Below are 72,089 nucleotides of genomic sequence, written 5' to 3'. Positions count from 1 at the left end.
TTTCAAATGTGCACACTATCACTTTGGGCAAGGTCTATCCTGTTGGGCAATCCACTATTTTGGTTAGGTGATTGTCAGCTGGGAGTTTACAATCCTTTCAATGTTTTTGGGATCTTTTTCATCATTCATCTTTGTCTTGTCCTTTAGCCTTCATAGCTACAAAAACTCAAAAATATCATCAAATAAAGACATAAATAGGTATTGAGAATATTATTTATTGAACTAAAAAGACCTCAGATGAGTGGAAATCTACCACTCATCAATCTTTCAATAGATCAAGACACTTTTGACTACGGATCATATCCTGTCATTTCCAGTGGAAGAAAAAGACTTTATTCTGTTTTGTGATGCTTTTCACATTCAAGTTTGGATGCTCTATTGATGCAAGACAAGGATGTTATGGGGTATGATTAAAGGCAATTGAAGGTCCATGAGAGGAACTACCCAACCTAATTTAGATTTGGCAACAGTAGTGTTTGCACGTTAGATCTGCTTATACTATCTTTATGATGTTAAATGTCAGGTGTTCATAGATTATCATAGTTTACAAAATGTGTTTACTCAGAAGGACTTAAATTAGAGACAGGGGAGATCGATTGAGTTGTTAAAATACTATGATGTAACTATTCAGTATAATCTAGGCAAAGCCTATGTGGTGGTAAACGCATTGAGCCAGAAGATAGTTAGCTTGAGAAGTTTGGCTTGCTTGAGGTGTTTAAGAAACCCTTAAAAAGAGAGATTTAGATTCTAGAATCTATGTTCATGCGGTTGTGGATTTCAGGAAATGGTAACCCTTATCAAGAGAGATTTAGATTCTAGAATGTAAGTTCATGCGGTTGTGGATTTTAGGAAATGGTGGAGTGTTGGCAGTATTGAGTTCAAGCCCACATATATACAGAAAATCAAGGCTAAACTATTTGAGGATGAGAATTTAAACAAGCCTAAAGACAAGGTGGTGTCTGGGGAGACTTCGGATGCTACATTGGACGTAAGTGGAGTGCTTGGCTTCAAAGAGAGGATTTGTGCTCCTCGGATTGAAGACTTGGTCCAAAAGGGTATTCGATTCATCCAAGTGTAACCAAAACGTATCTAGATTTAAGACAACTTTATTTGTAGTCTGGGATGAAAAATGACATATTTAAGTAAGTGTCTAAGTGTAAGAACTAGCAGTAGGTAAAGTATGTGCATCGGAGGCCTGCAAGATATCTTTAACGGATGCTCATTCCTGAGTTGAAGTGGAAAGGATAGCCATGGACTTTCTGCCGGTCTTCCTAAGATTTTGGAAAATTATGATTCCATCTTGGTTGATTGTTGACAGGTTGACTAAATCGATCCATTTCATTCTAGTTAAAGTAGACTATAACTCTAAAAAGTTGGGTAAGATTTATGTCAAAGAGATAGTAAGGTTGCACGGGATGCCCCTTTCTATTATCTGAGAAGAGGCGCTCAGTTTACTTCTAAATTCAGGGGTAAGTTACATAAAGCATTGGGCACTCAGCTCGTGTTTAGCACAACCTTCCATCCTAAAATAGATGGTCAATCAAAGAAGATGATTCATGTATTGGAGGACATGTTGAGAGCATGAGTGATTGACAACCACAAAGTCACATTCCAAGACTGTCACACCCTGAGCTACCCCTGAGACGCGGACACGGGACCTACGATCACAAGTGACCCCAAGCTAACCTTGCTGGCATAATCATGAGCATACTAAAGATAAACTGAGAAATAAAACTATTGTGGAAGCTAATAATAAGTAAATCTGAAATGATATGGAATACCCATATACTAAAAACTGAATATCAAATCTGAGAGTTTAGTACAAAAGAATCATCAAACAAAAATACTAAGTTGAATCTAGCTATGTCTGAAAATAGCCTCTAACTGACTAGAAGTGTTGGGACATGCCCCAGCTAAGTCTAGCAAAACTGAAAATAAAAGACTGAAATAATGAAAAGATAGCATGACTGTTGTCCTCGAAGAATGAGGACTCATCACTGATACTGCTGAACTGGAGATCGGGAACCGATCTAAGTGTGATCTGGATGCTGAGAATCTGAACCTACATCACAAGAAGATATAGCACAGAGTAAGCGTCAGTTCTTGAAAGGTACTGAGCATGCAGGATAGAATAAAGTTGAAATAACATATAACTGAACAAAGAAATAAAGCAATGATATAATTTGAACATGATATAGATACTGAATACTGAGCTAATTGAATGCAATGACCAATTTATAACATGCTGAAACTGAATACTAAATGTACTGATAAATGGTCAATGCAATAGAATCTGACTGAACTGTGGGAGCTACGAATAACCGATAATAAAACCACATGAGCTAAATGTGGAGTTTGATGTATACGACCCATCCAGAGGACCCAATACCCCCGGCCAAAGGTATAGAGGCATACTGGTGTGATCACTAAAATGATGCCCATAGAAGGGACTTACAACCTACGTGGCTCGTAGTTCTGGGACTATATGGGTTACTGACCCTAGTCCAACTCGATATTATGTTAATCCCAATGGATTAAGTGATTAACACATTATGACTGAATTACTGTGCTATACTGGATAGCTCAAACTGACATGCAAACTGAGAATGCGCATAAATAACTGATAATGACACATTTAAGACTGAGCCATGTGTATCTAAAATAACTGAAATATCTAGCCTAACATGTGTAATTCAAGAACTAAAGTACTACATAGCTAGGGTTCTGAAATTCATGCAATACACTGAATATTAACATACTAATCTGAGTTGGATCATTCTAACAAATAAGACTCCAATAATCTTAATTATTCAAGAAACCCTAGGTCTAATCATAATAAGTGAATCACGAAACTGACTGAAAACTAATGACCTAATGGGTGAAAGGAACCCACTAGTGAAATCCCAAATACGTGGTGATGAATTCCACGGAGAAATTTTCGATTTCAGGGTTGGAACTGATGGAAACTTGTTGCATTCTTGAACTAGGGTTGGTTGACCTTTTTCTCCTCTCTTGCTTCTAATTTTCTAAGTTTTGATTAATGATTTGACTTAGGTAAGTTCTAGTTATGTTTCTAGGCTTAATATGACTAAAACCTCATAATTTAAGGTCTAAACGACGTAGTTGGTCCAACGCATAGTGAAAAGACCAAAACGACACTGACTTAAAAGATGTCGGACTGACCGACGGACCGTGGTCCTACTTACGGTTTGTCCTGGTCCTTCGTCATTTGGCTCAGAGACTAGGATCTGTGAACCAAGAATCATGGACCGTGGTCCAACCTACGGTCCGTAAGTGCTGGCCATGGGTTGGGATCTTTGGGTTTTCTGGGGACCTTGATCCACGAACCTGGTCCATGGACCGTGGTCCCACCTACGGTCTGTAGGTCCTGGTCGTGGGTCAACCCTTAGCTGAAACTTTTGAGGCTTCTGGGAGGAGGGTTGCAGTGACCATCCATAAACCACCAGCACGGACCGTAGGTCACCCTACGGTCCGTAGGTGGCACCTGTAGCTTCTGAAATTTTGAATTTTTATCTATTTCAGATATGGGGTGTTACAAAGACATAATCAAATAACATTGTGGAGAAGCCCCCTAGAACTTGAAAAGTCATGTATCGAAATATCTATGCAGTCTAGAATGTGGAGGTGCAACCCTAAAACAACAATAGTCTAGGTCCAAAAAATGGACTAGAGGGAAAAGAGGAATTCATAGTGGCTCGAAAAAAGCAGCTCTCTCTTGGATTCATGAAACACTAGAGTCACAATTGAGGTTGCAAAGCAGCCGTTGAAATATGCCATGTACTAAACAAACAAAAAGCAAGTGCAGTATCAGTACAGAAAATCCACAGTGTATTGGTAGGATAACCGACAAACTTTAGTTATATGAAAGATGAACATGCAACTACAACTAGTTAAGCAGATAACATGCACAATAACCATGATCAACAACATTACAACAAGCCAATACGGTTCACTTATGGAACCCACACACAAATATTCACATGTACCAGATATGGTACCCAAGTCAACCATTAGTAATTGGTACTAGTGTGGTACTTGAGCCAACCATATAGATATCTCATACCATGCGTGGTACCCGAGCCAATCAAATATATACCAAGCACGGTACCTAAGCCAACCAAGAGATATCATGTACCTTCATGGTACCCGAGTCAACAGTTAGTATGTACTAGGTGCGGTACGCGAGTCAACCAGCAATCACATATCACAACAAATAAAAATCAAACTTGTACACCCAAATAAACACATTCATTACATGCAATTGACCACAAATTAATCATTTCAGCTTATTCTCATTCTATTTTCTTAACCATACATTATATAGGTAATACTAACGAAGAATTTAGCAAGAATATATAATATAAACGGGAATCAAACAATCATCATTAGTCTCGAATCAAAACCAGAATGTTATATAGATATTGAGCTTTCCCCTTGTTATGATACCTAGCTTGTTCTTGGTCTACAAACAATCAATATAATACATAACCAGACCTAAGCGGCCTAAGAGCCTGTTTGGATTGACTTAAAAAGTAGCCTTTAAGTAAAAAAAAAACAAAAATTCAAACTTAAATGACTTTTAAGTCAAAAATTAAAAAGTAGGGAGAGTCCTACTTTTGGTTTTTAACATTTTAAAGTCATTTAAAACTTATTTTAAGTTATTTTTAACCTTGCCAAACACTCCCAAAAGCTAAAAATGACTTAAAAGTAGGGTTAATAAACTTTTAAGTCAATTCAAACAGGATCTAAATACACCCGAATATCCTAATCTCAAACCCCTGTCCATTGTCATGATTATTCCACGCAAACCAGGATTTTTTCAGCATTAAATTAAATGAAACCCTCTCATATGATCATCACCACATATTCTAAGTCTCTAGAATCAAATTACTAAGCTAGGGGAGTAATTTATTTACCTTTACAGATAATTACGATGGAAAATAGATCAAATTTGCCCTTCCTATCCTATTCTCTTACCCAAAATGTCATTGCCAATTAATTAGCGGTTTTGAGAGATTTTCTGCATTAACTGTGACTAACCCCGCTATAGCGGCGATGCTATAATGGGAGATCTCACTATAGTGAGAATTAAATCCAATGTTATAGCAGCATGTCACCTGCTATAGAGACTTGTATGGGACAGAGATTTGAAAATCCTCCAAAATTAGCCTATTTCATAACACACCATCAAATTTTAACGTTCCAAACCAACCTTTATCGCAAAGCTCATTGTTAGGAGTTTTGTGCATCCAAATTAACTTTCGAAGTCCAGCTGTAATGACATGTTCCTGTTCGTTATGAAGTTTTGTGCAAGTGGCTCAACCACCGGCCAACCGCCCCATTGCTACTACTGTTCCCAAGGTGGTTGGAGCCCTAAGCACTGATGCCTTCTTCTGTCCCCTATTGGGTCCTGTGATAACGGGTACTGAGCATGCGATGTTGACTAAGTTTCTTAAGTTGAAGTTGTCTGTGATCCATGGTTCTGAGAGTGAAGACGCCTACGAGTTCATTTTGGATTACTATGAGAGGCATTGTACACCAGCATGGAGTAGAGTTCGTAACCTTCCAGCTTTAAGGTGAGGCAAAGCAGTGATGGAGGGTCTATGTGGAATGCAGATCGCCAGTCTTTCCCTCACTCACTTAGACGCAGTTCCATGCTTTGTTTCTGGGAAAGTATGTGCCCCGGACTTTAATGGATCGTAAGAAGGATGAGTACATGGATTTGGAGCAGGGTGGTATGACCTTGCCTATGAGGCAAAGTTTCATGCTTTGTCCAGATATACTACTCAGTTGGTAACTTCAGAGGAGGAGAGGATCCGTCTATTCGTCAAAGGATTGAACCCTGAGTTACGTGTATTGTTTGCTTATATGACCTCTGTAGGTAAAAGTTTTAACGATGTGACAGACTTTGTGAAGAAAGTGGAAGGATTTCGACGTGATGGGCAGGCCAAGGCTTTGGCTAAGAAGCCCAAGAGCACAGGTAATTTTCATGGTTCCTACTCCAGAGGTTCAGGTAGGTCGACCCTTGCAGCCCGGCCAACTCAGTCAGCCATGCTCACTTCTATAGTTGGTTACTCGAGAACTCCATAGCAGAATCTTATTCAGGATAGTCAAGAAGCCGCACTTGCGTCAGGCAGCAGACCATATTTTGACCGCAGTTGCTACAATTGTGGAGAACCTGGACATATGAGGAGAGATTGTCCCCATTCGCGCATGTCTGACCTTGTGTGCAGTAGCAGACCAAAGCAGTGGTACCAAAGGGTAGTGGTAATAATGGTAGAGTGCATCCACAAGGTAGGCGAGGAGGAAATAAGTAAGGCCGTGGAGGCCGAGGAAATCGTAATGCAGGTAGAGGAGTAGTGCAGCCAGGCAAGGAGGTTGCCCGTCAAGATGACATGGCTTAGTGTTATGACTTTCTGAGCAATACCAAGGCTGAAACGTCTGATGCAGTGATCACATGTACTATTCTTGTCTGTGACCGGATGGCTACTGTCTTGTTTGATCCAGGTTCTACTTATCATATGTGTCAGTTCAGTTTGCCTGGGGATTTGATGCGGTTTGTGATGTACTTGATTCCCCCATCCATGTTTCCACCCCAGTTGGAGAGTTTGTCATAGTCACCCATGTCTATCGTGTTTGTTTTGTCTTGTTTATGGGTTTTCAGACTTGTGCTGATTTGGTTATTCTGGATATGACTGACTTTGATATAATCTTAGGCATGACTTGGTTGTCCCTCTATTATGTTGTGCTTAATTGTAATGCTAAGTATGTGACTCTAGAGATTCCGGGGTAGGGAAAGGTTAGAGTGGGAAGGGGTGTACAAGCCTAAACCAATTAAGGTCATATCCTTCGTTCAAGCTAGGAAACTAGTGGGACAGGGGTGTTTGGCACATTTTGGCTCATATTCGGGATGTTGAGGTTGAGTGTCCTTCTATTGAATCTATTGTTGTAGTGTCTGAATTCAAGGAAGTGTTTTCTACCGATTTTCCTGGTATGCCTCCGGATAAGGATATAGATTTTTGCATTGACTTGGAACTGGACACTCGCCCCATCTCCATTCCTCCTTATCGCATGGCACCGGTAGAATTAAGAGAGCTTAAAGCTCAAATCTATGAGCTTCTTGATAAAGGTTTCACCTGTCCTAGTGCTTCCCCGTGGGGTGCTCTTGTCTTGTTTGTTAAGAAGAAAGATGGTAGTATGAGGATATGCATAGACTACTGGCAGTTGAATAGGGTCACCATTTGAAATATGTATTTGTTGCCTCGGATAGATGATCTTTTTGACCAGTTGCAGGGTGCGTCAGTTTTCTCTAAGATTAATCTAAGGTCTGGTTACCATCAGTTAAAGATTAGACCTCAGATGTACCCAAAATAGCATTCAGAACCCGATATGGGCACTATGAGTTTTTAATTATGTCGTTTGGGCTGACCAACGCCCCTGCAGCCTTTATGAGTTTGATGAATGGTGTGTTGAAACCATTCCTGGATTCTTTTGTTATTGTCTTTATTGATGACATTTTGGTTTATTCAAAGAGTAAGGAAGAGCATGTCGACCATCTCCGTATTGTTTTTGGTGTTCTTGGAAAACAGAAGTTGTATGCCAAATTTTCCAAGTGTGAGTTCTGGTTTACTTTCGTTGCCTTTTTAGGGCAAGTGGTTTCAAATGAAGGGGTAATGGTAGATCCCCAAAAGATCGAAGTAGTCAAGAACAGGGTCCGTCCTAGCTCTGTGACTGAAGTTAGGAGTTTCGTAGGGTTTGCCAGCTACTATCGATGATTTGAAAAAAAAATTGCTTCTATCACCACTGTAACACCCTAGAAAATTTTCGAACTAAGACTCGAACCGTTCTTCGTAGTGAGTGAGATTTTACCAAGGAATTTTAAATTTCTTAAGTGTTAAGGTCACTAGATGTAGCACCTTGAGTTTCAAAAAGAATTAAATTGGAAATAGCAAAATCTGATATTTTGCAAGTTATGCTTAAGTATGAGTTTTGGGTCGACTTCAAATGACCATAATTCCTATCTCAGGATGCATTAGGTGTGCTACCAGATACCGTAGCGAAGATCTTTAAATTATATTTCCAACGCCGCTGAGTTTGCTAAGTTTCGAGGTCGGATGTGTGAGATATGACCTTTTGAAGATAGGCTGATCAGTTAAGGAAAGTCAAAACCGGGTTTTAGAGGGGGGTAGTTTGGTCTTTTCCTTACCAAAACAGATTTAATTCGTTTTTAGTAATATTTTAGGGGTCTAATCTGATTAGGTTCAGTTTTATAATTCTAAAATACACCTAGGGTTTTAGTTGATAGTTCAAGAAGAAGAGAAAAGAGGAGAAAAGAGAAAGGATGAAAGCGTTCGTCGAGATTCTTGCATCTTGTTGCGGATTTTCGTCATGGGTTTGATCCCTAAGAGGTATGTAAGCTTCCATAGTGTTGGGTTCTTTCACCCACATGCCAATCATGATTTATTCAGCGTAATTTCGTTCTTGAAATTTAAGGATTTAAGTTCTTGATGAGTTCTTGATAAGTGTTCTTGAAGTTTATTAAGTTTTGAAGTAAGATTCTGCTTAGGTCAACTTTAAACGACCATATCTCTTAGGATATTAAGAGTTATGTGAGCCATAACCTATCCAATTAAAGGTAATTGAATCTACTTTCCAACCCCACCAATTTCACGTCAATCCAATATCTGAGTAAAAAGTTATGACTATTTTAGTAACCTATACAGTGCTGTTACGAATTAGCCGACGGGAAAATATTGAAAATAATCGATTTTTGTCTTTTTACCTCCAAGAAAACCATCAACGAATTTCTTGACTAATAAAAAGTTCAAAACAATCAGATTTTCATCTTCAATCATGAAAATCATAATTTTTGGCTATAGAGATTTTAAGAAACTAACTCGAGAATCTCAGGAAAGGTCTTTTTGATTGTTTACCTTCAAGCTAGGGTTTCAAGGCTTCTAATCAAGTTCTTCTTCAAGATTCTTAAAGATTCTTCAAGATTATTCAAGAATCTTGTTCTTCTAGGTATGTAAGGCTATCATAGTGTTGGACTAGTTCGTCCTCACGCCCTACCTCTACTTTCAGATCAGTAAAAGAGTAATCTAGGATACTTTCCCTAGATTTGAGTATTCTTGAGATAAGTTGATTTTGAGTTCTTGAATTCATGTTCCTTTTAAAAGTTCTATTCCTAATTATCGAATAGATATATTGTTATTGAGATCCTTCATATCATGAATCATAACTCTTGAATTCATAATTCAAATTCAAGAGAGAGTTAAGAGTAGAGTTCAAGGAAGCCTTTGAGTTCAATTGTGAATCCTTTGAGATCAACTATCGATTTGAACTAAGTTTTGAGGAAGTAAGTCAAAGAATGAGAAGAGTCACATACATGAGTTTCATAATGTTATGTAGACCTACGAGTCAAGTCGTTCATGCCCATAAATTCCGCATGAACTCCAGAAGTTGAGTATCTTTGAGAGGAGTATCTTCAAGTTCTAAGTCTTGAGTATTGAGTTCCTAATCCCCTTTGAGATTATATTTCTAAGCATGGGACTATTACATGTTACCCATAAAGTCTTTGAGTTGAATTGTTCATGCCCATAATTCCGCATGAATCTTATAAGTTGAGCAGTCTTGAGAAGAGAAGTATCTTTGAGTCCTTGAGTTGAGTCATTCATGCTTATAATTCCGCACGAACCCTCTGAGTTGAGCATTCTTGAAATTAGTAGTATCATTGAAGTTCTTGAGTTCCAAGTATTTGAGTTCTATCTATGGTTATTGAAAACCTTGCATTGAGTAGTTCATGTCCATAATTCGGTATGAACCATATTTTAAGAAGTCTTTTACAAACGTTTTAACTTTGTTTTAAGACTTAAGTTTTGAGTTCAGTAAAGAGTAAACAATAAAGTTTGAAGTCCTTTTCTTCAAAAGTATATGGGGACTAAGTATTCCTAAAGAGTTTATAAATGTTTTCACATTTAAATAAGAACGGAAACTGAGATTTCCAAAGGGCCTTCGGGCTAGTTTTCAGAAAAGAGTAATAGCTTTCTAAATGAAGCAAGTAGGGAAACTGAGATTTCCAAGATAGCATTTGAGCAATTATCTCAAATCAGCAGAAAGAAGTATATTTTTAAAACATAAGAGCTAGTATATTTTTGGGAGTAGTATTGAGCACCGATATGGGGGAGAGTTAAGACAACTCACAGCCTCCATAAACCATGTAGCCACCATGGGTAGAAAAGGGTCATACTTTTTAGATGAACCTTTTTCGAAATAGACTAGTGGATCCATTAGGCAGTTCAGGTTCTATACCTTTGGCCGGGTATAGGATGCGCTGGCAGCGTGAGGTAGATCGCTGTATCATCACTATAGCTCTTATGTGATGGTTGTCGGTTAGAGAAACCCCCACAGAAGTTATTGTATTTTTATATACATCAGTTTATTGTATTTTTATATACATTTCAGAGTTATGTTGTATCCTTGCATACACACAGATTTGACATCATGTTTTTAAACAGTTTGTTTCTTTATATGGCACTTGTTTTAAATTGCTTTATATTGAAATGAGTTCAGTCATATTTAGTTGAGTATTCAGAGTTGAGTATCCAGAGTCGAATATAATATCTTTGAGTCAAATATCATATCCTTGAGTTGAGTATCTAATCTCGGAGTTGAGTATCTTATCCTTGAGTACTTCTGAGTTGAGTAAGTTTGAGTAGTTTTGAGTACCCTTGAGTATTCATTGAGTTGAGTAAGTTTGAGAAGAGGTAAGTATGTTTCATTTCTATCAAGTTTCAAGCTTATGTTTATGTTTTAGAATTCCTCTTACATGCTCGTACATTCCACGTACTGAGCCATTTGGCCTGCATCTTTTCATGATGCAGACACATGTATTCAAGATCATCAACAGGAGCTTCGTTGATACATCCGAGAGTTCGAGTTAGCTATGGTGAGCCTCCTTGCTTTCGGAGGATTTCATTTACCTTTTAGTTATATCAGTTGTTAGGATGTCGTGGGTCTTGTCCCGACTTCCATCTTTATCAGTTAGAGGCTTCATAGATAGTCAGTATAGTTGAGAAGTCTGTATCATTTATTTTATTAAATGTTTTAAAGACTAAAGTTGCCTTTTTATGGCGAGTTGTATATATTTTATTATACAGAGTTTTCTTTGGACTTAAAGTTTGTATTTAAGTTTTATAAACTTTTATTTCAGTTTTTAAGCTTCGTATGCTTGAATCAGTTTTCCGCTTGTAGTCAGCCAGGATGAGGGTTCGCTTGGGGACCAGCAATGGTCTTCGAGTGCCGTCCACGTCCAGGGTGTAGGCTCGGGTCGTGACAACCACGCATTTGAGAAGGCTGACTAAAAAGGAGTTGCCTTTCGAGTGGACAGACAAGTGTGAAGAGAGCTTCCAAAAACTCAAGACTCTTCTAACCACAGTACCTATTCTGACACTTTCGGTGGAAGGTAAAGATTTCATTGTTTATTGTGATGTTTCACATTCGGATTTGGGTGTTGTGTTAATGTAGGAAATAAATGTCATAGCTTATGCATCGCGTAGCTGAAAGTGCATGAAAGAAATTACCCAACACATGATTTCGAGTTGGCAGCGGTAGTGTTTGCTATCAAGTTCTGGCGGCATTACCTTTATGGGGTCAAATGTGAGGTTTTTACTGATCATCATAGTCTACAACATATGTTCACTTAGAATAACCTGAATTTGAGGCAGAGAAGATGGATGGAGTTACTCAAGGATTATGATATTACCATCCAGTATCATCCGGTAAGGCTAATGTGGTGGCAGACGCACTAAGCCGGAAGACGGTAAGTATGGGTAGTCTAGGTTGCTTGGGTGTGTCCAAGCGACCCTTGCCCAAGGAGATTCAAACTTTGGAGTCTAAGTTCAAATAGTTGGGCATCTCAGAAAAAGGTAGGGTGTTAGCTAGCATTGAGATTAGGCCCACATTCATTGAGGAGATCAACGTCAAGCAGTTTGAGGATGAGAGTTTGAATGAGATCAGAAAGAAGACTGGTAAGGCACAAGATGTGGTTCTTCATGCGAGAGGTGTGCTCAGTTTTAAGGGAAGAATTTGGGTTCCTCGACTGGATGACTTGATTCAGAAGATGTTGTCAGAATCCTATGGTTCGCGGTATTTCATTCATCTGGGTGTGACCAAGATGTATCGAGATTTGAAACGGCTTTATTGGTGGTCTGGCATGAAGAAAGACATAGTTGAGTTTATGGCTAAGTGCCAAAACTGTTAGCAAGTAAAGTATGAGCACTAAAGGCCTACAGGTTTGCTTCAGCGAATGCCAATTCCGGAATAGAAGTGGGAAAGGATATCGATGGATTTCGTGGTTGGTCTCCTCAAGACTTTGGGAAAGTTTGATTCCATTTGGGTGGTGGTTGACAGACTGACTAAGTCAGCCCACTTCATTCCAGTCAGAGTAGACTATAACGCTCAGCAATTGGCTAAGTTTTATGTGAAAGAGATAGTGTGGTTGCATGGGGTGTCCATTTCTATCATCTCAGACCGTGGTACGCAGTTCACATCCAAGTTTTGGGGAAAATTGCATGAGGAGTTGGGCACTCAACTCACTTTTAGCATAGCCTTCCATCCACAGACGGACGGACAGTCAGAAAGAACTATTCAAGTGTTAGAGGACATGTTGAGGGCATGTGTGATTGACTTTGGAGGGCATTGGGATAAGTTCCTACCATTTTGTGAGTTCTCCTATAATAACAGTTACCACTCCAGCATTGACATGGCACCGTTCGAGGCACTTTATGGGAGGAAATGTAGATCACCCATAGGGTGGTTTGAGGCTGAAAATGTGAAACCTTTAGGGGTTGATTTGGTGAAAGAGGCTCAGGATAAGGTGAGAAGTATCCAAGCGAAGCTTCTAGCAGCCCAGAGTCGACAGAAAAAGTATGCAAACCGCAAGGTAAGGTCCATGTCCCTGACCTTGTGATCTGCATACTCCTTTTGTCTGCTTTGAGGTACTCATTTTGTCCCTGCTCTGAGCTACCACTTGAGTCTATCGCTAGACAGAATCTCTAGAGATATTGTCTTAGAATTACAATTTAATATAACATGATAAGGATACCACCAAATCATACCCAAGATTAGATCAAAAACCATCACAAAGCAAGAATGATACACATGGATTACAACTATAGACTTCCCAACCGGGGTGGAAACATGAATGGGGTTTATCAAGAATATCATAAATTAGATTCAGACATAGGTAAATTTAACAGTACCCAAGAATAATTGAATCTAGATCAAATAAAACAAAAGCCATATGTTCATAGACAAGAATAGTATATGTGATCATTACATCGGATGCCTCAGCCTCGAACTCGCCTAGGAAGACATAAAATTGAGCTATATCCTCAGTCTGAGCGACACCTTCAATTGGTTTCGTCGCTCCCCTTACCGTATAATTTCCTCTATCCTCACGGCCTCATTGGTTATTACCTCACCTGCCCTGATGTCCCTTTCCATTGCCACCCCGACCTTCTAGAACTACATTAGTCTACTACTGCATCAGATTACCTATATGTTTAAAAGGGCATTATCTCTTAAAGTGACCATAATTACCACATTTCAAGAAACCTCGATCAAAAGATGGTCTACTAATAAAAGAAGAAGAATCTCAACGTCCACTAGGAGCCTAAGTTTGTTAAGTGGCCCCAGAATGACCACATGTAAAATCCAGTAGGGGTGAATGAATATAATGGATTGAATAGCTCCGTTGAATGGGACCTCTAGAATAAGATCCACTAAAATTATGTATACTCTTATATTGTTTGGTCAGCACGTTAGCCTTACAAACCTGTCTAACCCCTCCAACTTCTTCACATAATTAGTTATCATATTAAAGCTCTTTCCTACAGAAGTCATAGGCACCGATAAAACTTGTAACTCAATGTTCAAACCTTTGACATACAGACAAATTCTCTCCTCCTCAATGCCCAAAAGTTGGGTATCATAACAAGACAAAGCAAAAAACTTAGCCTCGTAGGCTACAACAAACATGCTACCCTACTCAAGTGCCAGAAACTCATCCTTTTTGTGATCCCTGAGTGTACAAAGCACATACTTCTCTAGAAAATAGAGCATGAAACTGGGCCCAAGTCAGCGGAGGCCAAACAAGTGAACAACACTCCACATGAGCCCTCCACCATTGCTTAAAATCCCCTACATATGAAAAGTAACAAACGTCACTCCATGATGATGTATAATACCTAGCTTATGCAACCCCTCATAAGGATCTAAGATAAACTCAAAAGAATCCTTATTCTCAGTACCATGAAACAACAGAGGCTTCAACTTCAGAAACTTAGAAGCCATTTGGATTAGCTTAAAAAACAACTTTTTAAAGTATTGCAAGTTATTCAAAAATAAGTAATTATACGTTTGGATAAAAGCGTTGCAGTTAAAAAAAAGTTGTTGATGTGTTTGGCAAATAAGTGTTGTTAAACAACCTTATTTTATCAAAATATTTGAAATACCCTTAAAGTTGTTAACATTATAAAAAGTTGATTAATTTAAGATGTTTATTTCTAAACAAAAAAAATCAAAATTAATTTATATTTCAATTCAATTTCAATAACTTACTATTTAAGTTAATTTTATATGCACAACTTATTTTAAATTTTAAAAATATATAATTTGAATAGATCACATGAAAGAATTAAGATTTATTTTTAATTACATACATAAGTAATAAATATTTACCTATCATTCACATATTTTTTTATCATCACAAATCATTTATAAGAGGAATATAAATTTATTATTTAAGTTAATTTTATATGCACGACTTTTTTAAAATTTTAAAAATATATAATTTGAATAGATCACATTAAAGATTTAAGATTTATTTTTAATTACATACATAAGTAATACTCCCTCTGTGCCAATTTATATGACTCACTTTCCTTTTTAGTCAGTCCAAAAAAGAATGACACATTTCTATATAAAGTAACAATCTAACTATAAAATATCTATTTTACCCTTAATGAATTGATTTACAGCCACACAAATTTCTATCATTCATTTTGGACCACAAGTTTTAAAAGTCTTCCTTTCTTTCTTAAACTCCGTGCCGAGTCAAAGTACCTCATATAAAATGGGACGGAGGGAGTAATATTTACCTATCATTCACATATTTTTTTATCATCACAAATCATTTATAAGAGGAATATAAATTTATTATTTAAGTTAATTTTATATGCACGACTTTTTTAAAATTTTGAAAATATATAATTTGAATAGATCACATTAAAGATTTAATATTTCCTTTTAATTACATTCATAAGTAATAATATTAGTCTATCATTCACAAATTTCTTTATCATTACAAATTATTTATGAGAGGAATATATATATATATATATATATATATATATATATATATATATACTAGTTTTTTGACACGTGCATTGCACGTGATTACCAATTCCAAAAATATATGTTATGGTCAATAGTATCTCTTATTTAAGCGAAGATTTGAATAATAAGCTTAGCAAAAAATAATATTGCAGATTCTTTTTGTGAATGTTCAACGTGGATCGTCATATATATCTCTTATTCACGCAAGATGGTCAATGAGAAATTTTATTAGTTAAATACAATAATGTAAACATATTAAAATAATATATTTTGAAGTTAGAAAATCTTGTTAACTTGATAATACATTTGTAACATGTATAATACTTTAATTTAAATACAAATACCTATCCAAATATAAATATATTTGCATTAATGAAAATATTTATCTCATAAAATTAACTATTAAATAAATAATAAAAATTAAACTAATACAAACTTCAACTAGCGTTATTACAAGTCATATAAACTTTTCTTCGTCTAAAATACTGAAATATTAAGGAATAGTAAATAAGTAAAACAAAAGGGCAATGTTTATATTGTAATAACTATTTTAAAGAAAACTTCATGAGAGTATAAATCACATAAGTAGCATTGATAAATAAAGTCATTTTTTTGTCTTGAGCATCAAAAATAAATCGTGACGATTCTCTATATTTTGGAAAAGATATTCAGAAGCATATATCTACATCTCAAGAGAAATTGTTGACAAAAATAAATAAATTTAGACTACATCATGTTAACTTCATATTGGAACATTACATACTAATGTATATATTAAGCAAAAAAATAATTATTATATCATCAAAATTATTTTCCTCAAGTACTCGAGGTTATGGAATATACCCTTTTAGAATAGAACGACTTACTTCACCAGAATAGTGTTACTTCATATTCCGCTAAACTTTGAACTAACTCAACAACGATAAATCACAGAAAAAAAATTAAAATGCAAGAAGTAGAGTAGAAGATTAAAAAATTGTGGTTGAAAAATGAGAGGAAACCCCTCTATTTATAATCAACAAAGGGTAGTATGAACAAATATTTTTTGTGTCTTATCTGAAAAGTCATGACCTTTTCCAGAAGTCACAACCCTTATTGAAAAAGTCACAACTCTTTCGAAAAGTCACAACTTATTAAAAAAGTCACAACTCATCGAAAAATCACAACCCTTCGAAAAAAGTCACAACTTATCAAAAAAGTCACAACTCATCGAAAAAGTCACAACCTAAGTTAGGGATATTATAGTAATTTAAGATTAAAGTTAGGAGTTCATATTTTTAAGGTAATATATAGAAGATATATTAAATATTTATATATATATATGCACACACATATTCATATTTTAAAAAATAGATGGTTTGGTTCACTTTGTTATATCAAAAATGGCCATATCCAATAAGTATCATTTTGTTCTTCTATATTTTTTTCTATATTGTTAATGCTTGAATTTGTGCCAAACTCGGAGTCAACCGATAAAATATATCTCTCATTCTCACATGTTTGACATGCATCATCCATATTCAATTTTTTAAATATAATTGTGAATGGCCATAGTAGAAAGTATGATGTCCCTTTGAGTGTCAATGTTATAGTAAGACATATCTCACAAAATATACCACCTTACTTTCCAAACACCAAATGTACGCTCTACTATATTTCGACATGAAGGATGCATATATTTATATTTTTCAATGTGTCCACTTGGCTCTTGCAGTTGTCTTGTTGCACCACGATGAAAGTCAGGAAGATGATATCTCACATTATCTCTATAACGAACCAAAAATACAAGTCGTGATGGCACCTATGTTCCAAACCGATAGGTAAGCCAATCCAATAATTTAACCAATTCAACTTAAAACGTGAAGAGTTAAGTAGCGAACAAATATCTCAACTACTAAGTCAAAAAAATAAAGTGCAAAAAACTGGCATACCACCCCAAGATTTAGTATCATGAGTACATGAGCTTCTACAATATGATACAAGTCCAAAATAAATGACAAGCCTACACGCAAGAAAAACTTTGTCTGAATACTAAGACAACAAAATAAATTCAGAGAAAAATAAAGCTTTGGGCCACAAATAGCCAAGCATCTCACCACAGCTTCAAGGTGATCCAACTCAGACCCAATGAAACGACCCCAAAAATGCCCGAAAATATGTTTCGGAAATACCTATAATTGTAATTTCCATATATCTCAAAATCCGTGCATGATTTCGGAAATTCGACTTCATATTCTTATTCAGGGGGTCAAATTGAGTGGGAAATGGGTCTAACCCGAATTTTAGAACAATCGTATCAAAATTCGAAAATCGCAAAAAATGCGATTTTCAGGGTCAACTTTAAAGGGGCATATCTCTTAGCACACAAGGAACTGGAAGGGCCGCAACCTATTAAATTAAACCTCTATGAGTTAGCTTTCCAATGCACTTGGTTTCACCTCATTCCGAGTTAGGATGAGGGAGTTATGACCATTTTCGTAAAACCTGTCGGAGCAGATTTGCAAATTCCAGTGAGCAAAGTTACTGTAGCGGCTGGAGACGTTTTTCTTTTATAAAAAGAGGATTGTCCCATACTTAGTTATAATTTGTTCTAGCTCCAAAACACTCAAAAACACTCTCTAAGACCTCTTCAAAATTTCACCAAGATCTTCAACCAAATTCAAACATCTCAAGCTCTAATTCCGGATTCAAGACTCAATCTCAAGCTTCAATTCTCCATTCCAATCTTCATCAAGGATTCTCCAAAGTTGAGGTATGTGGGTTGATTGTGGAAACCTTCCTTTCCACAAGTCCAACCATTTATCCTCTATTTTACTTCAAGTTTATGGGTCCTTATGATCATTTATGAACTCTTGAATTATGGAATTACTACTATACATCCTATTATGGTCTATTTTTGCATATTACCATGAAATGGAATTATTATGTGATGTTTATGGTTTTCATGCTTCCATGATCAAATTATGAAGGTTGATATATATATGTATGTTGTTGGTGGGCTGATTTATATGTATTTCGGAATTGGTTGGACTTAATACTCTTGAAGTACATGATTTCATTTACATGAATAATAGCCCATCATGTGTTTGATAAAATGCCCATTTATAAGATCCTTAGGAAATGGAAGGTCCAATGTACGTCCTATGAATCGAATGATTATATAATTATTGAAATGATGATGAAATGGACACATGTATATGATTTTCTCTATATAAGTGTTGTGAGTCGACCAAGCCTAGTACGGGGGGTAGTAGGCCCGTATAACCGTATCGAGGGGTTGGTACCTTGGTTGCCTAGTACGGGGGGTAGTAGGCCCGTATAACCATATCGAGGGGTTTGTACCTTGGTCCCTAGCTCGGGGGGTGGTAGGCCTTGGAAATACTATATTGATGGTCACTCACCACACATGTACTACGTCCCACTAAATGTGATTTTTATGTAAGCGTCATTATATATATCATTTCATTAATGTGCTATCTATCGGGTATGATTATGCATTTTTCCTATGATGTCCATCTATTGTAGCATTGCATTGCATCCCATATACTTAGTACATTCAAACGCACTAATGCATACTCTATGCCTACATGATATCACCATGTAGGGACCGGAGCACCGCTTGACCCTACTCCTCCGCGTGGCTAATACGATTTTCTATCAAGATTATTAGTGAGTCCTCCATTCCGGGGACGTTGCTCACGATCTTTTGCTATGTATAAGACTTTTTCTTTTTAGTTATGTTTTGACTATGAGGGTGAGCCCGGTAGCTTGTCTTGGCCCCCGCTAAGTACTCATGTTTAGAGGTGGTGTTGGACAAGTTGTGTATTATACTTGAGCTTGACTCATCTATGGTATTTATGTATCATTTCTTCTTCTTTTTCTCTTGCTCCCTTAGTCCCGATTTCCCCCCTTTGATTATGGTTATTGCTCATGGTCATTTAATTGCTTCCGCGACCAAAGATGTGTAATGATACGTTATGAGGCTTGCTTGGGGTTCCTTCGGGTTCCCCATTCGCCGGTCACGTCTAGGCCCTAGGCTTGGGTCGTGACAAACTTGGTATCAGAGCACTAGGTTGATAGATCCTCGGAGTCCAACACACCGCGTTGATTAGAGTCCGATTCATGGTTGTGTTGTGCACCACAACTATGAGTAGGAGGCTATGAGACGTTTTAGGAAATGTTTCCCCTTCTTCTTGTTCTAAGTCGTGCTATAGAGTTGAATTAAGTTCTTCCCTAACAGTTGTTCTTTGCTATGCTAGATCATGCCTAATACAAGAGGAAGACGAGGCCGCGCACCCGAGGAACAACCGACCAATGGGGATCTTCGGGATGCCCTTACTTTATTTGCTCAAGCTATGGCTAATCAAGCCAACCACGGGCCCAAGCTCCTCAGGCTCCTACCCCGGCATCTCGGGTGAGAGACTTTGTGCGGATGAATCCCCAAAATTCTATGGGTCTAAGTTAGATGAAGACCCTCAAGAGTTCATTGATGAAGTCCACAAGATATTAGCTATCATGGGCGTGAGGTCAGAAAATAAGGCGGAGTTGGCGGCCTACCAACTAAAAGGAGTGGCCCAAATATGGTACAACCAATGGAAGGAAGAGAAGGGGGCAAACTATGTGGTGCCTTGGGAAGAGTTCAAAACGGCTTTCCTTAATCGATTCTTTCCTCTTGAGCTTAGAGAAGCCAAATTGGTGGAGTTCATGAATTTAAAACAAGGGTCTATGAGTGTGAGGGAGTATGCCCTCAAGTTTAACCAACTTTCAAGATATGCTCCACACTTGGTTGCCGACTCACGATCTAGAATGAACAAATTCGTGATGGGTGTGTCTGACCTAGTGAGTGAAGAATGTCGATCCGCAATGTTGATTAGTGACATGGACTTGTCCCGCTTGATGGTCTATGCCGAACAAATGGAGGAGGAGAAGTTGAGGAAGAGGAGGGGTCATGAGGCCAAGAGGGCCCGTTTTGAGGGCAAGTTCCAAAGTCGAAGGGGAGGCCGGTTTCATCAAGGCCAAGGGTCTTCTCATGCGCCCCATAAGGGGTTTGCCAATGATGTTCCAAGGGCCCAAGGTGTTGGTGGTATGGGTCCTATTGATGTATGTCCGAAGTGTGGTAAGGGTCATGGTGGCCCGTGCTTGAGAAATACCGGTGCTTGCTACAGTTGTGGGGAAATGGGGCACAAGGCAATGGATTGTCCCCGAAATCGCAACAAGGGTAAGGAGGTCCGTCCACAAGGTGCCAATGTGGTTCCTTTGGGGAGAGGGGGCCGACAAGATGGTGCCCCAAGGCACAATCGATTTTATGCTTTGCATGGGAGGCAAGGGGTCGATGAAGTCCCCGATGTCGTTACCAGTATATTGAAAATCTTTGACTTTGATGTATATGCATTAATTAATCCGGGTGCCTCTCTTTCTTTTGTCACCCCCTTTGTTGCCAAAAAGTTTCATGTTGAGCCCGACTTGTTGCGTGAGTCATATAAGGTGTCTACTCCTATTGGTGCATAAATTGTTGCTAGGAAGGTCTATAGAAATTGTCCTATTTGCATCTTGCATAAAATATTGCCTTGTGATCTTGTTGAGTTGGACATGGTCGATTTTGATGTTGTTCTTGGGATGGATTGGTTGCATGCATACTATGTTTCCATTGATTGTAGAACCCGTAGGGTCAAGTTTCAATTTCCAAGTGAACCCATTCTTGAGTGGGAAAGCCAAAATGTGGTAGTCAAGGGTAGGTTCATCTCTTGCATTAAAGCCCGTAAGTTGATCTCTAAGGGGTGTTTCTATCACCTTGTGAGGGTTAGGGATGTGGAGTCCAAAACCGTTCCTATAGAGTCGGTTCCGATCGTAAATGAATTCCTTGATGTCTTTCCTAATGACCTTCCCGGTGTTCCTCCCGAAAGGGAAATAGATTTTGGCATAGACCTCCTCTCCGATACTCAACCCATTTCTATTCCCCCTTATCGTAAGGCCCTGGCGGAGTTAAAGGAGTTGAAGGAACAATTGAGGGACTTGTTGGAGAAGGGTTTTATTAGGCCTATCCAATCACCATGGGGTGCACCGGTGTTGTTTGTGAAGAAGAAAGATGGGTCCCTTAGGATGTGTATTGATTACCGGCAACTCAATAGGGTCACCGTCAAGAATAAATATCCTCTTCCTAGGATTGATGACTTGTTCGACCAATTGCAAGGGGCTAGCCATTTCTCTAAGATTGATCTTCGGTCCAGGTATCATCAAGTGAAGGTGAGGGAGTGTGACATTCCCAAGACAGCCTTCCGAACTAGGTATGGGCATTATGAATTTGTGGTCATGTCCTTTGGGTTGACCAATGCACCGGCTATCTTCATGGACCTAATGAATAGGGTCTTTAAACCCTACCTTGATTCCTTTATTGTGGTCTTCATTGATGATATTTTAATCTATTCGCATAGCGAGGAAGAACATATGGGTCACTTGAGGGTTGTGTTGCAAAGATTGAGAGAGGAGAAGTTGTATGCCAAGTATGAAAAGTGTGAATTTTGGTTGAGGGAGGTTGCCTTCCTAGGTCATGTGGTGTCGGGGGATGGTATTAAGGTAGACCCTAAGAAGACCGATGTGATTACAAATTGGCCTAGGCCATTGACCCCGTCGGATATTAGGAGCTTCTTGGGCTTAGCAGGTTACTACCGGAGATTTGTGAATGGGTTTTCTTCTATTGCTTCTTCCATGACTAAGTTGACACAAAAGAAGGCTAAGTTTGAGTGGACCGACGAGTGCGAAAGGAGTTTTCAAACCTTGAAAGATAAACTTGTGTCCGCTCCTATATTGTCACTACCGGATGGGCTTGAGGGATTCGTCGTGTATTGTGATGCTTCTAGAGTTGGCTTGGGTTATGTCCTAATGCAAAATGCTAAGGTGATAGCCTATGCGTCTAGACAACTCAAAGTGCATGAAAAGAACTATCCTACGCATGATCTTGAATTAGCCGCGGTGGTGTTTGCTTTAAAGATTTGGCGTCATTACTTGTATGGGGTACATATTGATGTGTTCACCGATCATAAGAGCCTCCAATATGTCTTCACCCAAAAAGATCTCAACCTGAGACAAAGAAGGTGGCTAGAATTTCTTAAAGATTATGATATGAGTGTGCATTATCATCCCGATAAAGCTAATGTGGTGGCGGATGCTTTGAGTAGGGTGTCTATGGGTAGCCTAGCTCATGTTGATATTGATGATAGGGAAATGGCTAGGGAGGTGCATCGGTTGGCTAGGTTGGGGGTTAGGTTGGAAGAGGTTGGTAATGGTGGTGTGGTCGTTGTTGATGGTGCTAGGTCTTCCTTGGTTGATGAGGTGATAGCAAAACAAGATCTTGACTCTTCCTTGTTAGAATTGAAGGCCTTGGTGAAAGAGGGCAAGGTGGAAGTTTTCTCCCAAGGGGGAGATGGTGCCCTTAGGTACCAAGGTAGGTTGTGTGTGTCTTGTGTTGATGGTTTGAGGGAGAAAATTCTTGAGGAGGCTCATAATTCTTCCTACTCCATCCACCCCGATTCCACCAAAATGTATAGAGATTTGAGGGATGTGTATTGGTGGGGAGGCATGAAGAAGGACATTGCCAAATTCGTCTCCGGTTGTCATAGTTGTCAACAAGTCAAGGCCGAACATCAAAGGCCGGGTGGTCTAACCCAAGACATAGAGATTCCTACTTGGAAGTGGGAAGAAATTAATATGGATTTTGTAGTTGGTTTACCCAAGACTAGAAAAGGTTTTGATTCTATTTGGGTGGTGGTTGATAGGATGACAAAATCGGCTCATTTTCTACCGGTAAAGACAACATATGGGGCGGAAGATTATGCAAGGTTATATATTCATGACTTGGTAAGGTTGCATGGGATTCCTCTATCCATCATATCGGACCGTGGTACTCAATTTACTTTACACTTTTGGAAGTCCTTTCAAAGGGGTCTAGGTTCGAGAGTTAAGCTTACTACGCCCTTTCACCCGCAAACGGATGGAAAAGCCGAAAGGACTATCCAAACACTTGAGGATATGCTTAGGGCTTGTGTATTGGAGCTTAGGGGTAGTTGGGATAATCATCTTCCATTGATTGAGTTTGCCTATAACAATAGCTATCATTCTAGCATCGGTATGGCTCCTTTTGAGGCTCTCTATGGGAGGCGTTGTAGATCACGGGTTGGGTGGTTTGAGGTTGGTGAAGTGGCCTTGTTAGGACCAGATCTAGTTATGGAGGCTCTTGAGAAGGTTAGGATGATTAGAGAAAGGTTGAAGACGGCCCAAAGTCGCCAAAAGTCCTATGCCGATGTGAGGAGAAGGGCTCTTGAATTCCAAGTTGGTGATTGGGTCTATTTGAAGGTGTCACCCATGAAGGGTGTGGTTCGTTTTGGTAAGAAGGGCAAGTTGAGCCCAAGATACGTGGGTCCTTATAAGGTGATGAGGAGAATTGGCAAGGTAGCTTATGAGTTGGAATTGCCTAGCGAAATGGATTTGGTTCATCCGGTGTTTCATGTGTCTATGTTGAGGAAGTGTGTGGGTGATCTGAATGCCATTGTGTCTCTTGATGTTGTGGGTGTTGTTGAAGATAATTTAACCTATGAAGAGGTTCCAGTCCAGATTTTAGATAGACAAGTGAAGAGGTTGAGAAACAAAGATGTGGCTTCCGTTAAAGTCCTTTGGAGAAATCAACAAGTTGAAAGTGCTACTTGGGAGGCCGAAGCGGACATGCAAAGACGATATCCTTATCTTTTCCACTCCACTCAAGCCTAAGGTATTGATCTAAGCCCTTTATAAAATCTCATGTCTTAAGTTCAGCCCCCATGTCATTGCATACATTCATGTTTAAGTTGACAAGTTCATTGTGGTGTTACAACTATGTTGAGGTTTTGAATAAGGTGTAAGTGCATTGTTGCATCCTTATGTGGGCTGAAATTGTTATGTTTGTGTCTCTCATGTACGTTTCTTTAACATTCCGGAATGAATGTTCCCAAGGGGGAGATATTGAAACGACCCCAAAAATGCCCGAAAATGTGCTTCGGAAACACCTATAATTGTAATTTCCATATATCTCAAAATCCATGCATAATTTCAGAAATTCGACTTCATATTCTTATTCAGGGGGTCAAATTGAGTGGGAAATGGGTCTAACCCGAATTTTAGAACAATCGTATCAAAATTCGAAAATCGCAAAAAATGCGATTTTCAGGGTCAACTTTAAAGGGGCATATCTCTTAGCACACAAGGAACTGGAAGGGCCGCAACCTATTAAATTAAACCTCTATGAGTTAGCTTTCCAATGCACTTGGTTTCACCTCATTCCGAGTTAGGATGAGAGAGTTATGACCATTTTCGTAAAACCTGTCGGAGCAGATTTGCAAATTCCAGTGAGCAAAGTTACTGTAGCGGCTGGAGACGTTTTTCTTTTATAAAAAGAGGATTGTCCCATACTTAGTTATAATTTGTTCTAGCTCCAAAACACTCAAAAACACTCTCTAAGACCTCTTCAAAATTTCACCAAGATCTTCAACCAAATTCAAACATCTCAAGCTCTAATTCCGGATTCAAGACTCAATCTCAAGCTTCAATTCTCCATTCCAATCTTCATCAAGGATTCTCCAAAGTTGAGGTATGTGGGTTGATTGTGGAAACCTTCCTTTCCACAAGTCCAACCATTTATCCTCTATTTTACTTCAAGTTTATGGGTCCTTATGATCATTTATGAACTCTTGAATTATGGAATTACTACTACACATCCTATTATGGTCTATTTTTGCATATTACCATGAAATGGAATTATTATGTGATGTTTATGGTTTTCATGCTTCCATGATCAAATTATGAAGGTTGATATATATATATGTATGTTGTTGGTGGGCTGATTTATATGTATTTCGGAATTGGTTAGACTTAGTACTCTTGAAGTACATGATTTCATTTACATGAATAATAGCCCATCATGTGTTTGATAAAATGTCCATTTATAAGATCCTTAGGAAATGGAAGGTCCAATGTACGTCCTATGAATCGAATGGTTATATAATTATTGAAATGATGATGAAATGGACACATGTATATGATTTTCTCTATATAAGTGTTGTGAGTCGACCAAGCCTAGTACGGGGGGTAGTAGGCCCGTATAACCGTATCGAGGGGTTGGTACCTTGGTTGCCTAGTACGGGGGGTAGTAGGCCCGTATAACCATATCGAGGGGTTGGTACCTTGGTTGCCTAGTACGGGGGGTAGTAGGCCCGTATAACCATATCGAGGGATTTGTACCTTGGTCCCTAGCTCGGGGGGTGGTAGGCCCGGGTAACCACATTGAGGGGTTTGTACCTCTTTCGCCTCTCCAAGGGGGTGGTAGGCCTTGGAAATACTATATTGATGGTCACTCACCACACATGTACTACGTCCCACTAAATGTGATTTTTATGTAAGCGTCATTATATATATCATTTCATTAATGTGCTATCTATCGGGTATGATTATGCATTTTTCCTATGATGTCCATCTATTGTAGCATTGCATTGCATCCCATATACTTAGTACATTCAAACGTACTAATGCATACTCTATGCCTACATGATGTCACCATGTAGGGACCGGAGCACCGCTTGACCCTCCTCCTCCGCGTGGCTAATACGATTTTCTATCAAGGTTATTGGTGAGTCCTCCATTCCGGGGACGTTGCTCATGATCTTTTGCTATGTATAAGACTTTTTCTTTTTAGTTATGTTTTGACTATGAGGGTGAGCCTGGTAGCTTGTCTTGGCCCCCGCTAAGTACTCATGTTTAGAGGTGGTGTTGGACAAGTTGTGTATTATACTTGAGCTTGACTCATCTATGGTATTTATGTATCATTTCTTCTTTTTTTTCTCTTGCTCCCTTAGTCCCGATTTCCCCCCATTGATTATGCTTATTGCTCATGGTCATTTAATTGCTTCCGCGACCAAGGATGTGTAATGATACGCTATGAGGCTTGTTTGGGGTTCCTTCGGGTTCCCCATTCGCCGGTCACGTCTAGGCCCAAGGCTTGGGTCGTGACACCCAAATAGCTCCATAAAGTGTGCTCATACTCAGAAACTAATTTGCACTATAAAAGAGTGCAACAAGTGCAGTATGAGTAGAGGCGGATCCAGGATTTAGATTCTCTGGGTGCCAAGTAAATTCTCGAGCAAATTAAATTAGGTGTTGAATCAAATTATTTGTCTTGCCGGTCTATATGACAAACCAAACAACAAAATATGAACAGTAATATGATGAAATTTACGTATTTATACATATATACTACAAATTCGCACCCCACATTCGACTAAGAGCATAAAGTGAACAAATAAAAAAAATTAGTGAATTATGAAAGTATCGAGTTGATAACTCAAATATAGACAAAGAAAATAGATGAATCGGAGCGATTGGGCAAGGGAGGTTGATATTTGGAGAAGAAGACGGACATAATTTTCAATTTAAAGAGAAAGAACAATTTTTTTCTTTTTAACTTTTATATCTTTAAATAAATATTAAGTAACTAACAAAAAATAAAAGAAAAGTCAATGATTAGTAAATTAAATTAGTCAAAAATAATTGTTTATTAAAACTTAATAATAAATCAATAACAATTAGAAACAACAAAAAAAGGTTTTTTTGTTAGTGCTGACGGTGTCAAACTATCTATTGTCTCGACTCTCGTGCAAATTTTTAAAAAAAAAAAGTCAATCAGCGGGATTCGATCTCGTAACCTCCTCATATGAATGATGGCCCTCTGCCACCAGCACCACGAAGTGATTTGGTTCATTGGGTGGTAAGTTTACAATATATATGTATGTAGTATATATGTCTACCTATATGTATAGAGTTTTCGTCGACGTTTGTGGGTGGCGTCGCACCCCACGAACCTTAATAGATCTGCCCCTGAGTACGAGTACAAACCATGTGTACCCAGTATGTATCATAGAACGAAAACAAAAAAAGTAGTGATATGAGTATATAAAAAATCATCTTTTTATTTTAGAAGTTTACGTTACACTTATCAGCCAAGTTTCATCAAATAGGAATAATCAAATGTCATGAAATGTCCAAACAGCAATGAAGCACATAATTAAACAAGAATGAAGGATGTAATGAGATGAAATGCAATGAAACACCATGAAATGATATGTCTCATATTCCAAGTATTTTTCTTAACCATGTATATATGATACTTCTCAAAAATACATCGAGAGTTTGTGACCCATGGGGGACTCCGAGGTTTATATATTGATACAGACCGAGTGTCTGTGCGAATGACCCCAATGCACTATCATAAAATCAAAAAATCCCAACACAGATGACCTCCACTATCCTAACTTATAATCATAAATCAATCTAAATATGGGTGATCTCCACGTGTCAAACCTTTACTTATACTCAATCTCATATCAATGCATGTGCACAATATAATATCAATAAAAGGGGATGATGAAGCATCTGAATAAATTCAAATGTCACAATAACATATAATCACCTCAATTATCACAAATATACGGGTTCAATAAAGAAACACAACCACACAAAAGAAACCAAGTCACTAATACATCAGTTAATGCCCATATGCTTTGACATTCTCATATTACAATCTATCATACTATAGTAATAAACTTTCCCTTTAATAACACTGCTACTCGTATCATTGCTCGTCACACCATTGGTACGAGACCCCCATCTTTCACTCTTACCCATTCTCTATTCCATTTTTAATCTTTAATTAGAAAACGTTCCTCAACAAAGTCTAGAAAGTCTTAACATACCACAAAAGTTGAACATGTCCCACCAATCCTTAAGATCTCATTTTTCCCTTTTGTAAAGCTTTTGAACATTTTCAATATATCAAATATAAGTCCGTTGACACCCATATTTCTATATTAGTTCTGGCCCAAAAATTGGGTCAAAACGTCATTTCGAGCCACCAAATTCGAATCTAAAATTTTCTTTCAGATTATGTTCACCCATGATAAAATAAATTTGCATGGAAAGTTTTAGCTAAAACGGATTGTTGTTCGACCCCCAAATAAAGATTTAGTTCTAAGATCCTAGGGCTATATTTTCATAATTCAGCACAAATTCTACAAGTTTCTACCATAAAAATCTATTCACAATCACATAAAAGTTTAATGGAAAGGAAGAGAATCATCACCTAAATGATTTGGGGTGAAAATCTCAATTTTTTTCTTTCCTTTCCCTTCTTTTTCTCCCTTTATTTTCTTTTCTTCTATTGCGCTAACTGTTGCTACGAACAAAAGCAACAACATTATCCCTTCTTCTTTTTTTCCAATTGACCGTAGCCCCTTTTTTAATTTTATTTTTTTTCTCTTTTGGGCTTGCCCTTTTATTTTCCTCTTATTATTTAATAAAACTTAAATAACTCTTAATTTATTTAAATATTGCATCACTCATTTCCGCAAGTCATAAATCACTTATAAAAACTATGAGAAGGGTCAAAATTAGAAATACATGTAAAATTCATAAAATTATTAAGAGGGTCGTTACATCATCCACCACTAAAACACATATTCATCCTCGAACGTAAAGAGAAAGATAGTACCTGGAGTATCAAATAGTTGAGAATATATTATCTGTATGTTGGACCAGCGACGGACCTACAATAGGTAAAGTGGGTTCATAAAAACCCACTTCATTGAAAAATAACAATGTATGTATGTTTATTTAATCAATATTTAAACTTTTGTAGGTATATATTAATTTTTTACTCCAGTAGCACAAGTGCGACGCCTAGCCTAGCGGTGAAGAGGGTACAATTTTTCCAGCCAACCCAAGTCTGAATCTCGCTTGCCACATTTCAGCATTAATTCATGTTTTTAATAAATAAAACGTCTAGACACTTTTATCCTTTTAACTAGGTTTAAATTTTGTCCTTTTAGTTTCTTTGAAACTATGAAAGGTACAGAAGTCTTTTACTTTAACATTTAAAAGTCCAATAGTCAATAACTTTTATGCTTTTTGTTGTTAGTTTCTTTTAAAATGTTTATTGTTACGTTATTATTATATACCTTAATAGTAAAAAATAGAATTCAACTAAAAAGGTACAAATCCCTATTATTCCTCAATGCTCAAAACCTTTGTCTTTTTCTTTGTTGAACGCTTGGGCCTCTCTCGCTTTCTATCCCCAAAAATTTGAGCGATTATTTTTGCTGAAGTAAGAAGACTCTCTCCGTCTCTCAAATCTCGCACCAATAGCTATATATATATATATATATATATATATAAACAAGAGAACCCTAAGCCCACCTACGTGACGCCACCACAAACCAGGATTCCCATTTAATTTATTTATTTTCAAAACTAGCCTTTTTCTTTCATGAAAAGTTGTGACTTTTATTAAAAGTTGCGACTTTAATGAAGAGTTAACGATTTTTATGAAAAGTTGTGACTTTTATGAAAGTTGCGACTTTATGAAGAGTTGCGACTTTTATGAAAGGTTGTGACCTTTTCGAAGGGTTACAACTTTTCCAAATAGTTGTGACATTTCCGAAAGGCACAATAAATCACACTACCCTTTGTAGTCTATAATTAGAGGAATTTCCTCTCATTTTACAACAAAGAAAATTCTGAACTACTACTTCTTCTTCTTCTTCTTCTTCTTCTTCTTCTTCTTCTTCTTCTTCTTCTCAATTAAATATTTGTGGACTTTGATCATGTTGAGCGGTTCACTGACACCATTGCTTATGTTACAGATACTGATATGTATTTTTACAGTCATTAATTTATACTTATGTTATTAACGATAAATGATAAAATGTTATAATTTTCATTTTCATTTACATTATTAATGTTTGTTACTATGTAATCTTTTATTTAAGATAATATTGCTTTTAAATTTTAATGACATATAGGTTTTAAGTATTATTTTATAAATTTTGTGATATTGAATTCCCCTTTGAGGCGCGGGTAATTTTACTAGTATATATATATATATATATATATATATATGTTAGGTATTATTTCTATGTATTCGTTTTTGAAATTAAGGTTATAATTATTTTGTTTAATATTTTGATTTTATTTGTGAAATATTGAGTGAGGAGAAATCATTCATAGTATTTTTTTTATCTTCTTAGTTTATATTGATAAACTGAAATTCCATTTATTTAACAATGTTTTTTAATTATTTTTTAATTAGAATTTTAATTTGGTAATACAAGTTCAAAATCAAATGAAGAGATTTTTCTCTCCTATATCCTCCAAGTTTCCACAATCAAGTTCATCCGCTCAAAATGCTCCTCGAGTGGAAGAAAACTTAAACCAATTAGAAGAAACTCATCATTCTGCTAAAATCAAGGCGTAGATTTGGATTCTTTACTGACGGATACAAAGAAAAGGACATCCATTCGAGGCTATCATCCGGATGAACGTGATGAGATTAGGCAAGCATATATCCAAAGAGGTCCTCATCAACCTTGAATTTGCAAATTTCCTCAAAGTGATATTTATGAATTTGAATGTCATTTTAATAGCATATGGTTTGAAAGTATCATGATTGGTTGGAGTATAGTGTGACCGAAGATGCATCTTATTGTTTGTATTGTTATTTATTTCAAGATAAAAGCACTCATCAAGGTGGAGGCGGAACATTTTCAAGTATAGGGTTCAATAGTTGGCACAAAAAGAAAAGATTATATATGCATATTGGTAAGTCAAACAATGCTCATAATCAGGCAAAGAAGAAGTGTGAAGATCTAATGTGACAAGAACAATCATTTCAAGCCGCATTTGTTAAGCTATCCTATCAAACCAAGCTTGAGCACAAAATTTGTTTAAAGGTTTCAGTTGAAGTGGTGAGACTTCTCTTGAATCAAGGATTGGCATTTCATGGACATCGTGAAGATGAATCATCACTAATAAAAGGTAACTTTCTTGAAATTATTTCATAGTATGCGAAGCGGTGTAATAAAATTAGTGAACTTGAATTGAAAAAGGCTCCAAGAAATAACCAGTTGACTTCTCATAAAATTCAAAAATATATTGTCACTACATGTAAGCTTGAAACAATTAAAGCTATTATAGAGGATCTAAATGGTGAAATTTTTTTATTGTTAGTTGATGAATCTTGTGATATATCACGTAAGGAGAATCTAATAATTGTTTTGAGTTATGTTGATAGAGAGGGTCTCTGGTGGAATGGTTTATATGAATTATTAATGTTCATGACACTAGTGTTTTATGTTTGAAAGAAGCAATTGATAACTATATTGCTCAACATTATTTGAGTTTATCTTTTATACGAGGACAATGCTATGATGGAGCTAGCAATATGCAAGGGCGTCTAAGTGGCCTTAAGTGTTTGATTCAACAAGAAAGTAGATCAGCTCATGCAATTCATTGTTTTGCTTACCAACTTCAGTTAACTCTTATTGGGGTACCAAAAAATGTCTTCAAGTCGGAGAACTTGTATTGTTGGTTTCTAATGTCTTAAATGTATTGGGAGGTTCTTTTAAACGTATGGATGAATTTCGAGAATCTCAAGCAAAAAAAATTCAAGATTGAAAGTGGTAAGGGATTGAATCAAGGACTTGATTTGCTAGAGCTACCAATTATAATCGGTGGGGTTCACATTATAAATCTTTCAGGAACTTTATTAGTATGTTTGGCCCTATTACTGATGTTCTTGATACTATTATTGTTGATAATAGATCTTTTGAAGAAAAAGCTAAAGCAACAGGATATTTTAAATTTTGTCGAACATTTGAGATTGCTTTCATATTGCATTAAGTGAGAGATATTTTAGCGATCACAAATGAGCTTAATGAATCTTTACAAAAGAAAGAACAAGATATTGCAAATGTCATTCTACTTTTAAAGTGGTGAAGAAACGATTACAAGATTTAAGTAATGAAGGATGGAATCCACTTGTCGAGAATGTGTCTACATTTTGTGGCAAGTATGATATTTTAATACCTAATTTTGATGAGTTCTATGTTAATTTTGAAAGATCTCGACGTAAAGTTGTTGAGTATACTATCTTACATCACTATCATGTGGAAGTATTTTTTAAGATTATTGATTGGCAGCTTCAAGAACTCAATGATCGTTTTAATGAGGTTAGTACAGATTTGCTTATTGAAGTTGCTTGTCTGAATCCAATTGACTCATTTTCTAGTTTTGACATCAAGAACATATTGAGAATGGCTGAATTATATCCTGATGATTTTGGTGAAAATGCAATGGTTACTCTTAGGAATCAGATAGAGACTTATATAGTTGATATCTGTGATGTTGATAAAAGGTTCTCCATTCTAAAAAGGCTTGGTGATATTTCTGAAAAACTAGTTAAGGTAAAGAAACATTTAAATTATTCTCTTGTGTTTCGCCTTATAAAATTTGTGTTGCTCATTGCTACTGCTACAGTTGAAAGAGCTTTCTTGGAAATGAAGTTGACCAAGAGTGAATTGCAAAATCAAATGGATGATGATTTCATGAGTAATCATATGGTGCTGCTTTATGTAGAGAAAAGGATATTTAATACTATTTTTTATGAGAGTATTATGAATAGGTTTCAAGAAATGAAAACTCGTAGCATAGAATTGTAATGATATATTTTAATTAATCAAAATTTGTTTTGTTTTCTTTTTTGCTTATTTATTTTTTATATCTTGAACCCACTTCGTGAAAATCTTGGATCCGCCATTGTGTTGGACTTCAACCTTTCAAGTGGATTTCTAACCTGCCTATACATAATAACTATAGGACCTTTCTCAAATGTTAAATTCTTGGTCGAACTCTATTGAGTCACATTGAATCAAATGACAACTATTAACACAATACTTCTTCAACATAAAAACATGGAAAATCAGATGAACAACTGATAAGTCTTGTGGCATATCCAACTCATAATTCATTTCTCCAAAATGTAGAAGTACCTCAAACGGATCAATGAATCCAAGGTTGAGTTTGTCCTTTTTTCCAAACATCATAACACCCTTCACGGGCGATACTTTCATTAAAAGTTTCTCTCCAATCATGAACTTCGGATCACAAATCTTTCAATCCGCATAACTCTTTTTCTCTTGGGATATGAGAAATCTATTTTGAATCAGCTTGAACTTATCTAACAAATTTCTCAAAGATCAATGTCCTAAGGTCTAACCATGAATGCTTCAAATCAACAAATCGAAGAATAACATCTTCTATCATACAATGCCTCAAATAGGACCATCTGGATGATGAAATGGTAATAATTATTACAAGAAAATTCTTCACTGACAATAATTAGGCCTAATGAATTCCCAAATCAATCACACACATATGTAATATATCCTCTAACACTTGAATAAACCATTCAGACTAACCATCTATCTATGTATGAAAAATTATGCTAAGCTCTACCCGAATACCAAACACATTATACATAGACTATCAAAAATTAGATATGAACTAATTTAATCTGTCTGAAATGATGAAAATAAATTATCTTTTGAATGTAAATTCTAACCAAACTCTTTGTATGTATGAAGTCTAAACCGACCAAAAGTAAGCTTATTCGATCATTCTATCCATGATAAGTCAAATATCACTAATCTTTCTCAAAATCTTTGTCAATCCTATCACAAAATTCATGGAAATTCACTCCAACATTCACTCATGTATATACATCTTCTGAGTCTCACCACCTAATCTCTGGTGCTTATTACATGCTGGCAGTTCAAACATTGAGAGGTATACTCTATAATGTCTCTCTCCATTCGATATCACCGATAATTCTTCGAATCATAATACATTTTCACTACTCCTCAATGAATAGAATATTTATAATTATAAATCTCTTTCATAAGTAACTTGGTCAAAATAGCAATTCTTAAAAGATAAATATGATTCTTCATTCTTAAAACACATTTCGAATCTAACATTTCAACTTTATAATCACCCTTTAACACCTTATTTTGAATTATATTCAACTTCTAAACTTCGAACTGTCTAGCCTTGATCTAATCCACTAGAAAGGACTGTACCTCAATATATGCAACAATCATATCAGGATCTGAAATATCAAGTCTCGTAAATCTATTAGCCAAGTATTGAACATCTATTCCACTTGCAATAAAATCAAATTGTTCATACTAACTTCTGACTCAATGCATTTGCTACTATATTTGTCTTGTTCGGGTAATACAAGATAGTAATGCCATAATCCTTAAGTAGCCATAACCATTTCCTCTGCCTCAAATTTAGATCTCTCTTACTAGAAATATATTAAATACTGTGATAATTTGTAAACACCTCACATTGGTGTCCAAGTAAATAATGCCTTCAAGTTTTCAAAAAATAAAATTATCATGATCAACTCTAAATAATGAGTAGGACAGTTATTCTCCTACACCTTCAACCATCTCAAAATATACGTTATTATCTTACTTTTTTACATCAAAACATTCTAAAGATTAACCCGTGAAACATTATAATACTTCGTGAACTCTTTATCTTTCATTGACAAGGTCAAAATCAAGTATGAAGTCAACAATGTCTTAGGTTTTTGAAAGCTCACCTCACACTCCTCAGATCATTGGAGAGTCAAAATCTTCTAGGTTAGTTTTTTCAATAGAGACACAATAAAAGAGAAGTCATCCAAATTTCATTTGTAGTAACAGGTCAAACCCACAAAGCTCTTATCTCAAAAGGTGAAGTAGACCTATCTCAATACTCTTCTCATCTACCATAATATCATTCTTAGTCACAATAAGCTCAAAGATGTCATGAAACTGAGCTAGAACTCACACTTAGAAAACTTTACATAAAGTCACGCTTTCTTCAAAAATTATAGAGCATGATTCTCAAAGTCTATTCATGTTTCTCTATTACGATAGTAGATCAAAATATCGCCAATGAAGATTATACAAAGAAATTCAAATAGGGCATGGACACTCCATTAATCAACTCCATAGATGTCATTGCGGTGTTAGTCATCACAAAACTAATACTTAAGAGCACATAATGTCATAAGAGGTCTTGAAGGCTATCTTAATGATATCCTTCGTCCTAATCTTGAATCGATAGTATTCAACTCTCAATTCAATTTTTGAGGTTATCAAAACTCCTAGACAAGTACTCAATACACAAAATATGATATTTTTCCTTAATAATCACTTTGTTAAAAAATTTATAGTCAATGCACACCCTTCTTTTTCACAATTAAGACTAGAAAAATTCAAGTAGAAATACTTGGTCCAATAAAACCCTTACTCAAAAAGCCTTATTACTATTCTTTTAATTATGTTAGAGAGTTCCAATTAAAAGTAATAGAAATGAGCTAAATTCCCAGCTCTGAGTCAATACTAAAATTAAAATCAATCAAATGAAACACCTCCAAAAACTCTTTCATCACTGATTCTGATTCTAAAGGAGAAGTATTGATACTCATATCATGAATATAAGTCAAATATGTGAGATATTCTTTCTTAATCATACATTGGGTCTTTGATAATGATATTACCTTCCTCAGATAGATACTAAGGGTGACCTACCATTTTAGTTTAAGAATATCAAACATATCTAAGGTCATTTTCTATGCGTAACATTCTAGAATTGCATAATATGGAAATAGTCTATATGTATACTCAATGGGATATCAACATTTAGCATGTTTGAAATAATTAAGTCTATCCATATATTGTATGCTACCAAATCAACAATTTAAGATCGATGTAATCGATCCACCACTAAGAATCATTTAAGGGTGTTTGAATACGTACAAACATAGAAGGAGAGTCACAAAACATATCCATATCTGAAACAAGGTACCTAAAGGAAAGTAGATCGATAGTCGAAATAAAATTATAAAAATTGAGAGCATACTGAACAATACTTGGGACAATCTTGGTTACTCCAATAAAGTTAGTTATTTGTTGATATAATATTTCCAACCACCAAAATATTAGTCCATGAATTGTGTGGCGATCCTTTACCACTAGACACACGTCTCTATGAATGTTCCCACATAGTTTCATACAAATCTTATAGCAAGTTCTACCATTTATACTTCATCATAAATGACGACCTCTTATATTTTTGCTATTTCTCAACTTCTCATTGTAGCATGATCATGATTACTTTGCTCTTACCTAATCGATTGATCCTCGTAAGATTACATTTGATATCATAGCATCCTATTATACCCTTTTAATATTAAATTATTGATCTATTAGTGATATATCTATACCATGAGATTGTCGTAATAAATACCAACAAAGTTGAAATATTTTTATCAAAATTACACCTCGAGCAAGTCATTTTTACTATTTCTACCCTTCTCAATTGATATATTCAAAGTCACAATGCTTATTACTTAGTCATCATACTAGTCATATCACTACATCTCACACTATACCACATAACATCATTACTATCACTAACATATGAATTCGAGAATGTCTCATCACTATTGGCGAGAGAATGAAATAATGGAGTTTATATCTTAAATCGAACCACATACACATGATAAAAAATGAAAGAATAGAAGTTTCATAAAGTCCAATAGCCTCTCAAAGATAAGTAACAGATGTCTCTGCATCGATCTGCAAGACTCTATTAGACTCAGCTCTTGTACTCGTGAGACCGATGAACCTAGGGCTCTGATACCAAATTATCACGACTCAAAAACACAAGTTGTGATGGCACCTATGTTCCCAATCAATAGACAATCCAACCCAATAATTTAACCAATTTAACTTAAAACGTGAAAAGGTAAGTAGCGAACAATATCTCAAATACTAAGCCTAAAAAAATAAAATTCAGAAAAATTGACATACTACTCCGAGATTCAGTGTCATAAGTACATGAGCTTCTACAATATGATACAAGTCCAAAAAAAATGAAAAGCCTAAACGTAAGAAAGACTTCGTCTGAATACTAAGACAACATAATAAATTCAGAGATAAATGAAGGTGTGGGCCGCAGAATAGACAAGCAACTCACTACAACTTTAAGGTGATCCAACTCAGACCCAAAAAGCTCCTTGAGGTGCGCACATACTCAAAATGTAATCTACACCACAAAAGAGTGCAAAAAGTGTAGTATAAGTACGAAACCACGTGTACCTAATATGTATCATAGACCGACAACGAAAAAGTAGTGACATGAGTATATAAAAATTATTTTTTTATTTTACAAGTTCATGTTACACTTATCAGCCAGGTTCCATCAAATAGAAATAATCAAACAAGAAATATCCAAACAATAATGAAGCACATAATCAAACAAGAATAAAGGATGTAATGAGATGTAATACAATGCAACACCATGAAATGATATGTCTCATATGTCAAGTACTATTTCTCTCAACCGTATATACATGATACTTCTCAGATATACATCGAAAATTTGTGATCCATGGGGGACTCGTGATGTCCATATACGAACACAGATGATACGGATGATCTCAACACACTATCATAAAATAAAACAATCTCCAACACAGACGATCTTCATATGCCCAAATTATAATCATAAATCAATCTGAATACATATGATCTCCACGTGTCAAACCTTTACTCATACTCAATCTCATGTCAATTCATGTGCACAATATAATATTAATAAAAGGGGATGATGAAGCATCTCAATAAATCAAATGTCGCTATGATATATAATCACCTCAATTATAAAAAAATATACTGTTTCAATAAAGAAACACAACCACACAAAAGAAACCATGTCACTAATACATCAACTAATGCCCATATGCTTTGGCATTCTCAGATTACAATCTATCATACTATAGTAATAAGCTTTCCCTTTAATAACACTAGTACTCATACCAATGCCCGTCACACCATCGGTATGAGACCTCACCTTTCGCCCTTACCCATTGTCTGTTCCATTTTAATCTTTAATTAGAAAATGTCCTTCAATGAAGTTTAGGAAATCTTAACATACCTTGAATGCCGAACACGTATCATGATCCTCAAGATTTGTCTTTTCCTTTCGTAAAGCTTCAAAATTCTAATCTATCAAATATACATTATTCGTAAGTAAACAAGTTTGTAAACACCTATATTGCTATATTTAGTTCTAGCTCGAAAATCGGGAGAAAAAGTCATTCTGAGCCACCAATTTCGAATTTGAAATTTTCTTTCAAATTATATTCACCCATGATAAAATAAACTTACATGCCAAATTCAGCTAAAACAAATCGTTATCTAACCCCCAAATCAAGATTTTGTTCTAAGAATCCTAGGGATATATTTTATTAATTCAGTATAAATTCTACACGTTTCTACACTAAAAAATTGTTCATAATCATATAAAAGTTTCATAGAAAAGATGAGAATAATCACCTTGATGTTTTGGGATGAAATTCCTATTTTTCACTTCTCTTTTTCTTTTTCTTTTCTCACTTTCTTTTCTTTTTCTCCACTGCATAATTTTTTTCTTTTTTGAGTTCACGTTTGGAGAAAAAAAAAGGGAAAAAAGAAGAGAAAAATAGGAATTTCATCCCAAAACATCAAGGTAATTATTATATCTTTTCTATGGAATTTTTATGTGATTATGAACAGATTTTTAGGGTAGAAACGTGTAGAATTTATACTAAATTAAGAAATTGTAGCCCTAGGGTTCTTAGAACAAAATCTTGATTTGAAGGGCGAATAACGATCTATTTTAGTTGAAATTTGGCATGTAAGTTTATTTTATCATGGATGAACATAATCTAAAAGAAAATTTTAGATTCGAATTTGTTGGCTCGTGATGACTTTTTTACTTGATTTTCGAGCCGAAACTAAATATAGCAATATGGGTGTCTATGGACTTGTTTACTTATGAATAATACATATCTGATAGATTGGAAATGTTCTTAAGCATTACGAAAAGAAAAAGGTAAAATCATGAGGATCATGATACATGTTCAACATTCAAGGTATGTTAAGACTTCCTATACTTTCTTGAGGGACGTTTTATAATTAAAAATTAAAATAAAATAGGCAATGGGTAAGGGAGAAATATGGGGGTCTCGTACCAATGGGGTGACGGGCATTGGTACGAGTATCGGTGTTATTAAAGGGAAAGCTTACTATTATAGTATGATAGATTGTAATCTGAGAATGCCAAAGCATATGGGAATTAGTTGATGTATTAGTGACTTGGTTTCTTTTGTGTGGTTGTGTTTCTTTATTGAACCCGTATATTTGTGATAATTGAGGTGACTATATGTCATAGCAACATTTGATTTACTGAGATTCTTGATCATCTCCTTTTATTGATATTATATTGTGCACATGCATTAACTTGCAATTGAGTATGAGTAAAGATTTGACACGTGGAGATTGTCCGTGTTGTGATTGATTTATGATTATAAATTGGGCACATGGATATTGTTCGTGCTGGAGATTATTTAGTTTTATGATAGTGCATTGAGAACGTTCGCATAGACACATGGAGATTGTCTGTGTCGGTATGGGTCACGAACTCTTGATGTATTTCTGAGAAGTATCGCGTATATACAGTTGAGAGAGAGTACTTGGAATGTGAGGCATATCATTTCATTTTGTTGCATTGCATTGCATCTCATTACATCCTTCATTCTTGTTTGATTATGTCTTTCACTACAGTTTGGATATTTCGTGACATTTGATTATTCCTATTTTATGGAACTTGGCTAATAAGTGTAACGTAAACTTGTAAAATATAATGATGTTTTTTTATATATTTTTGTTACTACTTCTTCGTTATCGGTCTATGATACATATTGTGTACACGTAGTTTCTTATTCATACTACACTTGTTGCACTCTTTTGTGGTGCAGAATAGATTCTGAGTACAAGCACACCTCATGGAGCTTTTTGGGTCAAAGTTGGATCACCTTAAAGTTGTGGTGAGCTACTTGGCTATTCAGTGGCCCACACCTTAATTATCTCTGAATTTATTTTGTTGTCTTAGTATTCAGACAAAGTTTTTCTTATGTTTAGGCTTGTAATTTTATTTTGGACCTGTATCATATTGTAGAAGCTCATGTACTTATGACACTAAATCTTGGGGTAGTATGTTATTTTTTCTGTATTTTATTATTTTTAGACTTAGTATTTGAGATATTGTTCGTTACTTACCTTTTTACGTTTTAAGTTAAATTGATTAAATTACTGGGTTGGCTTACCTATCGGTTGGGAACATAAATGTCATCATGACTTGTGTTTTTGGGTCATGATAATCTCCTTTGTATGGAGCCATATATCCCTTCATGTGTGCATATCCGTCATCCACTAAATAATATTTGTTTCCTAAAGGATGTGGAAAATTGAGTTCACTTCTACGAAGAGTCTCACCAAATATACGACTATCACGAGCTGCTCCTTCCCACCCAGCCCACACAAATATAAAACACATGTTAAAATCCACAACGGCAAGAATATTTTAAGTCAGATAACCTTTACGTCCAATATAAGGTACTTTGTTAACCTTGTGGCAATCTAGTTTTAACATGTGTACCATCAAGGGCTCCAATACAATTCTAAAAATATAGGCATGTAACTAATACTAAAAAAAATATTCTAATAAATAATAATATCTCTTGCAAGTAATATTAAAAAAATTAAAATGACATGAACTAAAGAAATATAGCAAGTAATGCTAAAAAAATATAGCTAACTAAAACTTGTTACTTACCTTAAAGAAAGACAAATATTATTCATACATGGCTTGTGAGTTCCAACACCATCATTATAATTTAAATGTGGTTTAATAACGTCTCTTGCAAGCTTTGAAACGACTTTTAAAACACTAAGAAAGTGTCTATGAACCGTCCCCCTTGAATGTTGAAAGATATCTTGTATCCTTTGGTTTCCCGCTCCATGTGCACACGTCATTAAGAGCATGCCTAACATTTCATGTATAGACAATCCACGCCTGGGTTTGAGCCCATATTTTCATTTAAATTTTTGGATAGATCAACAAACACCACCTTTTTTAATCGAAAAGTTTCTTAACAATGAGTTTCATTTCCTTGTAATATCTCTTGAATAAATATACATCTGGAGCGCCTTGATGTACGGCAAGGTTCTTTGCATAAGTATTTTTCGTAATACATTAAAATGTATTTACCTCCTATCCGGCATAGAGCCATCCACTCTTTCCCATTTTGCTCTCTTCTACTTTGTTCGAGTTCTTTATCTTCTTCATCTAACAAATCACTTAAATGAGGTGATTTGGTAAAGTCTAAATCTTTCATTTAACTGGAAATAAGAATATTTTCAATTAATAAAAATCAAGAGTATAATAATTTCATTAATTTACATGTAATGACACATACATTTTACTTACTTATAACAATTTTGAATCAACAATTATTATTTCAATTTTACTACTTTTTACATTAGTAACACATTTATATAAATTCAGTCACAACATACATCTTTGTATAAATTTCACACACGCACGCACGCACGCACGCACGTATGCAACGCATGCGCGCGCTCACACACACACAAATTCATAACAATAAAAATATTTATATAAATTCAAACAAGAATTTTACTATTTTATATACTTTCCATATTATTAACACATTTATATAAATTCAATCACAACATACATTTTTATATAAATTCTACACAATAAACACATATATATAAATTCAAGACAACAAAAATATTTATATAAATGCAACACAACAAACATCTATATATAAATTCAACACAACAAATACACTTATATGAATGCAACACAACAAACACCTATATATAAATTCAACACAACGAATACATTTACATAAATTCAACATAATGAATACATTTACATAACTAATTTTAAAAAGTTTAACTATACAACCATAATGTCTAAACCAAATTAAAGACAACAACAACAACAACATACCCAGTGAAATCCCACTAGGTGGGGTCTGGGGAGGGTAGAGTGTACGCAGACCTTGCCACTACCTCGTGGAGGTAGAGAGGCTGTTTCCGAAAGACCCTCAGCTCAAGTACATCAAATCCAAGTAACCAAATTAAAGACAATAAATAAAGTTTATGCGTACAAGCATAATGTCACACATAAAATAATAAAATTATTTTTTCCCTAACAATACATTCTTCACACTTTCTTAAGGTATAATTGATAGTTAATACTCAATCCAAGACTTTGGAGCTTCTTCAGTAGGCATCTTAAGAAACACTTGTTGAATGTCTTTTTTAAGAAACATGTTCACAAAATAGTTATACATTTCACCCTTTTCAAAAAATATTCGGTATGCTTCCCAAAATATTCATACACATAACAATGTTGGGATCATCTACGGCATGAGATGTAGCAGTACTTTTGTTAGACATTAACTCTACTAAAAAGTGCATATCCTCTTTCATTGATGCAACAATTGATTTTGTCTTACTTTTTTTAGTTGATTACTAGTTTCAATACCATCAATTGAAATTTGTCTTTTTAGTGATGGCTTAGGAAACATAGTAGAATTCATATCTTGTGGATCATCACTTTAATCACCCCTTCATCATTAGGATTAATAAAGTGTTCCCTACCATCATCATCAATATCATTTATTCTTTTTTTTTTAATTTATCCTATTTTAAAAAAAATTATTCTTGATTTGCGACACGTGTTCTTTCTCCCGTAGCAACAATATCAGAAAATAATGCATCATAGAGAAATCATATGAGCAAAAGATCTTTATTCCTAAATTTTCTATATCGAACATCCTCCCGTAATAAAAGATAAAAAATAAATTTAGGTAAATTAAAATTCAACAATGAAAGAAATAACAAAGACATATAGAACAATGTGAGAAATGTACCTTAATTTTTCGCTTCCACCAATCATCATCTGCCATAATTGTATTTTTGGTGGCATTCCATCCTATACATGTATCCCCTCTCATCAATTGCTTTAAAAGAGTCCACTCGACTTTCAAGCTATTCCAATGATTTTTCATTTATTTTTTTATAGCGTCTTTTCATCTTTTTATTGAACTCATCGATCATATTTTTTCATCCATCTTTAGATAAATGAGTATTTAGTCTAGTTCCTTTCGTAATCTCCAATTCACATAACTCTATAAATTTGAGATGGGCATCATCATCCCACTTAGCATTAGTGTATCTCAAATTAATTTACGACATGGTGTAAATGATCTGAAAATGAAAATTGATAAGAAAATTGAGAATAACTACTTCTATAATCTTATAAAATATGACAAATATATACTACACACAATCAAATTATATACTACAACTAACTAAATAAAGAGATTATTTGATACATAGTTAAAATACAAAAAACAACATTGCAACAACAAAAGAAAACAAAAAATAAAAAAAAAAAGTACATAATCCAAGAAGAAATTACAGAAATCGAGAGAGAATGAAGAAAAACTTAATTGTTCATTATTTTCCTACATCTAGTTGTTGAGCGGATACCATTACAACCAAAGAAACTTAAACTAAACAAATCCAAAAGTGCAACAAATTAGACAATATCATTTTGGGGATGTCAAGGGGTTGTTGTCAACTTATAAATTACTAGATGCAACAACAAAAGAAAACAGAAAAATAAAAAATACATAATCCGAAAAGAAAATACAAAACTCGAGAAAGAATGAAGAATAATTACTTCAATGTCGATACTTTTGTCTCGTGAAAAGAAATGAAAACTAAAATGTTAAAGAAGAACAAGAAAACTAAGTAGGGGGAGCTTTGGAGCTTTAACGCTTTGGAGCATTGGAGCACCGCATCAGCAAAGAAAGTTGAGGAAAAGAGATGTTAGAGTTCTATTTCATAAGGGCAAATTTGGAATTATTTAAAAGAATTAAGGGTATAAAAAGTAATATCATTGGTCAAACTAAAATGACTTTAAAGTTAAAAAATAAAAGTAGGGGGGCCCTACTTTTTACTTCTAACTTATTTTTAGTCATTTTTGATTTATTTAAGTTATTTTTATAATTGTCAAACACTTTCAGAAATAAAAAACTGTCAATCCAAACACCATCTTAGTCAACAACTAATGCTTAGTCTTGGTCATGACAAGGCCTAGTATAGGACAAAATAACACATTAGACCCAAAACTTCATCCATCTTGATAGCGATGGTAGCAATGGGATGAGAACCTGAAGCGTGAGTAGTCGACTCAGTAGGAGTGGCTCAGTACTAGCTCTCCAACTTGTAGAGGCCAACACTTGATGAACGACCTCATAAGTCATAGAGGGAAGACCTGCACCCTCAACCTATGTTGCCATCTCAGGTTCAACACCTTCCTCGAAATCTACCTCCACATTCTCCTTAGCATGAATCTTGGGTGGGGGAGGGGTTGCTGGCCTTGGCCCAGCCAGTAAGCTCCACCCCTAGCAGGTGTTTCTCTCCCTCTACCTTTGCCCTTTCCTCTGTCTCTACCCTTTCCTCGCCCTCACACTACCAATTCTATAGCTTGAGCTAGTACTCTCACCCTGTTTCGTCTAGTGCAATTTGAATTGCCAGATACCAATCGTAAACAAGTTACGGCACGAAAAGAAAATATCCTGAAGTCATATGGCCTCGAAGAAAAGTATTTCTCAATATCGTTCCATAAGAATTTACTAGATCTATTTTGGTACTATGAGATCAACGAACTTAGGACTTTGATATCAACTTTGTCACGACTCAACCCGTCGCGAGAAGAACCCACACTAAATCCTTGGTGGGAGAACCAACTATTCTACTAACATGCAATACACCAAACAACTCAAAAGGAAATAGTCTTTATAAATTAAACCACAACGTCACATTTCAAGACATAATCAACAAAACACTACGGAATAACCCCCTAGAACCTGAAAGTCGTGTATCAAAATATCTACATAGCCTAAAATGTGGGGTTGCAACCCCAAAACAATAGAGTCTAAGTCTAAAAAATGGACTGCATGGAAAAGAGGAATCCATAGCGGCTTGGACGAAGCAACTCAAATCGCAAAGACGTCGAAATATGCCTTGTGCTCAACAAAAAAGAGAAAGTGCAATATCAGTACACAAAATCCATAGTGTACTAGTAGGATCATTGGCCAACTCTAGATATATGAGATATAAACAGGTAACCACAACTTAGTTAAATAAATAATATACGCAATAAACGTGATCACCAACATTACAACAAGCCAACTTGATTCACTCATGGAATCTACACACAAACAATCACATGTACCAGACATGGTATCCGAGTCAATCAATAGTAATTTGTATCGGCGTGATACTCGAGCCAACCATATAGATAATCCATATTAGGTATGGTACCCGAGTCAACCAAATATGTATTAAGTGTGATACTCGAGCCAACCAATAGATATCATGTACTAGGCATGGTGCCCAATCGTTAGTATGTACTAGACGTGGTACTTAAGCCAACCAACAATCACACATCACAATCACAATCTTAATGAATAAAAATCACACTTGTACACTCAAGTAAACATATTCATTGAATGTGATTGACCACAAGTTAATCATTTTGGTTTATACTCCTTCGATTTTCTTAACCATACCTTATATAAATAATATTAATGAATTAGTTAGCAAGCACGTGAATCAAACAACCATCACTTACCTCAAATCAAGCATGAATTTTCACCTTGTTGTGATATGTAACATGTTCTTGGTCTACAAACAATCAATATAACACATAATCAGACCTAAATGGTTTAAATACACTCGAATTATATCCTTATCCCAAACCCCAAACCATTCTCATAATTATCCCACCTAAACCAGTGTTTTTCCACCATTAAATTAAAGAAACCCTCTCATATGATCATACCACATATTCTAAGGCTCTAGAATTGAATTACCAAGTTAGAGGAGTAGTTTACTTACCTTTACAAATGATTACGATGGTAAACAAATGAAATTCACCCTAGGTCTCCTCTGCTCTTCCCCAGAACGTAATTGCCAATTAATGAGCGGGTTTGGGAGATTTTCTACATTAACTATGACTAACCCCGCTATAGCGGTCCAATTCCGCTATAGCAGCGATGCTGTAGCGGGAATTAGATCCACCACTATAGCAGCGTATCACCTATTATAGCGGCCTAATTTCGCTATGGTAGCGCCGTTGTAACGGGAATTAAATCCATCGCTATAGAAACGTATCACCCACTATACCGGTTTGCACGAGACAAAAACTCGTAAATCCTCCAAAATTAGCCTATTTCGCAACGCACCTTCAAATCTTGACATTCCAAACCAACCCCTTCACGAAAATTTCATCATTGAGATTGGTGTTCTATTCACCCGAATTCACTTTCGAAAAGCCATATTGTCTTCTTAATGTCTTAGCAACAAGGGAATTAGACTTTACCTAGACATTTTACTCAATCCTTTTCTCGGATTGTCATAGACAGCCTTACTAAGATTTCGTCCAAGAAAATTTCCAACTCTTCAAACCAAAAGTTTTCTCACCCATTTTCTTTTAGTTATAGTTCACTCATAAAGACAAAGCAATTCATTAGTACTAAATACTACCTAAACAATTTCGGAGTTGTAATATCGGCGCATCGCGCGGATACTATACTAATACCATCACTAATAGCAACTTGCTTATTGAATACTTAACCAAATCACTCCAATTTTTTTAAAAAGAAAACCTAAATTAACTTTTTCCTAAATCAATTGCAAAAGCAAATCCAAATTGGACTGCCAAGAAGTATTGTAGTGTACTCAAATGGCGGCGGTAGAGTTCTGAAGCTCATAGTACTTCAGTTTCCTCCTCTTCCAAAAATCTGTACGAGCTTTAAGACAAGGGTTATCAGTTTGCCATTATTGCTTTCTCTCTTTCAATCCCGAATACTGCAAAGCCAAATTTGTGAATCAACAAAGATACTGAGGGTATTGTTTCTGTTTGTTTCATTAAATAAATTAGGGCAACAATAAGTTAAATGGGGAGCAACCATAACAATGATAACTTGGAGCACAAATTGCAAGCCGGGAAATTGTTCCGTCATGTTAATTCTCTCATAGTCGCTCATCTTCGCGATAATAATCTCAATCAGGTACTGTTTCTTCAATTCTTTGGTTTTATATACACATTTAACCTTTTGAAACTGCTTACCTTCTTGGGTTCCTTGAGAACGTTGGGAAAAGAGAAATCTTTGGTGACCGTAAATATGTAACATTATAGTTGTTGGAAAAATTACAACTTATTGAAACAAATCTTATGTTGTGGCGTTCGAGAGCAATTTCAGTCCTACTAGGATGCACATAGTTGTTAACTGTTGCTCTCTGAGGTTCCACTGCTCAGAAATAACATAAAGAGGATAACACATTAGGAGAAGAAGAGATAATTTTTTTAGGGTAGGAAAAAGGTCAAAAATGGTCTGCTTTATATAGGTTAATTCTGGAGGTGTTATAAAGGAGGCTTAGTGAGCTGTAACAAAGTTAAGTTGATTGTCACAATTAACTTGGTTGTTACTAATTAAAAATTGCTATTACAATAGTGATTGACTTGTGTTACAAAATTTATTTAGTAATATATCGGGATATATTCTTGTATACATGTATTTGGATACTTCATATGTAAATTAAAAAAAAAACTAAAAATATTTTCTTAAAATCAAATTTGGGATAGGTCTCACATATATACAGCAAGCAGGGGAACATTGATCAGTTTTGTCTTCAAGCCACTTCTCATGTGCGCAAGACCACTCCTTTTTACTAGCTCGTTACAAGCCCAATAAAGGGCAATTTATATTAAGGAGAAAAAAGAGCTTTTCCTAATTAATGAGAGACTTTTGTCTCACATAAGACAAGAAAGTAGTTCGGGGAAACCGGACCTACAAGAATTCTTTATTCTTTGCATTATTTAAAAAGAAATAATGTCAAAGAAAAGAAATAATAAAGAAATAATTCCAACAATCCCTCACTAATGCTAAGGTTATCTAATGCTATTAAAGACAAAGGTAAAACTCGAAGCTAGGAGGGAAAGCTTCTATCCAAGCTCATCTTGCTGAGGGTAACGGAAGGAATTATTTCATCAACCCCCACTAATGCAAAAGGTAAAAAATAAGATCAAATTTTGGGCAAAGGCTGCCTAGTGCTATCAAAGATAAGGGCAAACCTTGAAGTAGGGAGGACAAGCTTCTATCCAAGCTCACCTTGTTGAGGGTGATGAAGAGATTGTTACCGTTGTTGTCGAGGCAAACTCAGTTGCTAACAAGATTGATTGGGTATTGGACATAGGGGCCTTAAGACATGTTTGCATCAACTAGGAGTTGTTTCATGATTTTGAGGAGTCTACCGATGATGAGTGTGTCTACATGGGTAGCTCCATCATTTCTAGAGTTATGGGTACATGAAAATTTTTCTTAAGTTAACTTCTGGAAAAACATTGGCCTTGAACAATGTTCTGTATTCCCTTCCCTTTGTAAAAACTTAGTTTCACTAGCACTTCTCTACAAAGCATGTCTTAAACTTGTTTTTGAAGCTGATAAAATAATTAATGTCTCACAAAGGATTTGTTGGGGAGGGGTACCTCAATAAAGGTTTATTTGTGCGGAATATGGTTCAAGAAGTTGTCAATAATGCAAGTAATTCTAGATCTGCTTATATTGTTGAGTTTGTTAACTTTTGTCATGGTAGACTAGGTTGTTAATATTGCTTTTATTAAAAAACTTAGAAAAATGAAATTAATCCCTGGGATAAATTCGGCTGATTTTTTTCAGTGCATCGCATGTATAGATACAAAAATATCAAGAAACCATTTAAAACTATTACTAGTTGAAAGAATGAATTGCTTGAACTAATACATTCAGGCTTAACTGTTTTGAAGAACACTGTTAGCAAAGGTAAAATGAAGTATTACATCACTTTTGTTGATGATTTCTCTAGATACAATATGTTATATCTTCTTAATTCTAAGAATGTGGTTGAGAGTATGTTCTTGAAATTCAAAATTGAAGTGGAGAGCCAATTGGACAGAAAAAATTGAGACACTTAGATTTGATAGGGTTCAAGTAGTTTTAACACTCTAGAAGCCCAATCTGGCAACATGTGGAGAGAAGTTGTTTTGTTTGCATTCCATGTTCTTCATAGAGCTCCTCAAAAGAAGTTGGGCAAGACTCTATATCTCATGGAAAGAGCTTGTCCCTAACTTGAAAATTTTAAAAGTATGGGAGTGTTTGACTAAGGTTGGTCTACCCGTTTTGTTAAAAATGTTAAAGGTGGGACCTAAAACTTTTGGTACTTTTTTTATTCCTTAGGCTTAAATTAGTGTTACATCGTATCTTTGAATTCTATTTAGGAATCTAGTGATGGGAAGTTTTTTGAATATGTTTTTCCTTTGAAAATTGATATGCCTAGTGATGTGCAAAATAATGTTTCTACGTCTATGCATGTTAATTCTCATGTTGTGCCTATTTTGATGTTATTGCTAATGAACATGAAAATGAACTTAGAAGGAGTAAAACGCATAAAGTTGAGACTAGCTTTGGTCCTGACTTTATCATGGACTTTTTGACTTAGAATTTTTACATTGGTGTTTTAAATGATGAATTAGTGTCTACTAGATTTATGATGAATCAAAAAGGTGAATAGATGCTATATTTTGGAAAGAGGCTATAAAAAGTGAATATATTCTATATTTTGGAAAGAGGCTATAAAAAGTTCTCTAGACTATAATTTCTAATCATATAGTCTACTACGGAATCAAAATTCATTGCTTTTCAGTTGGCAGAGCAAGAGACCAAATGGTTGAGAAACTTTTTGGTAGATGTGCGTGCCATTGTGGGGAAACAAGCTTCACTGTGTCTACATTGCGACTCACAGTAACAATTGGAATTACCGAGAAATAGGTGACTAGAAAAATGAGATTCATTCATGTTAGACATGGTGCAGTTAAACAATTGTTGAAATATGGTGTTGTTTACCTGGAATATGTAAGGTTTAAAAGAAATTTAGCGGATCCTTTAACCAAAGGTTAGGCAAGGAAAATGATCCTTGAAACATAAAGGGGATGGGGCTAAAGTCCATTGATTGAGGTAGTATGGTGGATACACATTTGTGGTCAAACGAAGCCATATAAGCCCTCAATATGCACTACATTTCCTATTCCTATGGCGTGTGGTAGTGCTTTGTTAGGTTGAGCTTATTTTGCTCTTAATGATTCCATTGCCTTATGGTGGTCTATATTGAGATAGACTTGATGGAATCATCTAAGAGAGTGTAAAAGTATAGATGCCTTCTATGTAAGATTTGGGTTGTCTTTCTAAAGCACTCAAGGGACGTGACCATAAACGCACTTTGTAAGTATTGTGGAGTTTGCTTAAAATTTAGGATAACATGTATTGTGGGGGTCTCAACTAAAGTCCATTCAGTTAAAGAGTACTTCAGTTTGTGCATATTGGTTGTTGCCCCATGTCACTATGTATCAATTCAAATCAAAAGACATCGACACATAAATATATATCCTTCCTTTGACCTAAACTAGTGTTTATTTTTCTTTACCCTTGCATTAGTGGAGGTCTGGAGGATTGCTGGAATTGTTCCTTTTTTTCTTTTTAATAATACAAAGAGTAAAGAATTTTTGTGGGTCCATTTTCCCCAACTACTTGTCTTATGTAAACGACAAAAGTACCTCATTGATTAAGAATAATTTGTTTCTTCTCTTTATATATTAAATAATTCTTTATTGGGCTTGTAAAGAGTTAGTGGGAGAGGCCTTGTGCACAGGAGAAAAGACTTGAAGGCAAAATTGGTTGATTTGGCCCGCCTGCGAGCAAAATATATGTGAAGACCTAATCTAAATTTGGTTTTGGGAAAAAAGTAATTTTAACTTTTTAAGCGTGCTAGAAAGTGTCCAAATACATGCTTACAAGAATATGTCCAGATACATTACTAGAATAAATTCCGTAACAACAATTATCACTCTCATAACATCCATTTTAATTATGTTACAACTCATTTAGTCCCCTCTGTAACAACTCCAGAAATTTGTCTATACAAGCAGACCATTTGCAAGCCTTTTCCTCTACCTCAAAAATATTGTCTCTTCTCCACACTTGTTCTTCTCTTTCTTTTTTTCTAGGCAATTCATTTTCTACAAGCTTCTGGCCATCAGTGTTGTGGAAACTTGAGGAGCGACCGATTAGAACAATGTGCATCCTAGTCGGACTAAAATCACTTTCAAGGCAATAGCTTGCCACGACACCACATTTGTTTTGATTACTCGTTACTATCTTATATCTATTAAGTTTCAATGTAGTAGTTTCCCCAACAACTATACCTAGGTAAATGAGGAAGGTAGGAGTAGAAGATAGTCAAACTATGATGAATACCACCATTCATGTAGGCATCCCAACTAGTTTGGAATTGAATTGTAGATGATACATAAAATTACATCATGCTAGTTAATTTGTTAATATATGAATGTTTTTTATCACGGTAGATTTCTGGGAGTCTTTTTATGTTGCACTTGTAGAGTGTGAATCTCATCTAAAAGTTTAAGTTGTTAGAGAGAACATGTTTTTATTTATTTATATTCTCAATACGTCCCCTCACGTGTGGCTCTAATTCATTTTTCATGGCCACACACGTGGAAATTGTTTTTGATAATGAGTGGTGGTGAGATTCAGTACCAAGACCTTTGTCTGCTACGATACCATGTTGAAGTATGTGACCATCTCATCTAAAGCATTAAACTGTTAGAGAGCAAACTTTTATTTGCTTAATTATATTCTCAACAACACTGTTTGAGCTATTGTTAGACCAATGGATAGGCAACTTTTTTTAAATAATCGTTGTGTCTAGGCCAGATTGTGCGCCCCTCGACTAATTCCACGAAACCTGTCACTTCTCACCAACTATAGGTATCGGGTAACTCTGTCCACCAAGACTAGAACAAATGGAAAGAAATCACCTACTGTTTTTGTGTCGGCTGGGATTTGAACCCGATGCTTCATGGTTCTTAACCCACTTCATCGACCACTAGGCTACACACCCTTAGGTGCTTGATGGATGAACAACTTCTCAGAATGTGTGAGAGATTAGGCTTTATTTGATAGAGCATCAAGTTAGAAAATACTTTTTAGTGACCATTCCCTAACTTGATGCCCTGCAAGTTTGGGAATGTTAAATGCAAGGAAGTTCCAGTTAGCCTTTGAGCTAAATCAAATTATAGTGTAGACAAGGTCGTGGCATCAAATCATATCCTAGAATGAGTTGTTTCTTGTTTATAGTTGCTCAGGTTAAGAAAGTTATTTGATTAATAGCCAGGAAAGACAATTGAGTATGTCATCCTTGGAAGAAAGGAGAAAATGGAAAGGGAAAAGTAGAAGAAACGGTAGGATTCTTCTTCTTAAGGTGATGTATGCATTGATTTGTACTTGTGTACGCATAAATCTGCTTTATTTGAGATTTATTACTATAACAATTATTTGGAAGAGATAAGAATTTAGAGTGTTCAAACATTGAATGGATAGTATCATATCTTTTTTTATGTTAACCTTGGTGACTGGGCCAACTTTCACACACCTTGACTAATTCCACCGGGTATCTGCTACCTCCCACCAACACAAGTACCGTGTAACTCTATCCACCAAGGCTTTGACAGATGAGAAGTAGTCACTAATTGTGTTACCTCTGATGAGATTTGAAATTGAGACCTCATGAATCTCTACCCATACCATTGACCACTAGGCCACACCTTTGAGTGCCATTAAGAACATATTCCTTCTTTAGTGCTGGGGTGGGGGTGGGGTAATTGGAGATTTGTACTTGAGATCTATATATTCATTCAGTAAGTTGTCAAGGGTACCCCTATGTCATAAGAGGTTTTGGAGTGTTAGGTGAGAGATTTTAAAGTCTTAGGTGATTGAGTGACTCAGTTCAATTCAGACATTGGCGATGACCAAAATTGGATGCTTGTAGAAAATGGGAACTTCAATTGCAACTTACTGTCTTTCAGAAGAAAGTGTGTTTAAGCCGTACCTCAAATACTACAATTCTCGTTGCCTCATTGCAATTGTAATTAGTTCTAGACTTACTGGAGTAAAGAGCTTTTACATATAACCTATGAAGGTTGCATAGCTTTGGAAAATGCTTCTCTTATTTGTCCTTTATTCATGGTCTGTTTTCATACCTCCGTGATGCTCAATTGCTCACCGTGACGTGTTTATCATACCTCTTAGACCATAAGAGAAATTATTCTAAACAGACTTGCCATGTCTTGTAATACTAGATACAGGAGCCTGTGCTAGCATAGGCCCAAAATATTATTTTTGGTTTCAATTTATGTCACATTCAAATTTTTAAATATTTTAATTTGTTAATTATTACGATCTGTACTTTTACGTAATTTTCAAATAATATATGTTACTTCCTCTGTCCCAATTTATGTGACACTGATAAAATTTAAGAGTCAACAAATTCTTTATATGTCTTCTAAATTTTCAAGTTGTAAATTACCGTGATTTATAGTACTTTTTATGTCATTTTTATATGTTACTTCTTTTGTCCCAATTTATATGGCACTGATAGAATTTCAAATGTCAATCAAATTTTTTATGTCTTTTGAATATTTTAAGTTGTCAATCATTGTGAATTATAGTACATTTTTCATAATTTTCAAATAATATATGTTACTCTCTCTATCTCATTTCTCAATTTATGTGGCACTAATAGAAATTCGAGAATCATTTAAATTTTTTATGTCTTTTATTAAGTTATTTATTATTGTGATTTATAATATTTTTTTTTGGCATTTCAAATAAAACATGTTACTTCCTCTGTCCCAATTTAGAATTTCAAGAGTCAATCGAATTTTTTATGTCTTTTAAATTATTTAAGTTGCTCATTATTGTAATTTTTATCTAACTTTCAAATATTTAACAAATTAAAAAGAAAAATCAGACAAATTAAACAGAGTAAGTAACTATTTTACCCGAAATGACCAAAATAGCCCTTGGGCAGCAAGCATTCCAGGTGGCTTCTATCTATAGAGAATTTATTGGGGATTGAACAAATGATCATGGTTGCTATCATGCAGTGTTGTGAAAGGCGATCACCTCATCTCCAATGGTGTGAGGCGAGGCAAGGCAACCCTTCATCGCCTTTTAGCTTTGTGGCGAGGCAATCTCCAAAAGGCGACGCCATCGAGACAAGGCGAGAGGCAAGAAAGGCGGGAAAGGTGTCGCCTTTTGTATTATCTTAAAAAAAATGCAACCAATTTAGGGTTTTAAAAGTTATAAGGTACTTTTAGGGTTTTCGACTAGACTCCTCCGGCTACTCCAAAGTCCAACCAATACATATTTCTTCTTCAGATTTCATCTTCCTCGGTTTCTTTTTCCTTCTTCTTCTTCTTCATACTTTAGAGTCACTTCTACCTCTGTTTTGACTTTTGTTCTGTTTTTTTTCTCATTCAAGTTCTAGACTTTTAGTATGTACCATCTATTTTCAGTTTTTGAATTGAAATATTTGCTAATATGTTATTGCTATTGAGAATCTGATTATTTACATATGCAATTAAATATTTTAACTTTTTGGTATTAATTGGTATCACATTTCAAAAAGGCGAGTGCCTCGCCTTGTGGCGAGGCAGACCCTTGTCGCCTTTCACCGTCCAAAACACTGCTATCATGGCATTTGTAATTTATCGCTACGTTGCATATCTAAGGTTTTTGATATTCAAACCTCACTTGATGTTTTTTTTGCGGTTTCAGGTAATATGAATCTCCCATGACTATCTTAGCTTCCTTGCTACAGAATTTCACAAAATTCTAGAGTTCACACTGCAATTATCCCCTAGAACAAGGAAGTGTCTACAAGAACTCCACAAAATTTGACTTTAAACTTTTCTTTGCGGAGCCCAACATATGTATTCTTGGTTTTGCTTGGTCATTGTGCTGCATGTTTCTTGCTGTCTCTGATACATGATGCGGATACCTTCCATAACATATCTGTAATAACATATGGGCTGCAAGTGAGGTCTCCTAACACAGTCATCTTTTCCTGGGTTTAACTGCTTGATCTAGCACTATGATTGGATTCAAAAAAACAAAGTTGAGCACATCAGTTTGTGTGTCTTATACATGTTTTGAATAGAAATGTTATGTAGCTAAGCTAAGTTATTTAGAGGTTTTGATGAATTCTGCTATGCATGTATGACAGGCTGCAAGTGCTGTAGCTTCAGCTACAATGACACCAATGAGTGTTGAAGCTCCTCCCAACAAGCTACTGGAATTGGTTGCAAAGGTTTTTATCAGTTGGTAGCGTTTGACTTTGTTATGCTTTCACTGATTTTCAGCTGCTCAACATGGGGTAAGAGAATAGATGTATAAAAACTTCTTTATCACTCTAAGCCGTTAACAGGGTCTTGCAGTGGACAAAGATGAGACACTGAGAGGAGTTTCTACAGCTGTACCTTTTGATCCAATCGTAACTGCTGGATATGGCTCAATCCCAGCCCCTCGGGCTGCATCTGTTGATTTCAGGCAATTTATCTCCCATCACACTATTTTCTTAATAACCTAAAGGGTTTAAAAGTTCTCTTTTATAAGTTTGAGTGTTGAAGTGCAATTAATGCGTTATCGGTTGACCAACCATGCTGATGTATGCAGTTGACAAGTTCTACTATGAGTGAAAAGGAGGAAGTTATCTGGTGATTGTGGGAAATGTTTTGGATACTTGAGTTCTAATCTTCTGTAATCAAGAGTAATAACTAATTAGGGAATGATTCGCCTGTTTTTATGTATGGAAAAACTAGAGTGTCCAATTGACTATCTTTTTCCAAAACTAGAGTATCCGATTGATCATCTTTTTTCCTTTTTTCATTATTTACATCTTTCAATAACTGATTAGCTGCTGCACCTTTTGAACCAATCATAATTTTTATTCTGTATATAAGTTAAGTTCTGTACTGAATTTATGCATGAGGGTGAACCTTTATTGTGTAACAGCTTTCATATTGAGCTAGATCATGTCAATCATAGAACTCTTCTTTGTAGACACTGTAAGTTTGATCCTTCATTAGATCCTTTTGATCCGTGCATCACGAGATCTAGCAGTGGCTTATACACTATAGCGGGCCATCAAAATGCATCTCATAGTCATTTGACCTAAGAAGAATGTCTCAAGATTTCCAGAGTGGGCTCACTTTCAGATTTCAGGATTCACCATAAATTAACTTATCTGTCTGGACCATGTAAAGACCATTTGCAGGCTTGATCTGCATCTGTGTGATAAATGTTTCTTCTTTCTTGTAACAAATTTATGAATGATGTTAAGCTTGTCATTTGTTGGAGTTCTGATAATCAATTTGCTTTGCAACAGTAGCATGAACGATACAAAAGGGCCGTCAAAAAATATCCCAAAGCATGAGTCACGACATATTTCTGAGCACAAGGTTGTATCTTAAACAAATCTGTAGGTTGTATGAGCTCTCGTCTTTGTTTCAATTGCCAATTTCCAGCATTAAGTTTTAACACAAGAATTTTCTTTTAGAATGTTGCAAGGTGTGCCAGATTTAGCCCTGATGGAAGATTTCTTGCTACTGGAAGTGCAGACACATCAATTAAATTGTTTGAGGTATTGTATCATTTCTTTAGAACTCTTAACTTTCATCCTTCTACTTCTAATGCAAAAGCATTAACTTGTGCAGATTGCAAAAGTTAAGCAAATGATGCAGCCAGAAGCAAGGGATGGCCCAGTGAGGCCTGTTATCCGGACTTTTTATGATCATCAACAAGTAAGATCTTGATTGTGTGATACTTACATTTCTTGATTCAGGTGTCCTGGTATAAAACTTTTTAGGTCAGTTAATTTGAACATTGGTTCAAAAGATCTCTCATTATCCACTATATAAGTAAGACGTTTACTGGATTACTCTACCAAATTAAAGTTCACTGGACTTGTTTGTATGATTTTTTGCCTGTGGATGCTCCTCTCATAAAATGGTAAAAAAATATAAAAAGTGGAGCATATCTCTTTTATCATTTTTTCTAAAGGGAGTATATAGCTGAGTAAGTTGAACGTCATATTATCTCTGGCGATGTGATGGTGTGCTTCCCTTTAATTACTGATAGCACCTCCTCTCTCTCTATTCCTATGAATCTCAGTTTCTGATGTGTGACTATGTCAGGATTTTCCCTGTTTCTTACCCAAAACTTGTACATAACTGCAGCCTATAAATGACTTGGATTTTCATCCACAAAATACAGTACTCATAACTGGATCAAAAGATCGCACCATCAAGTAGGATTTATTATTAACTGTGAAGTTGCCTAATATGTTTGTCATTGGAATATTACCCAACTACTTTTTCCTTTTGGCGTCTTTCAGGTTCTTTGATTTTTCCAAAACAGTAGCAAAGAGAGCATTTAGAGTGATTCAGGTCACTCAAATGTTATTAAATTTTGAAACCAAACATTAAGCTTGAATTTAGCTTAGAAAATATACTAACTGTTCTACTTGATCTGGATTAAATGTTTCAACAGGATACACATAATGTAAGGTCGGTGTCATTTCATCCTTCCGGGGACTATCTTCTGGCAGGCAAGTAAATTTCTTTTCAAGTTAGATACTGTACTGTGGGCTACTATTTACTAGTTAGGTGAACTTAAAACTTATTTGATGATGCTATTTCAGAGGTGAATTTAAACCTGATTTAATGATGCTATGTCGGACAACTTTTATCCCTGAAGTTATCTTATGATCTTTTGCCCAAATACTAGAGAAATAGGGAAGTCATACTTTTACAGGTTTCTACCAGAACAAAACAAGCAATCTTTGCCTATGCTATGAAGTGTAAAAATCTGTTTGTCCATCTTTTCGGTATTGGTGATCAAATCTCGTAATGCAATATATTCTTTGTGTATGTGCTAATCCATTCTGTGCAGTTACTTCTAACTAGATTTTTAGGTGTCTTTTTTGTTAAGTATTTTTTTTTTTTTTGAAACAGGTAACTTTGATTTTTTGTTAAGTAATTCTTTTTTGCATTATTCACCGCTGAACAAAGAAATGTAACTTCGTATTATTCACCAAACTCAGCACTAAGGAAATGCTGTGAATAACAGAAGGAGTAAAGCCATCCCAATAACAAATGTACAGAACCTATGAAATCCAAAATATCATTTACATCATCCACAAAATGAAAATTAAACTACAGTTAACAAAGTTAAATTAGAAATGCTCTCTGGCACAGTTCTCGAGGCAGTTCTCTCTCCTCCTTCTAGGTGGGAGAGCCCTCTCTCCTCCAGCACCCTTCCGCCAGAATTCCTTCCGCATACCTATTGCCTCTGGTAATTACCTCATGTGATTATTTTTCTTTTCTTTCTACTCTCTTGCTTAGTCAGGCCATGGGGGAAAATAGGATTTATTTTAATGCTAGTTTCAAGTCTTTTGATATTACCAAATGGAATGATGAAGGCTCTGTTTGGTACGAGTGGGTGGAAAGAAGTCGAAGAATGATGAGAAGAACTACGTGAGCAGTAAGGTGATGGAATGGATCTGTTTCCTGCTAAGAAAAGCTTCCACTGATCATAAGAAAGTCACAAGGAGATGGAGATATACTGAAAGAAAAGAGGAATACTTCTGCACTAGGAAACATAATGAATATGAGAGATATATGAGCATTGTAGCCATTAATGCGGGGGGTAGATCTGTTAACATTATTCCAGAACCAGTCTTGAATGCTGGATGGTACGATTTAGCATTTAAGATAGAAAACTTCATTAAATGCACCAAAAGGTCGATACCAACGAGTTTACCAAGACTTGTAAACTCCGGATACCCCTACTCAAAGGCTGTAAGGGACATCAAATGGCTATAAAAAACCCACAAGGAGACAAGCTCAGCAGAAAAGCAAGAGGATGGGCTTTTGGGTAGGTGTCTTGTAGGGTATCTGGAGAAGGCCAGCAAAGAGAAACCTTCTTTGTCTGAAATCAGAATTTCCCAATAAATTTATGGCGGAACAAACTCTTCAAGGTTAGTGGAAATGGAGAAACCTAAGTTTCAACCTAGAATGGTGGAGCCCAGTTGTAGGCTGCATGCCGAACTCTGTGGAAGTTAAAAAAACTTGGAATAAAAATTATAGGGATCCCCCTACATCTGTGGTCACAACAAGTATCTGAAGAAATAGGGCAACTCTGTGGTGGTTGGGTGGCAATGGAAGAGGAGACAGAGTTGAAGAACCATATGAAGTGGGCAAGAATTTTGGTTGCAAACAGTGGTAGAAATATACCGAAAGAGGTTTCGATTTCGCGTGGCGGAATCAGATACCATTTTCTGGTATGGGTTGAAGGCAAAGCAAGATATGAAATCTTGCTAGAAAAAGTTTTGAATCTCGCCGGAGAAGAAGATAACAATTTGAAAGCAGGGTATGTTATGGACCAGGAGAAAATAAGGAGTAACTACTACAGTACAAAAATCCCCTTTTACTAGGGATCCTAGTACAAATACCCATGTGGGGAATGGAAAGTTGACAGCTGTGGTGGTACCCACTGAGTCATATGAGAACCGTGTGACCTCTTTAATGAAGGAATCTATTATGGGCCTTAGGTATAGGCCAGAACAATTAAATGAAGAGTATAATGGACCAGATCCAACAAGCCTATTTATTTTTTATAGCATATCCAATTCCACCCAGCCCAATCCAGTAGAAGATTGGATTCTTCAAGATAAAGAAACATAGTTCTGCTCAAAGACATTGCAAGGAGCACAACAGAATACTGAGAAGGAGATAACAACAACAGATTCGAGTAGTATTTTGGGTGACGTGGCTGTGCTAAATATGGGAGAATCAGAGGCACAAGTTCCAATTGGGGAGGTGATGATTGGGAGGGAGGAAAAAGAGGTATGCAATATTGAAGACCAAAGAACTTTGACCTCTGTTGAAGAATGGGAAGTCGAAGAAGCAGAGCCACTATACACTCAATAACAACTGTTAATCACAGAAAAAGAGAGAAGTTTATGCTTGGGTGAAACAGAATTTGATCAAACTGGGAAAATTGTTTGGGGCTGACTTCCAAGGTCATGAAGAGGAAGCTATGGAACTGTTACTACAGGTGGACAGTGCCAGACAAGCCAGACACGAAGACAAGGTTCAAGGGCTCTAATGAATTGAAAAGTTTTGTAGCTTTTGATGTGAAGTTCAAAAGTGGGGGGTGTAGAGATAAGGGGAGAAACTTCCTAACTATTTCTTGATGCAATTTAAACTTGTCTCATGGAATCTAAGGGGTTTGAACAGTAGGGACAAACGGAGAGCTGACATTATTTGTCTTCAAGAAACCAAACTAGAGGGGGATCATACTGGGCTAGTAATGCAAATTTGGGGTGGTAGATGGATCAGAATGGCATGTTTGGAAGCTAGTGGGACAAGAGGAGGATAATGATGCTTTGGGTTAGTAGAATATGGAAAGGGGAAGTTTTAGAGATCGGGACATATACCCTCATGCCATATAACAGGAGTATATGCTCCAAATTGCTATGTGGAACGAAGACCAGTATGGGAAGAAATTGGCTCTATCAGAGGTTTAATAGAAGGTCCATGGGCAGTTTGTGGTGATTTTAATGAGGCTAGATATGTCTTAGAAAAGAGGAACTGTATAAGGAGAACAATAGGGATGCGGGAGTTCTCTGATTTGATCAAGGATCTAAACCTAGTTGATCTTCAACTGGAAAATGCAAAGTTTACTTGGTTCAAAGGGGATAACCACCTGATAGCTTCAAGAATTGACAGGGTCTTGGTATCTCAAGAATGGGATGATGCTTTTAGCAACTTGAAACAGTACACTATACATCGAATAGTGTCAGACCATTCTCCAATCACACTCCAAGGTGGTTCCCGGAAGAAGAGCAAGAGCTATTTTAAGTTTGAGAACTGGTTGTTAGGGACTGAAGGTTTCATTGACAGCGTAAGGATATGGTGGAACTCTATTGATTATATTAGGAGGCCTGATTACATCCTTGCATCCAAATTAAAAGCCTTGAAACACAAATTGAAGGAGTGGAGCAGAAGTGAGCCAGGGAATCTTGTCCGACAGAGGAGAGTTTTACTTGAAAAGCTGGCTGCTATGGAAAACATTGCTACTGATAGAGGTCTAACTGAGGATGAGGCAACAAAAAAGGCAAGTTTACTTCTGAACTTGGAGGATTTGATAAAAAATGAGATCTACTGGAGGCAAAGATCAAGATCAATTTGGTTAAATGAAGGGGATAAGAACACCAAGTTCTTCCATAAGATAGCTAATGCACACAAGAGGTACCATAATGTATAGCAACTTCTAGTCTAGGGGAACATTATCCAAGAACCAAAAAGAATCCAAGGGGAAATAGTGGAGTTCTATCAGAAGCTTTATACATAGGAGTTGCAGTGGAGACCTGCCAACAAATTTTTGAATTGCCCAAGGTTGACAGGGGAGGAAAAGAAGGATCTTGAAAGAAGCTTTGACCAGGAAGAAGTTCTAAGGTGTTTACAGCAGTGTGTAATTGATAAAGCACCAGGACCAGATGGCTTTACTATGGGGTTTTTAATCAAATGCTGGGAGGTGGTGAAAGGTGACGTAATGGAGAATTTTCAAATCTTCCATGAACAAGGGAGGTTTAGACCTATTAGCTTTTTTAGGTAGTATGTATAAGATCTTTTCAAAAGTGCTTACCGAAAGGCTGAAAAAAGTGATGTCCAAGCTTGTCGATTCATAACAATTAGCTTTTATTAAAGGGAGACAGATAATGGATGCAGTCCTCATAGCTAAATGAAGCTGTAGATTCCAGGTTAGTCTAAAAAAACCAGGAATTCTATGCAAATTAGACATTGAGAAAGCATATGGCCATGTCAATTGGGACTTTCTTATGGGTATGCTATAGAAGATGGGTTTTGGTCACAAATGGAGACAGTGAGTTAAATTTTGCATATCTTCAGTGAACTTCTCAGTATTGGTAAATGGCTCTCCAACATGATATTTTAGGTCACAGAGAGGTCTTAGGCAGGGTGATCCCCTATCACCCTTCCTTTTCATACTAGTCATGGAGGGACACAACAATATGATCAAGAATCCATGCAATGAAGGGTGGCTGAGAGGTTTTGAAGTTGCTAGAGCTGGAAGGGAATGTCTAGAGATCACTCATTTACAATATGCAGATGACACCCTGATCTTTTGTGATGCCGAGGAAGACCACCTTAAATTTTTTTTTTTCTTGAAACTGGTAATGTTGTATTCCTCAGCATTAAGGTATGCTGGAGACCTCCAAAAAGGTAGTAACAAGCTAAAACAAGAGACTAATTACAGTAATCCTAAAAGATCTACTAATTGTTCAGCATTTTCTATACAATGATATTAAGACTCATTCTAGTTATTTTTGAAGCTATGTCTGGGCTACATGTCAACCGGAGGAAAAGCTTCTTGTATCCAATAAATGAAGTACCAAGCATGGAAATTTTGAAGTCAATATTGGGAGGTGAAGTATCTGTCCTCCCAACCACATATTTGGGTATGCCTTTGGGGAAAAATCCAAGTCTATGGAGATCTGGGATGGGGTGATTAAGAAGTGTGAGAAGAGGCTAGCAAGGTGGAAGTCTCAGTACCTTTCATTAGGGGGAATACTAACTTTGATTAATTCTTTGCTTGATGCACTTCCAACATATATGATGTCATTGTTTCCTGTCCCACCAGGAATCATCAATAGGTTGGATAGCATCAAGAGAAAATTTTTATGGCAAGGGAACAAGGAAAGGAGAGGGTATCACTTAGTCAAATGGAAAACTGTGATCACTGAAAAGAGAGTTGGGGGTCTGGGGATCAAGAACATGAAGAACCAGAGCAAAGCTTTGAGGATGAAGTGGCTTTGGAAGTACTCAAATGATAATCAGAATTTATAAGGCTCAGTCATAAAGCAAAATATGAAGAGAGTGATAGTTGGATGACAAAGGAGGTTACCATCCCTTATGGTGTTAGCTTATGGAAATCCATTAGCGAACTTTGGAATGAATTCAGACCTAACACCAAGATCAAAATGGTAGATGGCATAAAAACTAGATTCTGGAAGGATGATTGGCATGCAGAAGGAAATATGGAGACTCTCTTCCCTGACATCCACAATTTAGTTCTTCAGCAACAAAGTACTATAGCTGACTTATGGACTCCTCAAGGGTGGAATTTTGTATTTAGAAGACACCTCAATGACTAGGAAATTGCAAGAGTAACATAATTTTTTAGATGCATTGATCAATTTAGTGGTCTGGAAGTAGGGTGGGACAGATTGCAGTGGTTGGGAAACAGTAAAGGGATTTTAAAGTAGGTGCAGCATACAAGAAGTTGAACCATCAAAATCTGCAGTTACTCAAGTGGCTCTGGAGACATATATGGAAAGCCAAGATCCCCTACAAGGTGTCTTGCTTTGTGTGGTTATTGGCTAAAGAAGCAGTATTGACACGAGAATTTAATGAAGAGGAGAATTACACTTTGCTCTAGATGTTTTTTTCTGTGGGAAAACTGCAGAAACAGTCAATCATTTGTTCATCCAATGTGAAGTCACTGGCCAGCTGTGGAATTTGTTCCTGAGACTTAAAAACATCTCCTGGTCCATGCCTAGGAGAATTTCAGAGGCTCTACATAGCTGGGAAGAAGCAGGGACACAAGCAAAAAACAGAAGTAACTAGAGAATTGTCCCTGCCACTATTTGGTGGACAATATGGAAAGAGAAGAACCTTAGAGTTTTTGAGAATAGGGAGAATAGTATGCAACAAGTTAAACTGAATTGCATTTTGACTCTGTGTTTTTGGTGTAATCAAATTTACTCTAATGATACCGTCTCTATCATTGACGTCTTAGATTCATTATAGGGATAAGTCGGTATTATTATAGTTCCTTGTGTAAATACGGGTTTCAGTACATATGCTATAGAAATAGCAACAATTACCATTTTAAAAAAAAAATGAAAATTAAACTAAATGTTAAGGCAGTTGAGAAAAAAAAGCCTTCTATCTATGATATGATACCTGGTTGACTGAATCAACATGTGATGTTGGCTTATAAATCTTAAAAGAGAAATGAAGCTCCGGAGGGCAGCTCGTCGATGATTGATCTCAACTCCAACCAAGAGGAAATATAGATCCAAAGGTGTTGTAAGTTGTAGCTACCTAATATGAAGTACAAAAACTACTACAACAACAACATACCAGTATGGTTCCACGACTGGGGTCAGGGGAGAGTAGAGTGTATGCAGACCTTATCTCTACCTGAGCTTTCGAAAGACCTTAGGCTCAGAGAAAGCATAAACACAACATTTATGAATGCATAAACAATAGCAGTATAGTAAGAAAATAGTGGCATACAAGACAAGTAGTAGAAAAATAATAACAATACATAAAAAGTAAAATAATAAAAATATCGAAAATAATACTAATACTACTAGCCAGAAAGACCATATGCAAAACTATTTATTTTTAGTCTTCTGCCCGAATCCTCACCTCCATACCCTCCCATCAAGGATCATGTCTTTGGTAAGCTAAAGTCTTGCCATGTCATCACTTCTCCCCCATACTTCTTCGGCTACCCTTAGTCCTTACCTTCCCTCCTGCCTTCCAGTGTCAACCTCCCACACCTCCTCATTGGGCATTTGTACATCTCCTCTTGACATGTCTGAACCTTGTCAGCCTAGCCTCCCATATCTTGTCCACCACAGAGGCAACTTCCACCCGCATATCATAACCTATACCCAATAACATCCCTAGCCTTAGAACCCACCCATCTGGTCTCCGGAGCACAAGTTATACTGATCTTCCTCTTCTTGAGAATCTTCACTAACTCTATACACTTCCTCGTCAGAGTTCCTATGTTGCAAGAAACTAACACTACCACTAATCTACAAAAAGAGAAGTGTCTTAAGACAATGGAATATACGCACAACACTACACTATGCTACTGCAATATATATCTCTACAAGGGTGGAAGATAAGGGTTGAAAAGTGCAACCAGAGGTACCAACTCCTAGCGGATAGAACGTGGGTGTAGGCCGGAGATATCTACGCTCTGCTGCTGGTCTAGACTGAAATGATTTGCCGACGCTCACGCTCCGACACATACTGCTGCTGCCCCTGCAACTGGAGATTACTGTTCGCTGCTCAGTGTGCACCTGTACTACCAGACCACAAAGAAAGAAGAAAAAGAAAAAGAAAAAGAAGAGGAAAGAAGCAACTAAAAAGGAAAAGAACAAGAGGACAGAGAAGGTGGGGCGATGACTGTGGCTGATCCTAAACCCACAGCAGCGGGCTGGTGGTTTATGGTTCTTGGTGAAGAGAAAAAAGAAAAGAAGTAAAAGAGATAAATTAGAGTCTAGAGGGAAGAAGACTGTTGCATACCCTAGATTAGCAGCTAGGGTTTCTGCAGAGAGAAGAAGGGGTGGAGAGGAGAGAGAAGCGGTCTGAGAAGAAGAGAGAGAAGAGAAGATGACTTACTGGTGCAGCCTCCTGGTGGTCACCAACCGGAGTTAGGTCCAAGGGAGGTGGAGAGGGGAAGAAGACCGTTCAATGACATTGAGCGTTAGAAGAGAGAGAGAGAGAGCATTAGGAATTATTCACATTAGTGAAATTACTTCAAGTACAAAAACTGTTAATAAAGATTCCCACCATAGTGGACGGTAAGCTTTCTTCTTAAGACTTGGAATCTAACCAGTTAAAATTGGTTAGAGAACCAATTATTCGATTATGTATCATAAGACTGTCTATTGTCCTATGTTTCCATATCATTTACTGCTAACTCATTCAGATGAAGCAGCAGCAGTAATGAACACGATTTGCATTATGCCGATTTGGCTAAATTGTCTCATGATAATGTTGGTTGTTACAGGAACTGATCATTCAATTCCCCACCTATATGACATTAACACTTTCAAATGCTACCTGCCACCAAATTTCCAAGATATGGGTGTCAATGGTGCTATTAATCAGGTAAATTGGGTATCTAGTATGCATTGGTCAGAGGATTCTTTACTCACCATTATATTTCCTTACAGGTTAGGTATTCATCTACCGGTGGAATGTATGTAACTGCATCCAAAGATGGTGCAATTCGGTTATGGGATGGGGTAACAGCTAGCTGTGTGCGATCTATAGATGGTGCACATGGAGCGGCAGAGGCTACAAGTGCAAATTTCACAAAGGATCAAAGGTAAGAGATCCCTAATGGATACAGCTTACAAGTTAGGACCAGGAACTTTTTCTTCAATTAGAGAAAAGAAGACAAAGAAAGAAAAAAGAACAAGAGGTTTATTCCACTTGAACCACTGCCTAGGTATGAATAGGTTTTTTTGTTTCTTTTTACGTCGTGGAGGGTGGGGAACTTATGAAAAGAGCTGCCAATGAGAATCTTCTCGTCGCACCCAAGGGTGTTGCCTAGTGGTCAATGAAGTGGATGAGAGCGATGAGGTCTCAGGTTCGAATCCCAGCCGAGACAAAAACACTAGGTGATTCTTCCCATCTTTCCTAGACTTGGTGGACAGAGTTACCTGGTACCTGGCGCTTGTGGTGGAAGGTGATAGGTATCTCGAGGAATTAGTCGAGGTACGCGAAAGCTGGCCGGACACTACGGTCATCAAAACAAAAAAGAATCTTATCTTCATGTTTTATCACAAAGAAATTCCAGTAAAGTATGGCTTGCTTGACTACCAAGTTTATCTGGTATACTGCTCATGCTCTTAGACAAAAAGAATTGATATTCATCTTTTGTATCAAATTGTTATTTGCGACCCTATGTGGTCTATTTGACATCAGGTTTTATCTCTTATTTACACGTGGAACTTGCTTTACTTTTTATGTGAGATATTCTTGATATTTTTAATTTTTTTGACAATGAGATGGTCTTGATGTTTTTTTTTTTGGTAAACTGCATATTTTCATTCCTAACCAAAAGTGTGTCTTTACAAACAGAGCAGTATTGGACTACCTGCTCACTCATCTATACAAACAGATTCTACTAATCCATAGCCTTCTATACAGTACTTTCTATATAGATCAGTGATCTATTGCTATCTGTATCTAATCAGAAACTAAGGATAAACATTGAGTTGTTGAAGTGCTATCCATTTTGCCCTGGTCTGACTCTTGATGTGCATATGCATCACTATTTCGGGTATTTCCTTCAACACTTAATCAGTGTTCATGCTGTCTTTCTGAAATTTGATCTTGTTCATTTCTCTCCATATGACATACACTAGCATACCAAAAACATTGCTTACAACTTCAGCTAGTCCAGCCTTCTTCTTTGCCATCATACATACCCATTTCACTTCTGTCTCCCTGTCCTGAATAGCTCTTGAGAAACCCAGCCATACACACAATCTATTCCACAATGCCTTTGCCTCCTGGCATTCAAAGAATAGATGGCTGAATGTTTCTAATGTCAATCCACACTAAGCACAATCAGGAGGGACTTGAATCCCAAGCTTAATCAGCCTGTCAACAGTTGCTAATCTCTTCTGAACAGCTAGCCATACAAAGAACTTGACTCTTGGATGAATTCTGGGGTATATTGCTATGGCCTTCCAGTCAACTCTAGGAAATTGAGGCATCAGTCTTGTGTACATCTTGTGTATGGAGAAATTGTCACCTGATTGGGTTTCATCAAAAGCTGAACTCAAGTCTCCTTGTGTTGTTTGTCCCTGTAGTATCCATTACCTTGCTTCCAATATCTTCCTCACAACCCAAGAAGCATTCTTAGGTATTTGGATTGTTTCAATAACTTTCCTTATAAAATAGTTGTGTACCCACTGGATCCATAAGCATTCTTTATTTCTTGCTATATTCTATAATTGTTTCAATATTGCAGCTCTATTTCACATACATAAATTTATAATGTTCAGGCCCCCAGCTGCAAAAGGTTTGCAAATATTCTCCCAAGAAACCAATGCTTTCTTTGATATGGTCACATTTCCAGTGCACAAGAAAGTTCTACAATTCTGTTCAATACTCTTTATCACTTTCTTAGGAGTCAAAAATATTTGGGACCAGTAAGCTTGCACCCCAAACAAGGCTGACTTGATCAATTGTACTCTTCCAGCATAGGATAGTAGCAGACCAACAAGTGATCTTCGCAGTAATTTTCTCAATAAGTGGCAAGAAATGGTTCACACTGAGCTTTTTAGATGCTATAGGCACTCCTTAATATCTGTATGGAAGGACACCTTCAAGATATCGTAGCTCCTCAAGAATCTCTTCTTTTGTGTGATTGGCAACCCCAACAATATATAGTGAGCTTTTATCTACATTAGCCTGTAATCCAGATGCCTTGGGAAACTTCGTGAATGCTTCCCTTAGCAACCTAACAGAGATAATGTCAGCCCTGCAATACATCAATAGATCATCTGCAAAACAAATATGTACACTGCCCAACTTCCTGCACCTTGGGTGAAAGTTGAAGTTCCCATTCCTAGCTAATTGATTCAGCTTTCTTCCCAAGTACTCCATAGCCAAGACAAAAAGATAAGGGGACATAGGGTCCCCTTGTCTAATGCCTCTTTTGGCAATAAAAGGAGGAGTCAATCCTCCATTAAGCATCAAGGAATAGGACACTATAGACACATGTGTGATAATCCAATGTATAAATTTGGCAGGAAACCCCATGTCTATTAACAATTTCCTTATAACGCCCCATTCCAAAGTGTCATAAGCTTTCCTTAGGTCCACCTTGAGAGCACACCTTGGAGAAATCCATTTCCTAGAATAGCACTTTAAAATCTCATGACTAAACAATATACTATCAATAATGCTTCTCCCTTCAACAAATGCAGATTGGGAAGCATCCCACTAATCCGCCAGTTACTTGTTTAAGTCTCCTGGTTAAAACACCTTTGAAATGATTTGTACAGGGTAGCACAGCATGCTATAGTATATAGGGCTATAATGTCTACTGAAGTTTGTTTATTCTAAATATGTCCTAGGTATATCCTCTCTTCAGCAAAAGACTCTTCGGTGAAGCTTTGGGAAGTTGGCACAGGAAGATTGGTCAAACAATATCTTGGAGCTACACATACACAGTTGCGCTGCCAGGTATGTCAGGCTCACACAGTTTGCTTTGAAGAGTTCATGTTTCATGTCACTGTTTTTACTATCTATTATTTTGATGAACATTTTTTTTTAATTATGTATTAGCAAAGCCTAATTTGGCTGCTCCCTGTAGTTAAGCCGATATAGGCTTAAACAGAAGCAATAATCTGGAGTTACATATTTATGCAAATATCGACTGCTTTTCATTATTGAATATGCAATACATGGTATCATATGGCAAGGCTGCTGGTGTCGTTTATCATTCTTGTGAAAGCTTCTACTTGGATTCGTAACAGCTTCTTAGATATTCCGTAACTATCATGATCATTATGGAATTGCATTAATAAAATAGAAGCTAATACATTTGAAGTATCATGGCAACAATAATAGCTATGCTTCAATCCCAAGCTAGTTGGGTCGTCTATATGAATCTTCCTATCCAGGTACCCCATTTAGACCCATCTCAATCCAATATTCTGTCACATGGAAAGGAAAAATAGTTTTTTGCTTAAGATGTAGGAATCTGTCAACTTATGATAATTTCTTGATTGAAGTTCAGGTAATTTTGAGATGTGATAGTCAGAGAGAACACCTAATGAAAGTGTTCCACATGGATTTCCGCATATTCATGTTCATCTTCTGTAATTAGGATGCATTTTATATATGCACCAATCAAAGTGTTTTCCTTTTGTTTTCTTGTTTTGTTTTTTACTATGAGCTTTGATATTTTTACTTGTATGCTCTCACATTCTTGTTGACAATTGACAGTTGAAAATTTCTTTCAATGCAGGCTGTTTTCAATGATACAGAAGAATTTGTATTATCAATTGATGAATCTCTAAATGAGGTAAGTTTGTCTTTCTTTAATACTTACACAGGTAACACTACGGAGATTAATTAGGATGCTGGTCACAGATTGTTGCTTGGGATTCTCTGACAACAGAAATAGTGGCTAGATGGCCCTCCAACCATATTGGTGCACCCCGTTGGCTTGAGTATTCCCCAGTAGAAGCTGCATTTGTGTCTTGTGGGATTGACCGATCCATTCGGCACTGGACTTAGTGCTACTATTGAGCCAGCAGCATTAGTAAAGCCAGAGATATGCCAATGTAATTTAATAAGCTTGCTGTAACCTGTAAGAAACTCTCAGCACACTTGTTTGTTGTATACTTGAGAGAAGAGAAAGAGGCATTCGGAGGAAGGTCAACCTAGCAAAACTCTTAACCTCTTTTTGGCTGTGCAGTGGGCTAAGTAAATGGAAATGATTTATGCATCCTCTCTGCCTCGATTCTTTCCTTTGTTGGTGAACGAAGAAGAGGCAATGAGCTACAAGGCAGATTTCAAGTTGGTCCAATGGTCAGGCATGATGGTTAATCTCCTAGCTGACCTTTGCTGATCAACCAAACTGCTTTTAAGGGAAGATTGAATATTGCTCGATGGACATGTATTCAGTTGTTTTTTTATCTGTCCGGCAGGATTTCTTTCCAAGTTTTTGTAATTGATTGAAACTATTACACAATATGGACATAAGCTTGATGATCCTTTTGAGATTCTTAGTAGCAACCTTGTACCCTCTAATAGGATATCCACATCTCTTTGCCATGGATAGCTGCACTGTACCAAAAAGAAAATTTTCTTCTCACAGTAGATATTTCTTCCATTTCGAGTTATGTTATATTTGATGCTTGTTAAAATGAGCTCCATTGAGACTGAAATTAAGTAGGAGTAGAATATAGCTTGACAATGACATTCCTGTTCCCATATTGTTCTGTATTTGTCACCTAAATAAAACAACGTGAGAAATAGCTCTGTGGAGGCAAAAGGTAGTAAGCAAGACCAACCTGATGGCCTTGATCATTGTAAATTTACATTAGTTTATAAGTTATTGCTAATCATTCTAGCGAAGTTTGGCATATTATTTTAAAGCAGCTTAGCTCCATTAAAACTAGTTATTTTGAATTTTCTGACTGACAAGCACAAATACACTATAAGTTTAGTTCTTCGCTAGTCAAAGATAGTATAGTATAAAGATCGTCTCCACAGGGATTGGTACAGATAATAATTCAATCAAATCTTGGTAACTATTATTCAGATGATCAAAAGAAGAGAGTTGGTTGTGGTTATGAACCACTATTATCGACTAAATGATAATTAAAAATAATTGGTAACTATGAAGTTTAATATCAATAATGGAAGATAAGGTACAAGACGAAACAAGTGCATAATGATAGTTCAGAATTGACCACATTCATTTATCACATATAAATTCTATAGATTCTCTCGAATTCGATAGTTGATTAGAGTATCTTAAGCCTTAGATTTCTCTTCCGAGCAAATCTTGAGTTAAAGTATAAGCTAATTATATGTCACGACCCAAAGTACACCCTAGACGTGACATGACGTATAAGACCTCGAGAGGCCTACACAAATCACTTGACATGCATTCAAACAATATAATAGAAATAAGAGAAATCATATCAAAGTAAAACGTTTGACACATAAGTGGAATTTTAACATAGCCTTGACAAACCATCTATTACATCAAAGAAGTGGTTGGGACATAACCCGTACCCCATGTACAATGTCTAAAAACTAAAACATAATGACAATGAAGTAAAGGTAACATGGTCCCCAAAACATGAGGACTCACCAACTCTTGAACTTCAAATGCTCAAGCCAACTAGCCACTAACGGGATGAGGAAGATCGTCGGACCCTACA

At 36.3% G+C, this 72,089-nt stretch overlaps 1 protein-coding gene and 1 pseudogene across 1 annotated transcript; one reads left to right on the top strand and one right to left on the bottom strand.

Annotated features, from left to right (window-relative positions):
• Positions 1 to 42,468: 42,468 nt before the first annotated feature.
• LOC125840538 (uncharacterized) lies at positions 42,469 to 43,490 on the bottom strand (annotated as a pseudogene).
• Positions 43,491 to 47,073: 3,583 nt separating this feature from the next.
• LOC125840539 (cleavage stimulation factor subunit 50) lies at positions 47,074 to 71,011 on the top strand. Its single transcript, XM_049519512.1, has 14 exons — positions 47,074 to 47,395; positions 55,503 to 55,586; positions 55,704 to 55,825; positions 56,664 to 56,736; positions 56,835 to 56,918; positions 56,992 to 57,078; positions 57,514 to 57,584; positions 57,672 to 57,723; positions 57,827 to 57,884; positions 66,176 to 66,276; positions 66,342 to 66,496; positions 69,264 to 69,372; positions 70,160 to 70,216; positions 70,285 to 71,011. Exons 1-14 carry the CDS (start codon positions 47,282 to 47,284, stop codon positions 70,429 to 70,431), a joined length of 1,314 nt encoding a protein of 437 aa, XP_049375469.1. The 5' UTR covers positions 47,074 to 47,281; the 3' UTR covers positions 70,432 to 71,011.
• Positions 71,012 to 72,089: the final 1,078 nt, after the last annotated feature.

This window comes from Solanum verrucosum, unplaced genomic scaffold (assembly GCF_900185275.1).
Source record: "Solanum verrucosum unplaced genomic scaffold, falcon-dt-bn FXZP01000181.1, whole genome shotgun sequence".
Classification (NCBI taxonomy): Eukaryota; Viridiplantae; Streptophyta; class Magnoliopsida; order Solanales; family Solanaceae; genus Solanum; species Solanum verrucosum.
This window is presented reverse-complemented; position numbering and strand designations above follow the sequence as displayed.

Coding starts and splice junctions, on each gene's coding strand:
- LOC125840539 (XM_049519512.1), top strand. CDS start 47,282: ATGGGGAGCAACCATAACAATGATAACTTGGAGCACAAATTGCAAGCC. Junction 55,826..56,663: donor GCTGCATCTGTTGATTTCAG/GCAATTTATCTC, acceptor GCTTTGCAACAG/TAGCATGAACGATACAAAAG. Junction 70,217..70,284: donor TTGATGAATCTCTAAATGAG/GTAAGTTTGTCT, acceptor TGCTGGTCACAG/ATTGTTGCTTGGGATTCTCT.